The sequence below is a fragment of the Rosa chinensis genome, chromosome 3, assembly GCF_002994745.2.
Source record: "Rosa chinensis cultivar Old Blush chromosome 3, RchiOBHm-V2, whole genome shotgun sequence".
Lineage (NCBI taxonomy): Eukaryota > Viridiplantae > Streptophyta > Magnoliopsida > Rosales > Rosaceae > Rosa > Rosa chinensis.
In genome coordinates, this window is record NC_037090.1 from 29,859,153 (window position 1) to 29,910,007 (window position 50,855).

General features: G+C 38.7%; 3 protein-coding genes and 1 long non-coding RNA gene across 7 annotated transcripts; 3 read left to right on the forward strand and 1 right to left on the reverse strand.

Moving 5' to 3' along the window:
- Positions 1–6,285: 6,285 nt before the first annotated feature.
- On the reverse strand, positions 6,286–14,984 carry LOC112194415 (G-type lectin S-receptor-like serine/threonine-protein kinase At1g11410). Of its 3 annotated transcripts, XM_040516148.1 has the most exons (8): positions 14,185–14,984; positions 9,715–9,801; positions 9,397–9,519; positions 9,004–9,206; positions 8,702–8,912; positions 7,941–8,178; positions 6,928–7,081; positions 6,286–6,833 (listed from the first exon to the last, which is right to left on the reverse strand). In XM_040516148.1, exons 1-8 carry the CDS (start codon positions 14,966–14,968, stop codon positions 6,531–6,533), a joined length of 2,103 nt encoding a protein of 700 aa, XP_040372082.1. In that variant the 5' UTR covers positions 14,969–14,984; the 3' UTR covers positions 6,286–6,530. The 3 variants fall into 3 exon arrangements, with proteins under 3 accessions (XP_040372082.1, XP_040372083.1, XP_040372084.1); XM_040516149.1 differs by lacking the exon at positions 9,715–9,801; XM_040516150.1 differs by lacking the exons at positions 7,941–8,178; positions 8,702–8,912; positions 9,004–9,206; ... (1 more) ...; positions 9,715–9,801; positions 14,185–14,984 and adding an exon at positions 7,614–7,739.
- A 6,129-nt stretch (positions 14,985–21,113) lies between these two features.
- LOC112195138 lies at positions 21,114–23,734 on the forward strand. 2 transcript variants are annotated; one of them, XR_002934377.2, is made up of 5 exons: positions 21,114–21,144; positions 21,876–21,970; positions 22,052–22,143; positions 22,316–22,508; positions 23,596–23,734. It is a non-coding gene; the product is annotated as an uncharacterized LOC112195138 (long non-coding RNA). The 2 variants fall into 2 exon arrangements; XR_005807767.1 differs by lacking the exon at positions 23,596–23,734 and having other exon boundaries at positions 22,316–22,651.
- A 9,327-nt stretch (positions 23,735–33,061) lies between these two features.
- On the forward strand, positions 33,062–36,407 carry LOC121052399. The gene is made up of 4 exons (XM_040517303.1): positions 33,062–34,081; positions 34,175–35,764; positions 35,851–35,924; positions 36,014–36,407. The coding sequence occupies exons 2-4, from the start codon at positions 35,468–35,470 to the stop codon at positions 36,030–36,032; spliced, it is 390 nt and encodes a 129-aa protein (XP_040373237.1). The 5' UTR covers positions 33,062–34,081; positions 34,175–35,467; the 3' UTR covers positions 36,033–36,407.
- An 11,633-nt stretch (positions 36,408–48,040) lies between these two features.
- Positions 48,041–48,826, forward strand: LOC112194416. The gene has a single exon (XM_024334658.1). It carries the CDS (start codon positions 48,041–48,043, stop codon positions 48,824–48,826), a length of 786 nt encoding a protein of 261 aa, XP_024190426.1.
- Positions 48,827–50,855: the final 2,029 nt, after the last annotated feature.

A 50,855-nucleotide genomic window follows, 5' to 3' on the forward strand; every position in this document is an offset into this window, starting at 1 on the left:
GGGTTGTTCTGATGGCCCACAGAACTTCCGGGAGCTTCTCCGCCCATAAACCCCTAGCCTTATCGAGCTTCTTCTGTAACAGCTTCTTGATTATCTTGTTTGCCGCTTCGACCTGGCTGTTGGTTTGGGGGTGAGCGACTGATGTAAAACGCATCTTGGTGCCCAGGTTGGCGGTGAAAGAGATGAGTTCCTTATTGTTGAACTATGTGCCGTTGTCTGTGATGATTGCATGCGGGACACCGTAGCGGCAGTAGATGTTCTTCTAGAGGAAGTGAATTACCTTGGCGGTAGTTATTGCCGTCAAGGGCTCCGCCTCTATCCATTTGCTGTTGTAGTCGATGGCGACAATGATGTATTTGAACTGACCTTTGGTGGTTTGGAATTTTCCCATCAAGTCTAGGCCCCACGTTGAGTGAAACCAGGGACCGACGATAACTGACAGAGGTTCCGCCGGGGCATGTGGAAGATCAGCATACTGTTGGCATTTGTGACAAGATTTTGCTATCCGCCGGGCGTCATCACCAAGCGTAGGCCAAAAGTAGCCTTGTCGCATTGTGCGATTAGCTAAGGATCTGGCGCCGGAATGATTTCCGCATTCTCCGCCATGTATTGTTGCCAGCACAACCCTTCCCTCTTCTGGGGTTAGACAGTGGAGGTTGGGGTGAGTGAATCCCTGGCGGTAAAGTTTGCCACTCTGTATGTTGTAGTGGGTTGCTCTCCGCTGGAGCTGTCGCGCTTTGATCTTGTCCTTTAGTAATGTCCCGTTGCTTTTTTACTGAATAATTTCGTCCATCCAGCTAGGACTGGCCTCAATGTTGAAAATCTCTGCCAGGGTTTTTGTGATACTTGGCCTGTCTAGGCACTCCACCCTTGTGTCCTCTGGACTCTGGTGTGGCTGGGCAGTTGCCAGTCTTGCCAGTGAATCGGCCTTGGCGTTCTTTTCCCTGGGGATTTGTGTGATGGTGTGGAACTTGAATTTTTTGAGCAGCGTCTTGGCGTATCCTAAGTATGCCGCTAACTGCTGGTCCTTGGCCTGAAAGCTGTTGTTGACCTGGTTAACGACCAACTGAGAGTCGCTGAAGATGTTGACACTGTCCGCCCCTGAATCGATGGCGAGGAGTAGGCCGGCAATGAGTGCTTCATACTCCGCCATATTGTTTGAGGCCTTGAAGTTGAATTTCAATGCGTACTAGACGCTAAGCCCCCCTGGTCCTGTTAAGATGATTCCGGCGCCGCTGGCCTTGGCGCAAGCGGAGCCGTCCACGTGTAGGTTCTAGTCAGATTGTTGGGGAGCCGGCTCCTCGGCTGTCACTATTTTCGTTCCAGGCGGTACATCAATCTTGGATTCGGGCTGATGCTCGGTGAGCTCAGCAATGAAGTCTGCCACCGCCTGGCCCTTCATGGCGGTTCTTGGTTTGTAATCTATGTCAAACTCACTGAGCTCAATGGCCCACTTGCTGAGGCGCCCCGAATGTTCAGGGTTCTGCATTACCTGTCTCAGCGGTTGATTGGTTAATACATGGATTGTGTGGGCCTGGAAGTATTGGCGGAGGCGTCTAGCGGCGACGATGAGTGTGAGAGCAAGCTGCTCCAAGGGAGGATACCGTGTTTCTGCTCCGTTCATGCCCCTACCGGAATAGAACACCGGGAGCTCGTCCTGGCCTTCCCGCCGGACGATGGCGTAACTCACCGCTGACTGTGATACGGCTAGGTAAATGTATAATGTTTCTCGTTGCACAGGAATGGAAAGGAGTGGAACAGCCGCCATGTATTCTTTTAGGCCTTGGAACGCCGCCTGGCACTCTGGGTTCCAATCGATGACTTTCTTGTGGGATGTCTTAAGGACCTTGAAAAATGGGGCGCATTTGTCGGTCAGTCTGGAGATGAATCGAGACAGGGCGGTTAGCTTGCCCTGGAGGCATTGGACGTGCACCTTCCATTATGGGTCCTTCAAGTCGAGGATGGCTTGCACCTTGTCAGGGTTGGCCTCGATGCCCCGTTCACTGACAATATACCCCAGAAATTTGCCGGCGGTGATGCCAAAGAAGCATTTTTCTGGGTTTAGGTGCATACCGTAGGCCAAGAGGATGGTTCTTATGATTTTTAGGTTTGCCACATGTCCGCTGGCCTTTATACTCTTAACCAACATGTCGTCTACATAAACCTCGATTATCTTCCCCAGATGCTCCGCGAACATGGCGTTCATCAGTCGCTGATAAGTTGGCCCTGCGTTCTTCAAACCGAAAGGCATCACATTGTAACAATACAGGCCTTTGTCGGTGGTGAAGGTGGTGCACTCCTGGTCATCGGGATGCATCCTGATCTGGTTATAGCCGGAAAAAGCATCCATCATGCTGAGGAGTTCGTGTCCAGCGGTTGCATCGACCAGTTGATCGATGCGGGGTAGTGGGAAACTATCTTTTGGGCACGCCTTGTTAAGATTTTTGAAGTCGACGCACATCCTCCACCTGCCCTTAGCCTTTTTGACCATAACCAGGTTGGAAATCCACTGGGGATAGATGACCTGGCGGATGAACCCAATGCCCTGTAACTTGGCAACCTCCTCTCCTATAGCACGGTACTTCTCTTCGTCGAAGGCTCTGCGTTTTTGTTTGATAGGGTAGAAGGATGGTTTGATGCTCAACTTGTGTGTGATGATTTCAGGGGAGATACCTGGCATGTCTGCATATGACCAGGAAAAGACCGTAGCGTTGTCACGTAGGAACTGGGTGAGCTCCGCCGCCAGCTCTGGGTCTAATTGAGCGCCTATGCGGATTGTCAGCTAGGGGTGCTCGTCAGAGATGCTGACGACTCTTAATGATGTTTCCGGGTTGACCGGCTCCTTCCTTACGTACTTCTTTTCGTCTTCCCTGGGGTCCTCAAAAATATTTGGTGGCGGTGCCTGACTGCCTACCGCTAGGATCTCATGGCGGCGGGTTGATTGTGCTATGGTAGTAGAATAACACTCGCGTGCCAACTGTTGACTTCCCTTGACACAGCCTGTGCCGTTAGGTGTGGGGAACTTCATGAGCAACATGTACCCGGCGATGATGCACTTAAGTTTGTTGAGCGCTGGCCGACCAATGATGGCTTTATATGAGCTGAAACAATCGACAATTATGAACTCCGTATGTATTTCAGCCATACATGGACTAGTATCGATAACTAGCCGCATATAATCAGAACCCAGCGGTTGCGTGACGTCACCGGAGAAGCTGAGCAGTGGTTCATGATCTTGGAGTAATTTTTTGTTCCGCTTAAGGTCGTTGTAACAACCACTGAATATAACGTTGACAGCGGACCTGCTATCAACTAGGATTCTTCCCACTGACATTTTGCCGAGAATGGCGTCGATCAAGAAAGGATCGTCATGGGGCAGATGTACTCCGCGTTCCTCCTCCTCTGAGAAGGTAATAGGCTCCCAACCAGACCTTGGGAGTTTGGCGGATCTTTCGTAGCGAGTGTTGCAGACTTCCTTTGGGTGATTAGCTCGCGCGTAACGCTTTCTACCTCTGTGAGACATGTTGGTGATTGGATCATCTCCGACGATTGTGTTGATGCGGCCCATGGGCTCAATGTCGGCGATCACAGGTGGCGGTTGGCGCACCTTGAATTGCTCCAGCTTGCCATCACGGTACAAGGTCTCAATGGCCGTTTTGAGAGCGTTGCAGCTGTTGGTATTGTGACCGCTGTCCTCGTGGTATTTGCACCACCTGCCGGTGTTTCTTGGCTTTCCTGTTTTTGGGTATTTTCCCGGGGGCGGCGGTGGGATCTGATCCTTGCACTGATTGTATATTTCTTCATACGAGGCTGTGAGGACTGTAAATACTGCATACCGCTGGGAAGACTCCGTATGTTTGTTGCGGTTGTCCCCATGGGATAGGCGGTTCCCCTTGTAGTGTTGGTCCTTCTGTCGCTTGTTCTGGTACTGGCCCTGCTGCCACTCCCTCTTTTTGTCAGTTGGCGGTGTGTTGGAGGTTTTGTTAGCGGTCCCCTGCTGACTGGAGGAGGGTTGCGTCGACTTTGCTAGTGCTGCTGGTGGCGGTGGGGTTTCTCCATATGTGATGAATTCTGCTTGGGCATGAATGACCGCCTCACTCATGAGGTGGTCGTATACCGCATTTGGATGATTATAGTTGAGGTGATAGAGAAATGGCCATTTGAGGAGTCCCTGCTTAAAAGTCTCCGAAGCCATTGTTTTATCAAGATCACGGCATTGAGATGCTGCCGCTCGCCACCTTGTGACGAATGCCTTCAGTGTTTCCTCCGTACCCTGCTTGACATTGAACAATTGGCTTGTATTGTGGTGCCCGGCGGACAGTAGGATGAACCGGGAAAGGAAAGAGTCAATGGATCCCGGCGGGCATTCGAAGAACCAATTCATTGCTTCATTATCCAGTGTTTCGCTAAACAAGTGGCACAGGGTGGCGTCATCGAATCCCTTGTTGTTGGTGACTTTCTTGAAGGTGTCCATATGGACGAAGGGATCAGTCTTACCGCTGTAATGTGACATATGGACGAAGGGATCAGTCTTTGCGTACGCCGGTATGACGACCAGCAAAATTGCAGCGGTAAATGGTCCTGGCCTGGATGAGAAAAGTGGATTTGAAGTTGGCGCCGGGGTGCCTACTTCCGCCCGGATTAACCTTTGTTCCAACTGCTGCATCCTTTCCAGTATTTGAACGATTGCATCGCCGGCAGGGTCTAGCCGGGTGCTCCGCTGAACTGATCCTCGCCTGGGAGCGGGTGGATTTCCCTCGGTTCTTGCCCGAGGTCTCGAGCTGTGGGTGTGCAGTGATGACTCTGCCTCCTGTTCCAACATTAGCTGGGGTACAGGGGGCGGCCCCATTCCCGCTAGCTCTGGTGGGCGCAGCGGGACCTGCATATGCACGACTGGTGCTGGTATCAATGCCCCTGTACTAGGTCGGCTGTGCCTAGTGCTCCGTGATTGCTCACTTCGTGCCGGGTTGGAGGTTGCCTCCAGCGTTGTCTTTAGCTCGTCAAAGCGTGACACAAGCGTGGCCACTTGCTTTTGGGCCTCAGCCTTTTCCTTTCGTTCTTGCTCCCGCTCTTTGTTTGCTTTGTGAAGATCCGCCAGTGCCAGCTCATATAGAGAGGCAAGGTCTTGGCCTGGCGGATGGCTGCTACTTGGGTTTGTCTCACCGCCGGGGTTTACAGGGGTTGTGAATAGCGCGCGGTTGATGCCTACCGTTGGGTTGGTGGGTTGGGGAATGGCGGACTGATCTGCCTGCCCTTCAGCGTTTCCCCTGCTATCGTTAGTCATGGTGGTGGTGTGGTGACCTTTTGTTCAAGGGTTCCCACAGACGGCGCCAATGTTAATGCTCAAGTCCGGCGGTAGCCGCCTCTTCGCTTAACCCGGGTCCGATGGGCGGACCACTACTCCGAGGATTAGATGACTTCCGCTTGCTGCAACACGAGAGACAGGGAGTCAGAGGGAGACCGCTTTGGGCGGTCTTCACTTCTCCGATGCCTAAGTCAGTCACTGTATGGGAAGCATAGCAATAAATGAGTAGTAAATGCGTAATTAATGAGGAGAGAGGAGAGAACCTTTTATAGGTGAGGAGAAGGTTGATCTCCTTCTTGTTTTCGATGTGGGACTGATGTGCTTCGATACCCAGCGTCTGGAGCTTCTGATGCTAGCTTGGCGCGGCGCTTTAGCTGTGATCTAGGGGCGATCCCGGGCTCGGGCGGTAGCCCGCCTGGCTGTGTCTCCGCAGGTCCCCCACTTGGTGAGATTCAGTACCTCTGGCGGTACAATGAGTGTGGCTCATTATAGCTAATTATGCTTGCAAACGTACAAGTAGGTACAGCTGTCAAATTAGGACAAGTATAAAGCCCATTATTTCCTCCACCAACTCACTCAAAATAAAATAGGCATATAGCTACGACAGGATTGCAAAAACCAGAAGTTTCCGCTCAATATCTTTAAATAAAGTGGCTGGCAATGCTCAACACGTATCCACTAGATTACACAAATAATATTGGAAAAACGAACCTCATTTTGTATGTAGGAAACCCTTTGTATGTATAGAAGAAGGCCTTGAGAAAGCCGAAATGACTTGATCCTCAAGGTGCATCTTTTTACAAATATGCAGTGAACATGTATTTTGTTCGCTTCTCTCGATGAACAAAAACTTGGCGTTCAAGCTTAAAATTCTGCTTCGAAACAAAGACACAAACATAAACAAGGCAATATATCATCAGAGCTTACTGAAGTACAGTGGCAGTGGTATTCATAAACGATTTGAGCTGCCATTTCAAACGGTAATAAATTAAGAATTATTTTGAGGGTGCAGTAAATAAAAGTTATGTTGTACGTTACAAATATACTTGGGTGCAATGAGGTAGAAACTCACGATTGAAACTCCACAGGATGGAGATCATCTTTATCTCTATATATATACATATATATACTTCAAGTAACACCCCATTATATAACTCAGAAGCTCTATTATCTTCCATACGTTGCTCAATTGGATTATCATTGCAACTAGACATACAATAAGCGTTTAGCGAGCTTCTATAATTGTACATGTGACATCATTTACTGAATTAGCTCCTTCGCTGCTGGATGGGTCTCCACTAGGACTCGTTCTCTTTAGTAAAAATGCGGGTCGTCTTGGTGAAGGAAGGGCTGCATCATTACCTAACATGGAAACAACTGCTGACATGGTTGGCCGGTCAGTGGCAAATTCTTGCACACACAAGAGTGAGATTTGAATGCACCTTATAACTTCACTAACAAGGTAAGATTCACCTATAGATGAATCAATGACTTCCACAGCTCTACCTTTTTTCCACAACTCCCAAACCTGAAAGTTGTTTAAACATCATCAAGTAAGCATGATAAGTAGGGAGTATATTATAATAGTCATTGTTTGCTAATAGCTAGACTTGCATCCTTACATGTCCAACCAAATTTGAATTAGAATACTCCTCATGGTAATAACCAGCATTCTTTTTGCCAATAATGATTTCCAGCAGTAAAACACCAAAACTATATACATCAGACTTTATTGAAAACAGTCCTTCCATTGCATATTCCGGAGACATATAACCACTGCAGAAAATAGAAAGTAAATGTTAAGCTTCATTAAATAGCATTTATATTGGGTAGTGTTCAGTGTTAAGAGTAAGATAACCCATAGGGTTCCGGCTTCTCTGGTATAATATTAGATGCTAGGATCTGCTAAACTTTTTAAGTGAGTCCACCACATCACCACAATGTAATCAAATGGCTGAGAATAAAAAAGATACAAAAATCAATTTTCTTGTTGCTGTAGCATGTCTTTCTCTCCCTTGCTCTGTAAACCAACCCAGAAAGATAAAAGGCAGGACCGCACGAGGAACGACCCGATAAGACGCCAAGCATGAAAGATTTTGTTGAAGAGCTAGCCATTTGAGTAAAGACAGAGAAGAGCAATGACGAATTTGGAGAAAGAGAAGCTATTTTGTCCCTTGAATCAGTTAAAAATTCTAACACCATTTTTTAATCGAACTGAATTCTCTATTTCCTTATTCTTCCATTTTTGATGGACCATTCTTTATTTCTTGGGTTTGCTTTTCTTGCACCTTCGGTTGAAAGATCTTACCTAGAATCACATTGATTACATACAAGGAAAAAGAGAAAGGAAGATAGGAGAAAGGATGAGACCATCCGTTTGAAGGAAGAAAAAAAAAACTCAGGTGACAATGAAAGAAATAGAGAAGGAAAGAAAGGAGAGAGGAGAGGGGAGAATAATTTTCTGCTTCAACATGAATATTGGGGTGCTGGAAATTTTTCATCTTGAACCTTTAGATCGTGGTTTGCTGATGTGGCAGCCTTATATTAAATATAGCAGATCCTAGCATCTAATATTATAGCAGAGAAGCCGGATTCTAACACATAACAACATCTGCTAATTTTGGAGGAAACTTACTATGTTCCAACCACACGATTGGTATTCGCTTCACTTTGATCCGCTCTAAATATTCTGGCCATACCAAAATCCGCAATTTTTGGGTTCAAAGAATTATCCAATAAAACATTGCTGACCTTTAGATCTCTATGGATAATTCTTAATCTCGAATCTTCGTGAAGATATAATATCCCTCTAGCAATCCCAAAGATAATCTCGAAACGTTTTGTCCAATTTAAAAGTGCTCGCTTTGTTTCATCTAGATAGAGTAAGAATTATAAAGTAACTAATTGTTTCTTGCTTTAAGTTACAAAGAATAATTTTGTGTGTGTGTGTGTGTGTGCAGGCTTGCTTTGCTAAGAAGGTCCATTCCTTAGCTAAGGAACGGATTTCCATATTTTGACCACTTTTCGATCACATATTCACATCTTAACCATTTAGGTCCTAATGTATAGATCATCTCTGTAAATTTTCAGCCAAATTGATGATCGTTAAGGTATCAAACTCGATTAAATCAATGAACGAACCAAATCTGTCCAACCTGAACCGTTCGTCTTCATAATTGTAAATTGTAGTTTTAGATGCCATAATGATCATCGATTTGGCTGAAAATTTGTAAAGGTGATCTATACATTAGAACCTAAAAACTGAACGGTTAAGATATGAATATGTGATCGAAAAGTGGTTGGATTTGTTCCTTAGCTAAGGAACGGACCTCCTTAGCAGAGAAGGACTCTGTGTATGTGTGTGTGTGTGTGTATCAAAAGAAAAATAAGACTTACTAAAGATGAAAGAGTCCAAACTTTTGTTTGGCAAGTATTCATAGATTAGGATCTTCTCTTCATCTTCAACACAACAACCAAAAATCCTGACAAGGTTTCTGTGTTGGAGCTTTGCAATCAGAAAAACTTCATTCTTAAACTCTTCAACTCCTTGGTCAGAAAATTTGGATAGTCTTTTTACCGCTATTTCCTTTCCATCGTAAAGTATGCCCTGAAATTAAAAAGTGAGTAGCTGAAGTGAGCGACGCATACACCGGTTTTTCCTTTTTTTATGATTTCATACATAATGTAAGGGGAACTACCTTATAAACGGAGCCAAAACCTCCTTGTCCAAGCTTGTTTTCAATGGAGAAATTGTTTGTGGCATTTGCTATTGTTTTTAGATGAAAGAATGCTAACTCTGAGTTTATTCTACTATCATCAAAAGCTGTTCCACCAGAAGATTCTTCGAAGTAGGTTGACCCAGCGGTAAGTTTAAATGAATATTTATTTCGTCTACGCTTTCCTATCATCAAACACAGAACAATTTATCTTTATAACCTTATTGCCATTTTCATACATCTCTTGATAGTTTATAAGATTAGTTAGCCTTATGAGGTGATATTTCGATAATAATGCAAAACAGGGGAGTTGACATAACAAGTGAGGTGAAAAATGTTGATGAATGAATAGAAGGCGAGATCAAGTTTATTTACCTTTCATCTTCATACTTACCAACCAATAAAGGATAAGTAAGAGAAGGAAAACTACAACAGATCCTAGTGAAATTGCCAGTGTTGCCTTCTTGCTAAGAGAACCGCTTGATTTTGCATATTGAGCTACAATGGTATGGAATAAGAAATCATCAGTTTTGGTGATTACTGAAGATTAAGAACCAGACCAAACAAAAAAAATCCAAACAATAGAAGTAAGAAATCATCAGTTTTGACTTTTGGTGATTATTGAAATATAAGTTTTAGAGGCAGAGGAACATAACAATGAGTAACCAATAATGGATCACAGAGGAAACTCACTGGTCACCTTGGTTTCATTGGCGGCAAACGGCCGTTGTAAGATTGAAGTGGCTAGGGTTCCTTGATGGAGATGAGCTAGTTTTAGGCCTTTTTCCTACAACAAATAAGTTTTGTGTAGTATTATAAACTTAGGGCATCTCCAACTGACTACTTATTTCAAAATAAATTTAATATTTAGCTCATTTTAGGCTAAAATTCTACTCCAGCAGAATACTTAAACAAAAGTTAAATTTAACTTTTGTTAAATTCTCTAGCTATATTTAGCTAGGATGAGGATGCCGTGCAAGAACAATTTATCAAACACCCTAGCTCACAAGCTTTCAAACTCATATTCACAAGTGCTGTAGACGAGTCTGATACCTTTACAAATGCCATTTTCACAAACCCTTCTCCATTCCGACATGTAGACGCTCCCGCTTTCCTAATGCACCCACCCAACCCAACTCTCAAATACCAATCATGAGGCGATTTGGGTTCGAACCTGGGTAGGCATGTGCAAGCAAACTTATAGTTCTTGTATGGGTCACAGTTACTATTTGGACCGCACTGTCCGTAGTTATCACACCACTCATTCGGGAAGGGACTCAAGTTAATCCATTAGTTTTTGTGATCATTCCACACCGGCCGTTGAAATATTCCTGATTCATCTGCCACCACCCCCCCTGTGAACGTGGAGTCATTGGCAACAGCATACATGAAGGATATCTCGTCTTCATTGTTGACAGAACGTAAATTGCTGACTCCAATGGTAATGGTCAAGTCGGGTAGACCACTCAATCTGTCCCCTATCCAAGGGTCGTCCCGTCACAATGGGCATCCACCCTTGTACATATACAACTGCGGAACCCCTTTTGGGTCTATCCTCAATGTACGGCTCCTGGTTCCAGGGTCATCTTTTGACTCCCATGATGTTAGGAACAAGTCTAATCTGGACCGCCGACTCAGGCCCAGCTTCATAGTGGAAATTACAGTATCTGAGGGATAATCAAAACTTTCCCACACAACTCTTTAGGTACCATTCTCAAGTAAAACAGGATTTCCTGTATCCAGAAACTTGGCTGTGAAATTGTTTGAAGAAGAGAGAGTAACGTTTGCTGACCAAAAAGGGGTACTTTGGTGCTTTCCGTGTATGACAAGGCCTCCATCACCATTAGTCGATAGCACTCCAGAGGAATCATTGACTGGGTGGTCTCTGTTCGCAACCCAAACAATGATTTTCTCTGGAACTTTGTTAAACCAAACTCCAACGTAGCAATGCACAGCATTTCCAGGGCTGAAGAACCCTAGTGCAAAGATATTCCTTCTAAAGACTAAAACGTCCTAGTCTCCGATGGGTTGGTTTGGCGTAAGGGAGTCAAGGGGAACCTGGCAAATGCTGCTTGAGGGGAGAAGAAAGGAGATAAGCAATATTTGGATAAACGCTCTGTTACTAAAACTCATGGTTAGTTTTTCTCAATGAAACTTTTGTCCATGTGAATGTTTGCTACGGCTATTTCTTTGTGCGTCACTTATTTCAATTGGACTGACTTCAGAAAGTCAGAAGTCAATAAGTGACTAGTGAGTCCATTAGCCTCACAAGTTTAGTTCAATAACTCTAACTTGCAAGCACGTACCATAAGAAAATTAAGGACGGGTCCAAACATTTCAAAAGTAATGGTGGTACGTAGTTATGTACACGGGAAGAAAAGGGCAAACCTTTTTCGAAGAAGAGCAAGTGTAGGTAAGGGTCACCATTTGGCTCTTTGGCCCTAAGCTCACCCCAAGCCCGCCCGGCCCTTGCATTATAGCTGGCCGACCCGACCCTTTTTCAAATAGGGTAGGGTAAGGGCCATGGAAATAAAGCCCGGCCTATTTGAGCCCATAAGGGCCAAGCCCGGCCCAGCCCAGCCCTTTAAGCTAGCCCAAACAAGCCCTAATATTTTCTATTTTCTAAATATGTTCTTCTTTTTTTTATCCACATACAACTTATCTCTTAATTATTTTGTAATTGATTTGAGAAGCTTTACTTTCTTTAATATTTATTTTCTTTGTTTAACAACAATTGATTTTGAAAGATTTAGAGAGATAATTAATTGTGTTAACTACCCTAACTAATATGTATAAATGTTATTAAGATAACTTGTATCAAAAATGTTATTAAGATAACTTTCATAAAAATGTATATATTAAAAATAAGGTCAATAAAAAAAATGAGCCTTAGATTACTCATTGAGCTTTATTCGGAAGGCTGGCCCGACCCGGCCCAAACCCTTTTGACCCTAATAAAATCGGCTTTAAGAGAAGGTAAGGACTTACATATTGAAGCATCGGCCCAGCCCAATCCTAATTTAAATTTCGTTGACTTTAACTAGGCCCAGCCCAACCCTACCCTAAGCCCTAAATTTGAGGTTGAGCCGGCCATGATGACACCTAATCTTAGCCGATCACAATCATCCATTCATGTTGTTGAAAAGTCAACATTGACAGCCACTTATCTTTACTATTAGAAATGGAAGCGCCTGTTTTGGTGTCAAAGGGCTTCACCAAAAATTAAACTCCCTATATTGCCCATGATTTGGAGAACAGTTCAACTTAAGTGAAAATATAAGGGAGGGATAACAACGTAAATTACACAAAAACAAATTAGAAAATATAAATGCGGAATCATTGAGGAAAATAGAAATTGCCAGCAGTTAGCACGATCTCCTTGAACAACGACTGCCAGGGCGCACGATTGGAGACCGAAGACGGACGTAGGAGATGATCGGCAGAGACATGGCTTCATCACTATTCACCCCTCTTTCAATTTACGGTTCATATAAAAGGAGAAAAGGGAAAGAGGTGCATGGCAAAATAAAACCCAGAAAGAAGAAAAAATTAGTATCAAAATGGGTGATTCCATATTCATTTAAGGTATGTATTGATTTGGTCTTCCATTGATTTGGATATCCTATTTCTGTTATATTTGGTTTTCTCTGTTACTCATTGGAATTGGATTATCGCTATTAGGTATTGTGTGCAGAGCGGGATTCTCAATCAAACCCAAAAGGCAGAGTAACATATGTATCAACTTGGGCGACACTGTTGCAGATTCAGTGGAGGTCAGACTTAATGATTGTTCCACATTTCGAATTTCATTTATTTGGGTTTTCGTTTTCGATTAAAGTTCCATGTCTTAATTATTTCCATGGGTAAATTTCAAAGAGTTGGTCATTACCAAATGCTGCTCATGAGCTCTTCGTGCAAATTATGCTTGCAAGAAATTAATCCATTAGGCAAGAGCTTTCAAAACAGTTCCTGTTAGCTCTTTGTTATCGTTATGATTTCAATCCTCTTTGTTGCTGCTTGGCTTTCATTGTTCTGTAAACAGATTGTAGAGAATACTTCCTGAGCTTCCTAACCAGTAGAAGGTCAAAGGTACAATCTTTGATATTTCTTATTCTTTTCTTATTTAGAGTTTACCTCTTTTTTTTTCTTTTTCTTTTTTGGCTAATTCTCTTTTAGCATGCTTAGTAATCGTGTTGATTTAGTTGGCTTTCATCTTTTACATATTATTATGGGCCAGGTTTCTTCATCACGCTTTCACACGCCTAATGAAGACCAGGTAGCTTAGCATTATACTTGCTTCCTTTGATAGATAGTCTAATAATTGATAGGAACCATTTTTTCCAAATAATTTTTTTGGCTTAATGTGGTTTACTATATAGGGACCTAACCATCTTCATTCACAAGAGGCAGAAAGGCAAAGTAGAAATAATCCCCAGGGAGAGTCGACACAATCAATGAGTTCACAATCTGTTTATTCGTTAAGTATGAGTATTACATTTGTAGTCTCAGTTCGTGTAGGATTAAGAGGGTTGTTTCTTTTTCTAATTTGAATTTCTAGCGAGGGTCAAGGCTCTTCTATGCCCCCTCCCCCCCCCCCCCCCCCCCCCCCCCCCCCCGACTAAGTGTACTAATTCGTTTCATTATTAATAAAAAATTTCTCGCACCGTCGAGATTTCCTTAAATAAAATACAGAAACTCTACCTCAAAATAGTTGCTGCAAAAACATTACTCTACCTCAATATTTTATAATATCTGTATAGGATAAGAGTTAGGTAATATGCAACAAAGAAATTATATTGCACTCATGAGTAATATTTCAAACATGCGTAGCAAAAGAGGAAGGACAATACGCACGCGCAGGACTATTATTAAGAGAAGAGGTTTTGTTAACCAAAATCAAAAATTTTGACAGAAATAACTTTAAGAGATTAAAATACTTTAAGAATTAATTAAATCACAAGGGCTATTATGACAATTACAAATTATATTTTTATTAATTAAAATATACAAAATAAATCCCACAACCCACTTTTCTTTCTGTTAGTTTTCTTCCATTATCTTTTCTTTTTTATTTTTTGAAAAAAAAAAAAATTTACTTGCACATGCAGAGCATGTGTGGAGGAATGCTAGTTCCAATAACATAAACCAAACAAAAAAACTCACCATCAACGCAAAACCCAGAAACCGGGTCCCACGTAAACCCGGAGTTACAGATGCACCTCCGCACCCCATTTTGAACCGGGTCGGATCCACACACCGACTTCCCGTCACAATCCGACTGCGCACTACACAGCGGCTCCCTCGGCCCCACCCATTGTATCTCCACTCCCGGTTCGGGCCACCGGTTCACCGGAAGAACCGGATCCAAATTCACAAAACTCGTATAAGCACTACAACCCGAGTCCCTGACCCGAATCACATACGACGTCGACGACCCGCCCGCCCGAAATGTACAGCAAATCGGAGCCTTCTGGCACGACCCGACCGCATTCGTGTTGTTCGCATACGTGTGGCAGAGACTCGACGACGTGCAGTTCAACGGCGACCGGAGAAGAGTGTTCGTACAGTTGAGGTACAAGATGGTATTGCTACTGGTGACGTTGAAGGGGAGGGACTCGTTGAGCTGGATTCCCTGGTGGGTGATATCCGACGTGACGCAGGAGTTGGACGACACAAAGCTGGAGGGGCGTACGACGAGTCGTTGGGCGGAGGGGGAGATGGAGGCGATGGGGTAGGAGTTGTTGAGGGTGTCGAAGAGGAGGGAGCCTGCCGCCGCGTCGCAGCGGATCTTGTATGACTGGTCCCCGCAGGTGGGGGAGGTGCTGAGAGGGTAGGGGACGGTGGTGTTGCCGCAGGGTGGGCAGAGCTGGACGGAGAGTGAGGTCCACGCGCACGTTAGGAGCAGCAGCGACGCCGTTAAAAGGCGGAGGTTGGGAGAAACGGACATTTTGGAGAGAGGTGGAGAGCAGTTAAAGGAGTGAGGGTGGGGAGGTTTTGGGGGTTTTAAAAGACGGTTGAGGGGTAGAGTTGGAAGGAAAAATGAGGAAAGATTCGGCGACTTTTTATTTGGTGGTAAAAGGAATTTGTCGCTTTCTGACATTTTTGAACAGATAGTTTTGGATTCTTGACCCAAAGTACCAATTGCAGCTTTCTGACATTTTTTAATAGAAATAGTTTGGGATCCTTGACCCATTTTTGAACAGAAATAGTTTAGGATCCTTGACCCAAAGTACCAATTGTCGCTTTCTGACATTTTTGAACAGAAATAGTTTAAAGTACCAATTGTCGCTTTCTGACATTTTTGAACAGAAATAGTTTGGGATCCTTGACCCAAAGTACCAATTGTCGCTTTCTGACATTTTTGAACAAAAATAGTTTGGGGTCCTTGACCCAAAGTACCAATTGTCGCTTTCTGATATTTTTGAACAGAAATAGTTTTGGGTCCTTGACCCAAAGTATCAAAATGGGTCAAGTTATTCTCACTTACCCCTTAGACTACTCACCCAATTTAAAACAAAAAGACAAATTTGACATCCAAACAATTCTCAGACTCATTCCCGTCTCTCTCTCTCTCTCTCTCTCTCTCTCTCTCTCTCTCTCTCTCTCTCTCTCTCTCTCTCTCTCTCTCTCTCTCTCTCTCTCTCTCCAAAAAGCGATTTCGGAGGCGAAACTCTCTCCCTCCCTCCAAAAAGCAATTCCGGTTGGTTTCGCCTCCGATAGCCAAAGCTATGCAGCAACTGGCACAAGACATCCAACACAAGCACCTCTTACCGAAGGATTCCGGTTCCAATTCTAGAGAGAGATGTGTGGTCCGATTCTAGTTCCAGTGATGAGGTCGAAGAATCCGATGGTTTGGGTGTGGGATCGCCGGTCTTGAGGTAGATAGGAGCTTTCATGTGAGAATCGGCGGATATGGTCCTCCTCGCTCGTCGAAGATTAGAAGTCGGCTATGGACTGCACCGCCATTCCTTTCATTGTCGGCGATACTACAACAGAAAAGCTAATTTGCGAGGAACAAGTTTGTCACTGAATATCGAAATTTCCTCGCCGTAGTGTTTCCGCGAGGAAAACATTTTGGTCGTTAGTTCCTCGCAGTAGGGTGGTTCAAGAAAAGTTTCCGCGAGGAAAATGCTATTTCCTCGCCAAGCTCTTTTCATGATGAAAATATTTTTTTTCTCGCCAATATTCTTTAGCTACAATTTCTTTCCTCGCCTAAGCTCATACTTTTTCCTCATTGAGAATTTTCGAGGGCTAGAAAATAGTCGTTAAATATATTTCTCGATAAAATAGATTTCATCGCTAAACAATTATTTCCTCGCTAATGATAAATAATAATTTAGAAATTATAAATAATAAAAAATTTAAAGTACACTTTTTGAGACGAAAATAATTTCATCGTTATAGATAGCTTTGGGTGAGAAAGTTTTTCCTCGCTATAACCTATCTTCAATGAGGAAATTTTATTTTCCTCACACTATACATCCTTTTAGCGAGAAAACCATTCCTCCCTAAACGTACTCAATAACGAGGAACTTTACTTTTACCATTGTAGGTTCTCTTGTCCATAACAAGAAAATTCATTTTTGTTGCACTTGTTTGGTTATGGCGAGGAACAATAATGTAGATAATAAAGATGAATAGACAAAAGAAATATATATTAAAATTAAAGTAATAACTCAAAGTATTCCCTTACAATAAGTACTAATTCAAAGTAGTTAGACCAAATACTATATACTAATTCAAAAGAGTTTAGGGATTGTCCTGTACTAAATCCAATATAGAAGTAACTAAATCATTTGGTTATTGGCGGTGAACTAAATCATAGGCATCCTCCTTATTACTTCCCCAAATCTTAGAATCTTTTCTACTGAACTCGTCACTAGAAATGTAATTTCTCTTTTAGAGGTTTTGTATAGGGCTTTAGCACCTGCAGATTTAAAATCCATCAAAAATTAGTCCTACCCAAAATTAATTTAGTAGTCATTAATCAATCATATCCATATGAGTATGACCTTAAAATTAGTTTGCAGAATTGCATAACATCAATCCAATAAACCAGCTAGGATTGTAACATACTCTGTGAAACGTTGCTTCATCTCATATGTTATGACCACTCAAATCTGGTGGTCAATTTAACACATGATATAAATAAGTTGTATCCAACATCCTAACCCAAAACTTTTCTCCTGTAATAGAAATTATGATGTTACTGGAGTACTAATTAACTTTAACATATGGGATTCCTATATGTAAAACAAGGTCTCAAACTATGATGTCACTGGAGTATTAATTAACTTTAACATGTGGCATTCTTATAGGTAAAACAAGGACTCAAATTTAAGAAAGGAAAAGTGCATGTCAATGAATGGAAATCTTGGCTTAAATGGAAGAATAGTGCAACTAAACCTCCAATATCTTACCGAGGTCTCTTGATCCAGAAGTAATTTCAAGGCCCTGTGCATGAAGCTAGCTAGCAATAGTATAACCGAACCTCCAATATCTCATCGAGTTCTCTTGATCCAGAAGTAATTTGAATTATTTCAAGGCCCTGTGCATGAAGTTGGCTAGCAATAGTACAGTCAATGATATGTCAAAAGCCAGATATTGGGATATCCATACAGCAATCAATATGAGTAGACTGTCATCTTATGAGAATAACACTGTATCTGTTCATTCCATTGAAAAAAAAAAAAACATTGTATCTATTCCTCATCCACAACCCACTACCAAATACTCTGTTTTCATACAAGTAATACTAAGACATGCAGTGCAAGAAAATTTTCTATTACTCGGAACTATGACCTTTTAGTACTTCTTTACCCTATAATCCTTGTTAGAAGAAGTTTTAATTACTCGGTGGAGTTAAAATAAAGAAATGAAAAGCATTCAAAAGTGGAACTGAGCTAATGTGTTACAATGTCCAGAGCTTGTAATTATGAAGAACCCTATCAAAGAAAAAATCAATTCAAAAAGACACAATGATTCAAACAACACTTACAATTAAAGACTGCAAATTTCATGCTCCGACCCTAATCTTGCAAAGTAAGCAAGCAAATATTACAAATTTAGTAGCAAAAGTTGGTACTAACTGAAAGCCTGACGAAATATAACAAGGTTCATAGTCTATAACAAATATTGCATCTGTAAATTTGATAAATAACAAGGTTCAGGGTTCAAATATGATTCACTTGATACTCAATGCATACTTAGCAGATTAGAAGGTAGGCAACAAAATTTCCATTGCTTAGGTATTGAAAAGGAGAAAAGAGACCCTCATGACATGTTAAAGGGGACAAGATATTATGCTAAAGGAAGATGACAGAATAGTCAATATAAGAATGAGCATTGGACTCACCATATATGAGAAAATTGTCCTGCATTTCCCTGTGCACAATCTGTTTCATTCATAAAGAAGAAAACTACAACCCGATTATCATTAGTCACTGAGAATTAACCCAACAAAATACGAGAAATCCCAAACCACACCAAAATCAGAAATCACAAAATGCAGGCACCAAATTAGAGAGTGGGAATGCGAATTGACCTAGTGGAAGTTGAGACCCGAACTTGAAACGTGGGACCAAATATGGTAGCAAAGACCCAATTCGAACCCAGAATACACTACACCAAAAACCTTAACATACTACACTTTTTGCACAACGAAAAAAAAAAGTGTTGTGTGATGAAGGAAAGTGCATCAGACAACATGTTTACTAGACTTGCGTTGTATAAGGTGGTTAAAATTTTGAAGTCTTTACCTAGAAGGTCATTGCACAACGGTTACAAGAATAATATGTTGTGTGAATAAAAAAAAAAGTTGCGGCATATTTCCCTCCTAGATGGACTCAAATTTGGCTCCAAATTGTACCCTAGATGCCACTAAATTGTACAACAGTTTAGTTACTTGTGTTGTAGGAGTATACTTGCAAATGATCATATAATGGTTTTTAATGTGCCATTGTGCAAATGAGTGGCAAAATTTGGAGAAGTCTCTAAAATGGCTTTCATTCCCCCCCAAAATGAGCAAATTCGGCTTCCATGGTTGTCTTGCTTGCAACTTTCTACAACATAGTGAACTATTTCTGTTTTGTGAATGAGAAATGCCTAGCTTAAGCGCCAAAATTGACATTTTGAATGCACAGGCGAGAAATTTTCATCTTTCGTTCCCTTAGCTATTAGCAATTCAGACAACGTATAGATACATTTACGTTGTCTGAGTAATAAGGGGGAAAAAAACAAAGTTAAGGCTAAATGGCTCAGACAACTTGGTCACACTTAGCAACTCCAACAGCTTCCCTATAATTTTTGTATTATAGAGAAACAAAAGTCAAACCTTTAGCCTATTTTTCTTCTCCAACTCCAACAGATTCCCTAGTTTACAGTAATCTATAAAATCTTCATATTCTTCTTTAAAATTTTGGAGTTTGATGTAAATATAGGGAATTTGGTTTTCTCTCTCCTCACTTTCCTTAAAATAGAGATAGTTATAGAGAATCTGTTGGAGCAAAAGAGGCTTATTTTTCCCTAAAGTAGAGAAAAATCAAAATATAGGGAATCTGTTGGAGTTGCTTTAAACAAAGTTAATGCCTCGACCCTTTTTCATGTCTAAGAGAAAAACCTGGAGCCTTTCTTCACTCGGGCCAAAACCTGGAGCTTTTCTTCACCATCTTTCAAGTCTGAATTAAGGTTCTGCGGGGTTCGATTTGGCGGTTTTTGTTCTGCTGAAAATGGGGATTGGGTTCTCACCAATCGAGTTGGGTTCTACTCGATTAGGGCTCAAGTTGGGTTCGATTTGGGGGTTTTCCATTATGCTAAAAAGGGGATTGAGTTGGGTTCGAGTTGAAGGAGGAGGAAAGGGGTTTCACGGGTTTAGGGATTGTTGCTCAATTCCTTTCGATTGGTGAGTTAAATTTGAGATTTCATTGCTCTTATTCATTGTCTTTGTTCATTGTCATCGGGGGTCCCAAAACGATATGTTCTATTTTGATCTTAACAACATCAAGAGCAACCTCGTTGGCTCTCACCTAGTCGAATCTGCTCACTAATCGGTACCAGTTTCCTTTTCTCTTTCTCTATGTGTTTCGGTTTGTTTAAATTAAAGATATGCGGTTGATTTTCAAGGGTATTGAGCTTGTTTATTTGCTGGGTTTCAGACGAATAAGAAGATGCAAGAGGAAAGGAGAATCTTGGCCAACTTATGGAATTGTGTTTCCGATGAGGATGGTTTCGAAAGCCAAATGCTTTCGCGGTATGAGTCCTTTGTTTTTTTTTTTTTTTTTTTTAAAAAAACAAATTTTGACTGGTGGTTGTGGATTGTTGTGGGGATTTAGTTTTATTTTTGTGATTCAATTAGGGCATTTTTTGTTAAGCCTGGTTGTGTAATAAACCTAGTTGTGTGATTAATGGTTGATGGCGTATAGATTAAATAGGCTAGATCAATTGTGATTTTCTTGTCCCGGAAAATCACTTCTTTACTGTGTGAGGTTGCTGAGAAATCCAATAAAGGTTCAATCTGAGTTTATTTTTTGTATCTGGACTCTATCTAATGCACTTAGTGTTGTTAGGTTTTGCCGTTTGTGTCTTTAATCTCAATCACCAGCTGAAGATTGGTTTGAATTAGGTATCAACTGATGAAGTTTAGAATGTCTTCCTGTACATTATTCATTACTAGTTTTACGAGTTTTAGACCTCAGCTCCTACAACTCCTAGATTTAGTATTTTAAACTTGAAAGCAATCTTTGCTATATGTTTATATATATACATGTATGTCTATATATATTATGTTATCATTGACCAGTATGAAGATGCTTGCTCTTATACTTCTATGTCGTAAGGTGATTCTATTCTCTACTCTCTCTATTCTCCAGCAGGAGTTTCCTCCTTTCCCTCCAGGTCCATCTCTGCTCTTACTCTTTTCTTCAATCTTGTGTTCATCAGATTGTTTTTTATTTAATCTTGCTCAGTTATCATCTTTGATTGTCATTTATTCTTCTTAATTTCATATCCAGTTATGATTAGATATTTTGTAAAGATCCAAGATTCGGGGGCTCCAAGTTTGTGAAGGAGATGGGGCTCAATCATCGAGCTGCACTATATCTCCAATTTCAAAAGAGAGGCTTTTGGGTATGTCATATTTTCTTAGAATCTGAATCTATTTATGGGTTTTTGTTCTGGCATAGACCCATTACAAGGTTTTTGTTCTCGTCCTTATTTTTTCTTTTTGCAAGTTGAATTATTGATTTTGATTCTTGTTGTGCTATTTTGATGGTCAAATCGATTTTGTTCTGTTTTATTTAATATGTTTTCAAAAAGCATGCTTCTCAGTCAATATTAGAAGACTCTCTGTAAGTCAATATTTCGTTGAAGATCTACTTCTACTTATTTACAGTTTTGTTGAATCTTTGCTCTATTTTTCTTAGTACTCAAGTGTGGTGTAAAGGTATAACATGTTTCCGTTTCAATAATTGTAACTTGTGCACTTATTGACTCCTGCATATCTTTTTTAGCATGGTAAGAAGACCACTACGCTCTTTGTTAAAGTCAAAGTTAAAAGACCACATAGGTTGCTCTATCTAATTGATTATGATCATGTCCTACTCAAGTATCTGATGGTAGAGATTGACTCATTGCTCAAGAAAAAGCATTGCCATGCACTACTTAGTTTGGATGAACTTGTCAAGTTATTTTCTGCTAGTATATGCTTGCTTTCATGTTTGATGATTGGTAATTAACTTTGCTATAGATTGCTATAGATGATTGGTGATTAACATCTGGTTGACTCTGTGAAGCAAAATTTAGACACAGAAATTAGATATTGATGGGAAGCTAATCTCTGTTCTTTTTCTCCTATACAGGTTGGTGAACAAAATTAATGTTTCTTTCTCCTATGCAGTTTCGAGCAGGTCTCTTTTGCTTCACAAATGAGAAATAGCTGTAACATTTCAATTAGGTATTACATGATGTAGACCTCTTTTGCTTTCTCTATTTTTATTTTTAAGAGAGAATTTTTGCCCTATGTTTTAAAGTTAAGTTCTTGTGGGTGATGTTTTCAGCATGTTTTTACATACGAGTTTCTGGTCACATAAACCTGGTGGAATAATTGTCTTTCCTCAATGAAGCTTGGTAAGTTAATATTCAGATGGGTACACTTTTGTTCAGTTGAGGTTTCACTTTTCCATTATTCGCTATTTTGTTTTGTTTGGAAATGCTGAAGTACTAAAATTTTGGGAACCTCCTTGGTTTAATATCTCTATCTGATTGTATTTTCTTACTGATTATTAATTTCTGTTTGCAGGTGAGACAGGGGAAGAATGGTGTGGAGGAAGTTTCGGAATTGGGTCCTCTCTGAGACTTGGCTTTGCAGCTCCTAAAGTGACCATACTTATAGCTAATTAGCTCACTTGCATCATTTGATGTTTGTAGGAGAAAGATATTGAGGGGTTGAGCTTACTGACCATACTTGGCTTGAGTGAATCATACATGATGAGGTACTTTGTGCTAATGAATTAGTGTTCTTTTCCCAATTATCCTGTTGGAATCATTTGTATTGATTGGCATGATTGCCTTTATTTTGGATAGTCTTGTATGCTGACAGAAATTCTTTTTATTGGTCATTTGCAATTCAAGTGCACCTAATGTTATTGTTCTTTTTGATTTGTATTTCTTTAGTCAAGGTTACATATAGTGAACATACTGATATACTGACCACTGTGACTCTACAACCAGCTTGGTAGGTGCCTCCTTTTCTTATTCTCAAAAGCTGATCCTTTTGAACCACCTCTATATGTCGTTCATCTTATGAATATCCAATACTCAATAGAGATCTGCATTGTTTTCTCCATAGAGATTCCTTGTAGTCTGTAGACATTCAGATGCATTATCATTTAATGTAGTTTGAATTATTGTTTTGTTGCATGAGATTGATGCATGCCTACTAATATCATTTATATTTCGGTTTCTTACAGGTAATGTGAATGACAATATTACATACATTTGCTATTAATTGCTTATGTTATTTCAGTTTACTAGTCTTCTGAAGATCAGTTATTGATTGTCAACCTTTTTAACATGTCATTACCATACATATATATCAACATTATATTCTAATGATAGCATAGCCTGGATGATTTTGGAAATAGGTACAGTCTACTACTTTGGATACATGGCTGCCAGAGCAGATTGCTTTTATGGAATATAAGAGCTCGCTTTAGCCTCCCTCCCTATCTCTCTCTCTCTAACTTGTTTCTTTCTCTATCTACCGTATGTGCGCACTACTCATTCCCATATGTGTTGCTAAATCGTACAGGTACCATCTTATAGCATCTTGTTAACATGACTCTCAAAATGACTAGCATTCCTGAGGCAACTGGATACAATGCATTGCTCTGCTTTCATTGTAGTCATAGTTGTTTTTTTTTCCTTCTCCTTCTATCCCCCATAAGTTTACTGAAAGTAGTTCTTTTAGAAAAAGTCACTTCACATTTTATGCTTGGGATGACTTTATTCAATGTCTAGTGACTTATCATATTCAAATTCTTTATCATGTTAACCAACATATTGTGTTTCACTATGTAGCTTTGCGTAATGAGAAGGCAAACAATTATTGGGAAAAAGGTTGCCACCAAATGCAGACAGAAGTGCGATCGAGAAGTTTATTCGTGCCAAGTAATTACTAGATGAAGATAATTCTGATCTTTATGAGGAACTTGGATAGTTAGTTAATATATATATATATATATATATATATATCTCTCTCTCTATGAGCAATTAGAATGATTTTTTGAGTTTTAATGTATGGATGATTGGAAAATACATCCTTTATAGTACATTGGATTCTTTAATGTATGAATTGGAGTACTTCAATTGATGAATTGGATTCAGATTCTTTCCAATATTGATAGTACTATTATTTAGGTAATAATAGAGTATTAATTTTGCCCAATTTGGTTCACACAATGATTAAATAACAATCATACCATACTAATACTCTACAAATCGTTGTGTGAGGCATCATACAACAGGAGCAATTGAATTCTGTTGTCGTAAAAGTTAATCACACAACAGAACCAATTGAACTCTGTTGTCCTAAAGTTAATCACACAACAGATATAGTCCAAGAACTGAAGTTTGAAGATCAATCAGACAACAGACAAAATAAAAAAATGTTGTCTGACACGCTTAACATACAACAGCTTAAAACTGGCACTGTTGTCTGAAGACAGCGCCTCAACTGCTGCTCAACTGTGCTTGGCATCTGCCGAGCTATCACACAACAGTTATAACACATACATGTTGTCTGTGTGTTTCTAACACAATTGTGTTCCACCGTTGTCTGATTTTTCATCAGACAACGGCTCACTCTACAACGGTGGGTCTCCAAATCCCACAACGGTTTTCTGCCATTATCTGATAAGATTTTTGGTGTAGTGATAAGAGAGTAATTGGTAGTGCAGTGACAGAAGATTGAATTGACCTAGTATTGACATCTCCTTGTCCTGGACTCACAAGATAATCAAAATATAGGTTGAGTTCAAATCGAATTGGGCATTCAATTAGAGAGCATTTAATTGAAATTACCTCAAATTATATATACTATGACATCTCACATTTGGATTTAGCAAAAAATAAAAAATCGACCTTGATTAATCAAGCTCTACTAGAATGATATACAAGGAAGAAGAAAGAAGAATCTAATGTTACTCACTGAGATGAGAGCTTCAAAGATGGTAGATCCAAAGAGGAGCCTCAGAGACAGAGACAAAGCTTCATCAGACTATGAGAGGAGAATGGCAAGGTTAGAAAAGGGCGCTTTCTTTTTAAACTTTGAATTAGCGCTTTCTGTTTTTCGATGCCCGCCTTCGATCATCACCATGCCCCTTTTTTATTATCTTTTCTTTTTCTTTTTTCTCTAATTCTTTGGTATGCCGCTTATAAAAACAAAAATAGATTTAGGGTTTAGGGTTTAGGGGTTAGGGGTTAGGGGTTAGGGGTTAGGGGTTAGGGTATAGGATAAGTTTATGATTGTGAATAGCTTAATGATTTTTTATTTGAATATTTAGTATCATTATTTATAAGTAAATACTTAAATCAGGCACATTTTGCATATGTGGAACTGTGGTCCATCAAATTGAATAAGAAAGACATTCATTATTGAACGACAGTATCTATGTACGTATATACAAAATCGGTTGTATCATGAGTCATTGTCATGTTATCGTGGTAAGAAATATAAATTCATGCCATGTATGATGCAGTGGTTCTTAAGTCAAAGAGATGTAGTAGAGGGAAACTCAATTGCAGAAAACGGGGAAGTGAAAACGAGTCATTCATATTAATGTTTACAAATGAACATATCAAATTAGTATCGTCAAGGACAATCGATTATCACTAACTTGTTTATTAACTATGAAATCATTCATACAATACCGCCTTACGGTTTTAAAGAGGTCCATGATATTTTAAAGCAAAAATATGAATAATACTTGTGTATATGAATTTTAATGATCATGAAATCAAATATGTCAATAGTGCATTCCACACTTAAAAAAGAAAAGAAAAAATGATTATGACAAATATAAACACCTAGCACATGTCATTCATTGGTAATCTTATTATATATTTATTTATTGCAGGTAAACGTATTTCTTCATCTCAAATTTTCTCATTTCTTCGCTGTTCAATTTGGAGGTTCTTACACAATTTTCTGAACTAATAACGATGAAAATAGTTATTTCCTCGCTAATTGCTTCTTTTGACAAGGAAATGGTTCCTTGTAGAAAACAGTTTTTTAGCGAAGAAACCATAGTTTTGTTGTCATTGGATTTGACGGATCATACTTAGTTTTTCGCTGAACTAATAAGGAGGAAAATGGTATTTCCTCACTAAATGCTTCTTTTGGTGAGGAAATGGTTCCTCGTAGAACACAAACTTTTAGGGAAGAAAACATAGTTTTGTCGCTGTTGAATTTGGCGGGTCTTACTCAATTTTCTACCAAACTAATAACGAGGAAAGCGTTGTTTCCTCATTATTGCTTCTTTTGGCGAGGAAATGATTCCTCTTAGAACATAGACTTTTAGCGAGGAAACCATAGTTTTGTCAATGAATTTGGCTGGTTTTAATCAATTATCCGCAGAACTAATAACAAGGAAAGTGTTATTTCCTCACTAATTGTTTCTTTTAACGAGGAAATGGTTCCTCGTAGAACATAGACTTTTAGTGAGAAAACTATAGTTTTGTCGCCAATGAATTTGGCGGGCCTTACTCAATTATCCGCCAAACTAATAACGAGGAAAGTGTTATTTCCTCGCTAATTGTTTCTTTTAATGAGGAAATGGTTTCTTGTAGAAAATAGACTTTCAGCGAGGAAACCTTAGTTTTGTCGCCATCAAATTTGGCGGATCCTAAACAATTTGCCCCCAAACAAATAATGACGAAATCATTATTTCCTCGTTGAATGTTGTTTTTGCGATGAAAAAATTCGTCACTGAAGTCTCATATTCTCTCGCTAATAACCTGACGATTTGAGAGACCAAATTGTGGTCACCTTTAGTGATAAACTGAAATATTCGTCGTAGAAAGTGATATATAGGGAGGAAAATATGTTCCTCGTAAAAAACCTAATGGCATTTAGTGCGGAACTTAATTATTCCTCGTAAAAATGTGACATTTATTGAGGAAAATAAATTCCTCACGAAAAACTTGGTCGCTAAAGAGACTTTTTGTTGTAGTAAGGATTGATTATTTTCTAGGTTTTCGTTCTTGTATTTTGGAAAGGAACATTTGAAAGATATACAACTGAGTTGGTTATTAGAGGCTAAAGGATATGTGAGCACCATTACTGCAACCAAAGTCGATGGTTCTCGAATCCATTATTCTAATACGAAGTTGAAGACAACAGAGCTCCAGCATCATACTATGATTTGTGGCAAATGTTTGCATGCAGTAGCAAGTCTGCAAGTGCTTGGAATTTAGATTCTTTAATTTTATATTGTTGATTTGGTTTAGTGCGCTTTGATCTTTGTGTGACATTGATCTTTTAATTGAATTAATGTAATGCAAAAAGTTCAATCATGTTTCCAGCTTTCTATGTAAAGTTCTATTGTGAAGCTCATCTCTGTAGCATTTGTATAACAACAAGTACCAAACCTCATCTCTATTTGTTTGTTTTTGGGTAAAAAGGCCCAGTAGGAAAGAAAAAAGAAAAATAAAAGTCTACTGGGGAGCAATAGACGTCTATTGGGGGGCAATAGACGTTTTGAATTGATGTAATCCCTTCATTATTTTTTCTTTAATCAAAGTTTTATTTGTTTAATTTTAGGAAGATTAGTTCTCATTCCGGTGACCGAAAGTTCTATTGGAGGACAATTGGCGTCTATTGGGGGGCAATAGGGGGCAATAGAAGTCTATTGGGGCAATAAACCTTTTTGGCGACCTATAAGATCTCTGACGACCTCTTTGGGGACCTCCGGCAATGTTTTCAGAAAAGTTTGGTGGGCGGCGGTTGGTGGCCAGAATCCGGCGACCGGTGATCGGAATCCTGCAGCTGGTGACTGGACTCCGGCAAAGTCTCCTAAGGTTTCTCTCTCTCTATCTTTCTAAGTAACAAATGGGTGAGGGTAAAATAGTCTAAACAAAATATAAAAAAAACAAAAAAAAAAAACTTAATGGGGTATTAGGGAAAACTTCCTTAGAGTGTTTTGGATAACGGGAAATTAAAAAAACTTAATAGGGTAAGTGGGAAAAAAAAATCCCTAGAAATGGGGTAAATTGACAAAAACCCAATAGTTTTTTGGGTTTAACTTGTGACTAGTTTTCTTGCTAAAACATTATGCCGGAAATTGATTTTTTACTTCATCGACTTTTTATCCAAGATCTGATTTTTCTTCTTTTGTTTTGAAAAATTTTAAGAAGGATATCATTTTCTATGATTTTCTTTTGTTCAAAAATAGAAAAGAAAAATCAATAATAACGGAGTAAAATTAAAGAGATCAAAATTAAACGTTGAAAGAACAGAGAAGCGATGAAAGAGATTAAAATACAACTATCGGCCAAAGAGGCAAACTCCTATCTCATAGAATGTATGGTTTAAAAAAGAAAAAAAATTCCAAACATGACTCAAAGTGTGTGTCATAGCCTCATAGCTCAACATCTTGTCGTATGAATACAGAAACCAAAGCCTCATCATACAGTAGAAACCCATATTTGTATTGGCGCGTGAGGCGCGTGTGTCTCTGGACACGAAGATAAGTCGTGGAGAAGAAATTCGTGGAACTTCATTCGTGGAACTTCAGTAATTCCACAAAGATGAGTGGTGCAAATTCATTTAAATGCATGTTCCTGGTTCCCTGACAGTTTCTGTGGAGGAATGTATGGCATGGTCTTCTCTCACTACTCCAGTCTCTCATCTGTACGTAGGCTCCGTTCTTCAACAAAATTTATTTGTGTACGACAAGATGACTAATTAAGTTAAGTAATTAGAGGCTTAGAGCTAGCTAGGCATGCAAACGTCATTATGGTTTTGCAATGTTTGCGTCATAAACTAGGAATTAGTCCACATATGACGCATCAGATTCACAGAAGCTACTGCAGGACAGATAATCGACGTCGACATACTTTTCCATATGTTCATACCTGGCAGCTTTTTTCGATCCCCGGCTATTCTAGCTTTGAATTACGTACATTATGTGTTTCTAAAAAAATGTGCCTGATTTTGGTACGGCTAGGTTTTTGAAGCCTAATGATTCTAATTGGACTACAGTTGGAGGCACATTTGGATACAGTGCTCTAGAGCTAACATAAACAATGGAACCAAATGTGAACTGTGATCTTCATAGCTTGGAGTCGGTGGCGGAATCAGAAAGTTATTTTTGAGGGGGCTCAAAAAAAAAATTATATATAAAAAAATACATAAAATATATTTATTCTATTTCATTAAGAGCGTAGATATTAAAGTATGTATTAATGTTTTTTTTTCAAATTTGATTCCTTAACATGCATTTTTCTTTCTTCAAGCACTAATTAATAGGTTGTAATCTCATACATCAAGCAATTTATTAATATTTTCCTTTAACAAAGCATATAAAATTCAGTAATTAGGAAAGTGGTGGTGGTGGGGGGGGGGGGGGGGGGGGGGGGGGAATAAACTCCCCAATCCAGAAAGCATCTACTGGTTGTCTAGTTTCATTATCTGTAATACTTATGGTAATTCTTTAGTTGCAGCATCTAGGGTGTTGGGTTCTACAGGTACATTAACTGCGGAAGCTACTGCATTAAGAGAAGGTCTTCATACAGCTGACCTTCAAGGATTCAATCAAATTATATTGGAATGTGACTCCAAGTTACTCATAGACTGCATATGTGGCAGGCTACTGGTCATTGGACTCTGATGATTTTAATCCGAGATATTAAAAATCTAGCTAAGAAATTTCAAGATACTATCTTTATACATATACATATATATATGTATATATATATATAAGCTAATTTTGTAGCCGATCATCTTGCTTCGTTAGCTTATAACTTAATAATCCTAGAATTTGGTTTTTTCTCCTTACCCCTTTTAGTGTACCCAGCGTTCCAGTTGGATCAGCTGGGAATGGGTGTTTGTCGTGATTTTCTTTTTTCGTTGTAATTTTATTTTGTCATCAGAAAAAAAAAATTTAAGGTAGTAAAATGAATTCAGTCAAGAAAGTAAAGCAATAACCAAATAAAATAAAATAAAAATAAAAATCCAATGAGAAAAAAAGAAAGGAAAAAAAAAACAAAGAGGGGAGAGAGAGACTATAGGGGACCCCAAAGCAAAGACTATAGTGTAGCTTTGGTTAAAGAGCTATATATATATAGTTGGGCAGCAATTCCAGTGGGAAAGAAGCACAAGTGCAGATATGGAGGAGTGTAAGCCCACTGAGATCAGCAGCTGGAAGATGTTTGGAGGGTACAATAAGAAATACAAGCATTTCAGTCCTACGTACACTGGACTGCTCCATGATCTTCCACGTCTATGTCCCTCCTTCCCCTTCCCCTTCCCACAAATTCCCCGTAAGTGTTGTTTTTCCATTTCCAAATTTTCATTATTTTCATACCCAAATCGACTGATTATCTGGGTTTTTTTATTTTGATACCCTGTGGGTTATGTGGGTAAATTTATTGTATTTTAAGGTATCAGTTGTTAAGGGTTTTGCTCTGTTTGTATCTAATTTTTCCGGAGTTGTGTTCTTTGTGCATGTCTTCTGCTTTTTTGTTGTTGACATATACACACGTAAGGATAGACAACCCAATTGAGAAACCTGGAACTGTGGCTTTCGATCAGTGTAATAATCGAATATTTTTCATACCTCTTTCTAAATGGAAGCAGTTACGCGCTTAATTGACAACTTTGTCTTCGATGAAAAATTCAGTAAAATTTTGTGTTATGTCATTGTTGTAAGCTTAACATCTTTTCATTAGTTTCTTGGGAACCTAATACATCTCCTAGTAAGTCGAGTTCCCTCGAATCAAATCAGGATTTAATTATCTCGTGAAACTATGGTGTTAATCTTCACAGCTTGAGCGAGGCAACAATTCTGTTTTATCAATATTATACGACATATATGAGTCAGCAGATTCTATCAGTATTATTTCCATCGCTAGTAGATTTTTTTTATTTTATTATTATTTTTTATTTTTATTTTTTATCTTAAGTTCTCATCAACGGCCTTTCACTTACAAATTGGTAAGCATATAACCTATCCAGGAATGTATTTGTCTACTTGACCATGTGGATTCAATTTGTTCATTTCACCATATATTTCAATTTTATGAATTGAGATTAAACTCACGATTAATTTGTTCATTTCACCATATATTTCAATTTTATGAATTGAGATTAAACTCACGTTTACATCTAGTGCGTAATCATAGATCAAGACCTGAAGTCTCTTGATCGGATTATAGGGAACCACGAGAGTTACATAATCAAAATTGCAACTAGAAGTTTCTCAAAGCTTATACAATTAACAATAGCCAGAAGTTTCTCAGAGTTATACAATGATATGAAGAAATATTATAATACGTTAACAACACGCTTTTCTCGTATGTAGAAATCAACCATATCTCCTTCAAATAGATATCCACTTGAAACTTAACAATAATATAACGTATTATACTTGGAGAAGATTTTTGCTATCTCATATAGCACTCTAATCAAAGACTATAACGTATGTATATATTATCAAAAGATTTTAATTTGCCACTAAGATGATGTCTTGATGAGACTATTTATCAATATAGGTTAAATACTGTTTACTCCCTGAACTTTCAGGGAAAAAACAGTTCAGTCTCTCGGTTTTTAATTTCACACGTTTACGCTTTCATGTCTCAATTTTTGACCAATAGGTCCATTCTGTCCAATCTGTGTGTTAAGTGGCCCACGTGGCAGGAAGTTAGACGCCAACTCAGCGCAATGTTGTCCAGGTGGAGTGTGAGACCACCCCCCCAAAAAAAAAAAAACCTAATCTAATTGCGCTCAACCCATATATCAAAAAATCTTGCCTCCCCTCTGAACGCCACTCAACCCTCACCCAGTACTGAACCCGACACAATCCTCTGCTCAATCTTCTATAATCGGGGATGAAACTGTAACCCAAGTCGTTCCCCAGACATTTCTAAGCCGTCGGAGGGGGAAGTATCGAGGTGGAGACATGGTTGGGCACGACCCAGATCTGTGGGAACTTAGAACTGTAGAAGGAGACAACGCAGATATTCCTCATTATAGTGAGTATTTCATATATTTCAGGTGACTGCTCTTCTTCTATTGTAACTGAAAAATGGGTATTTCTTTTTATTTTCAGTTCTAGTGCTTTGGGGAAATTCTGCAGACAACGCAGATATTCCTCATTATAGTGAGTATTTCACGTATTTCAGGTGACTGCTCTTCTTCGATTGTAACTGAAAAATGGGTATTTCTTTTTATTTTCAGTTCTAGTGCTTCGGGGAAAAAATTGGGGGTTTGTTTATGCATAAGTTTGTGGGTTGTTTGTGAACTGATTTAGAAAGAGTTGTGTTTTTGCAATGCCTGTTTTGATTTCTAGGGTTTGAAGGAAAAAAATTGGGGGGCTTGGGTTGTTTGTGAACTGGTTTAGAAAGGGTTGGTTTCATGGGTTAGGAGTTATAAGGTGGAAAGGGAATTGGAAAATTTGATATTTTTTGTTGTTGCTTGCTTCAGTTCTAATGTGTGTATGATATTTAAGTGAAGACTGAAATGTGAGTGGTTGTTGAGAAAGTTAGGCATGGCATTTAATATTGTCAAGTTGTGGGTGAGTTAACTGGTTTTGGTTTTAATATGTTACAGAAAGTGGTCCAAAATATGGGGTAAATTATGACTGCTTTTGTCTGTGTCTCCCATGTGCTTTGAAGAATGACTTTCTGGTCTTTCATGTGTAAAAAATGACTTGTTTTGTCTGTGTCTCCCTCCCATGTGTGAAGAATGACTTTAAGACCTTAAGCACACTTTAATTTTTACTTTTTGTTTTTCTTGTACCTATTTATTGACGCATCTTTTTGTATGGTGTATGGATTATTTTTCTGGTTTACGGTTACCTGGTTTAGGGTTTATGACTAATGGTTTTCATAATCTTATTGCAGCTTACCCAGACCATTTCACAGTCAAGGTGTACCATGGAGGATGCATAAGGAATGAAAGTTATGTTGGAGGGAAAGTGGATTTTTATGATAACGTAGATAGAGATAGGATGTCACTAGTGGAGATAAATAACATGGTCAAGTAGCTGAATCTGTCTTATGCAGACCAAAGAATAGATTATTGGTACAAAGTTGGTGATGAAGAGGACACAATGATGAAGCTAGAAATAGATTTAGATATGGTGATAGTGTGTACAGCTGTACCAACCTTTAGGTTAGTGATATTGTATTTAGACCACATGGAGCTGCATGATGTATTTGGGGATGAAGATGATGAAATCTTCATATATAAAGATTTCCTCTTTAATGAAGGTAGGACCAGTGGTGTTGTTATAGAAGAGCTACTTGATGAGCCTAGGAAGAAGCCAAATGTTGTTATAAAAGAGCTATATGATTAGCCCAGGCCAATTGGAAGCAAAGGAATAGCAATTAGAGTGCTTGAGGACAATGTACCAACTCAAGCAAGCTGTGTTGGTAGTCTAGATCCAAAAGAAGAGGGGAAATAGAAGCTTTTGGAGTATCATCCAAGTGGAAATGAGCAAAGAAGATGTGACCAAAGGTCAAGTGGATGGGGGCAGTCTAGTATGGGGCAAGGTCCGAGCAGTGTGGGCCAAGGGTCAAGTGGTGTGGAGCAAACAAGTGGACTAGATGGGTTGATGCATTATGTGGATGTGATGGATTATTTGCAGTCCTATGGTGGTGGTTTGGATTTAGGTAGATGAAGAAGCAGCGGAAAGTGAAAGAGGCAGTGATGATGAAGCAAAAAGTGAGGATGGGGACTATAATCTTGAATTCGATGATGATGAATATGACCATTATGGAACTGATGAGGATAACTGGTTGGCAGAAGGTGAGATGGTAAAAGAGATGGAAGAGGGTAGAAGAAAAAAAGGTTTGAAGGCAGGAAAGAGTAGGGGGTATGGCCAAGTGTGCAAGAGGAATTCCTGAACTTTTCTGATAATGAGGACATGTTTAGGGAAGAATATTCAGATGATGAGAGGTTGCAGTATGACATTGATTCTGATAGGGAATTGGAAGATGTGGGAATTGAATTCAATCCGGCCACAGATATGAAACATCTTGCCTTCAAGTTAAAAATGCAGTTTGCAACTGTAAAAGTGTTAAGGGATGCCTTAAGGGAAATGGCCATTGAAGGTGGATGGGAGTATGTGTTCATAAAAAATGATAAAACAAGGTTGAGGGTGGTATGCAAGGAGGAAAACTGCCCCTTTTTCTTATTTTCTTTGAAGATGCAACACGAAAGTACACTGATGATCAAGGAATATGTTACTGAACACAAATGCACAAGAAAACATGGTTAGGATGAGATACTTGACTGCAAAGTTCAATGACCAAATAGCACTTAATCAAGAGATAAGTCCAGGTATTTCTTATCAGTCTCTAACTATTGTCATTAGTTTACTTTTCTGGTTTATTTTGTAATTGCTGTTTCTGGTTGATGTTGCAAATTCTCTAGCAAAGACCATGTCAGCCACCATTAGAGCAAAGGTTTCAAGGTCAATGGCTTACAGAGCTAAAAGGGCTACTATGTTGGAAGTGGAAGGATCAATGAGAGAGCAGTATGCAAGGTTAAGGGATTATGGGAGAGAGCATCAGAGGGTTGATTCAGGGACAACTATTGATATCAAATGTGACTACAACAATCCAGAAAAGAAATATGTTTTTAGGAGGATGTACATTTGCTTGGAGGCATTCAAGAATGGTTTTGAAGGCTAGGTGTAGATTAGTGGTTGGGTTTGATGGAGCACACATAAAGAGTTGTTTTGGAGGTCAACTTCTGACTGTAGTAGCTTTGGATGCTAATAACACTTCACGGGTTGTGGGATATGCAATGGTAGAGATGGAAAGTAAGGATTCTTGGATCTGGTTTCTTGAGCTGTTGGTGAAGGATTTGGTTATTGACCATGAAGGAGCAGGCTGGACATTTATTTCAGATAAACAAAAAGGTTTGAAACCTTCTTTTGAGTTGGTTGTCCCAGCAGCCTGAATTGGATTTTGTGCAAGGCATTTGTGGACCAACTTTACCAAGCTGTTTCCTAGTAAAGTAATGAAAGATCAGATGTGGAAGTGTGCAAAGGCAACAACTTTGCCTTACTTTTAGAAAGAAATGGAAGAGATGAAGTCCCTAGATCTGGACGCCTATAACTGGTTGACAGATATTGAGGCTGTTTTGTCTTAACCTATATTTAAATGAGAATTATATATGTATGTTTTAACATGGTTTTGATGTTGTATTCTGGCAGAACCCGAGATGCCTCCTCAACATTGGTCTAGAGCATACTTCACAACTAGTAACGATTGTGATATCCTCATAAACAACATGTGTGAGAGCTTTAACAGCTTCATTTTGGAGTCAAGAGGCAAGCCACCTTTGACTATGTTTGAAGAGATAATGTGGGAGTTAATGAAGAGGAATCAGATTAGAAGGAATAAAATGGAGGCCTACCATGGAAATATATGCCCCAAGCCAAGGAATATTTTAGAGAAGAACAAAATCAAAGTTGCAACAGACTGCATTGCAACATTCAATGGTGGTGACAGAGTAGAAGTGGAGAATATTGAGGGATCCAAGAATGTTGTGGACCTCCTTGAGAGCACATGAAGTTGTAGGAAGTGGGATTTGATTGGAATCCCGTGTAAGCATGTCGTTGCTGCAATATATGGGAAGAGGGAAAACCCGGATGACTATGTGGCATCTTGCTACCTGAAGAAGACTTATCTGAGTATCTACAATCACCCAATACAGCCTATGAATAGGATGGATATATGGTTAACAAGTGAAGATCAAGCTATCTTATCTCCACAATATTCAAGGCAACCTGAGAGGCCAAAAATGAAGAGGATTAAGGATGCTTCAGAAAAAGAGATAAATGGTGGTACTAAACTTCAAAGAGTGCTAAGATCCTTGAGGTGTAGCAACTGTGGTCAAGTAGGACACAATCTGAAAACAAGTCAGAGGCACTTGCCACCAAAGGAAAAGAAGGTTGCTGCTCTTTCTAAGAAGAGGAAGGTGAATGGTGAACCAGGACAAGGTTTTGAAAATCAGGTATGTTGCACCATTACATTAGCAATTTATTTTTGTTAAGTGAAGTAAAAATTTAAATGTTATTGATATGATTATTGTTGCTGCAGTCCAAGAAAGGCAAAACAGGTCACCTGACTGCAAATGAGTTGAGGCAGAAAGCTAAAGAGCTAGATATCAAAGGGTGATATTACACTCTCAACAATTGTTTATTGGTTTTGTATTTGTCTACCCTACTTAATTGACTTGCTTATATTGTTTATGTATGTCCAGAAAGAGATGGCTACATTGAAGGCATCAAGGTTGGCAACAAACGTGCCTGCTTCAACAAAGGGTAGGCCTAAGCAAGCTACAAGTGCTCCAACAAGCTCACCGCCTGCACAAGCTACATCTGCCACCACTAATTCAAGGGCTCCACAAGCTTTTGGGAGATCAAGCAACAAGGCTGTAGCACCAACAAGGTCATCTCAGAGGCTTAGACAGAACTCAGGTAAAGAACATGGAAAATAGTTATGTAATTGGACAAAGTGTTTGCCTGCCCATCAGATCAATTTAGACATCCTTTTTTGTGCAACCTTTTGCTGTGTCATTTGGTTGCTAGCTCTAATATTTTGATTAGATGATTAGAGCTATGTTAGATGCATACTTGAACAATTAATGAAGATGTAATGCTCTAATTTTTTATTTTTGGTAAGTTAGAGCTTGGTTAATGGCTTGCTAATGCTGCAAAAACTATGTAGGGATTATGTTGCTATAGATTATTATGAATGGAATTGGATGGTATTCAAGTGCTAGAATTGTGGAATTGATGGTTGAAATTTTTCCGTTTTTGTGCGATTCATATTTACTGTTGAAAGTGTTGAGTTCATAATTGCAATTGTCAGATTTTTTTTCAAAGTTCAATTTGTGGTATTTTGGGGTTTAGTGGGAAAATTAGAATCAATTTAGAGGGATTTGATTGATGGAGAAGGGGAAAAATGAACGAAAGGTTATTCTGGAAATTTTTCCAGTGACTTGGCATGCCAAGAGCTAAGTTGGCATCTAATTTCCTACCACGACAGCCACTTAATGGTAGCAGTTAACGGAGATTGGACAGAATGGACTTATTGGTCAAAAATTGAGAGATGAAGGAGTAAACGTGTGAAATTAAAAGCCAAGGGACTGCACTGTTTTTTCCCTGAAAGTTTAGAGAGTAAACAGTATTTAACTCTATCAATATTTATTAGCGTCCTGACAACATATTATAGTTTTCTCGCACCAAGTGCCTCCAATATGGTTGGAGAATATTTGTGTTATCTCATATATATGCTGTCAAATTCCTACAGTATATTGAGGCATATAATGTCATGAACCAGAAGTTCATTGAACCAAATACACTAATTTACCATGATAGGTTACGTCATCTTTTATCTAACATGGTGCATGGAATCACTTACAAGTTTCGATGACTGTTAACCTTACTCACAAGCAAATTGTTCATTTACCTCATTTTAGTGAGTTGTCAATTTAATAAGACAATCCTCGATCCTCTCATGAGACGAAGAAAGATCGTTCCTGAAGAACAACATGAATTGGTATGAGATATTTATCCATGGTCCCATTTTGATTTTTAGAAATATCTAAACTAGTGAATTGATACAAGAAAGTGACAAAATTATATGCTAAATGCAAGACATCTGCTTGGGTTAAAGTCCCTAAAACCAACCATATTAGCACAAACAACCTAGTCCCTAATTGATTTGTGCTATGCATGTCTATCCAAGTGACATGTTTCTCCTGAAGAGAATATCATGAAACAATATCAGTAGGCCATTAGGAAATGATGTCTTGGTAATATAATAATACATCAATATGGTTAATGCTCATGGACTAAATGATTTTAACCTAAAATTTAGTTTAGGTTCACCACCAGCTAATGAATGTACATCTTCACTCCAAAGAAAGTGATAGATCTTTGAATGCATCTTTTGCACATGGTCATAAGAAGACAGTCTTCTTGCTATTAAGAGGAGGAAAGACTACTATCATTTGAATAACAGCATGAATTTGTGTGGAATGTATCCACCTGGTCTGAAGTATTAAGCATCCAAAAAGCCTTATACTAATAAACTAAATGGTCGTTGGTGAAAAATTAGAGTTCGATCAATAAATATACAAGCGGAGACATTAGAGTTTTTGAAAAAAAAAAAAAAACATTTGCAAATGAGTGAAAAGAAGTTCGAATTTAATATTTAACAAAAAGAAAATGTTAGTCCAAAACAGGTGTGTAGGAAAATGTTTGTAGATGTCTTAAACTCCGCTCCCCCAAAATCACATAAATATAGCTTAATACAGTTAAGATATGTGATTAAAATCATTAACATGAATTATTACATCTTAATACAGCTGTAATGCGTTTTAAGAGAAACTAGCCGTTGGTCAATAAATGAACCAGATAAACATTAATGACTTCCTAATCCCACTTTCCCTAAGCGTCTAGGATTTACAAAACTAAATTAATAAACTAAACCAAAAACGGATTGCTCTTCACGCAACTTAGTTACCATAAATAGTTGAAGCCCTACCGCTTGACTCATAATCCTCTCCACTTTCATCTTTCTCTAATCGTTTAGGGCTTTCTTTCCTTCATTGCTCTCTGAGGTGTGGAGGCTTCTACTGATTGTTGTTCTCTGTGATCATGCAACAACTAAAGCATGGCTCTCAGGGGTTCCAATTCCAGAGTCCCAAGGACAAAAGGATCCGTTTATCCAAGAAGACTTGTTTTCGAAACCGTCTGCAAGTTTTGGGTGATGGGCAGAAGAAAGAGTGTAGGTTCCTACACGCTGACCCGGAACAAAAGACTCTTGCGTTAATGGAGGAGAAGGGAAAATGTATAGGGAAAGCATCTGATTCTACTAATATTATTGTTGAGAAAAGCATTGGTTCCCATAAAGGGAAAATGGCAGAAGCAGTCTGCAAGTTCTGGGCAGATGGAAAGTGTGTAAGAAGCTTAGGGTGCCCTTATTTGCACAGTTGGTTCCGTGGAGATGGCTTTTCTTCCTTGACAAAGCTCCAAGGCCATAAGAAGGGGGTAACTGGAATTGTGCTTTCGGAGAGAAGTAGCAATCTCTATTCTGCTGCCAAAAATGGGACTATTAGGGTTTGGGACTACAATACCGGTCAAGGCAGCAGGGTAATCAATCTTAATGTTGAAGCAGGCTGCTTGATTAGTAAGGGTGCATGGGTTTTCCGTGGTGCTTCCAATCTTGTCAAGGTGGAATATTGAGTCCAATGCGGAATTTACCCTAGCTGGACATGTTGGTAAAGTCCATGCCATGGAAGTTGGGAATGATATGGTATTCGCAGGGACAGAGGAAGGTGTTATATATGTGTGGAAAGGCAAAGCCTGTTCTGATGCAAAAGTGAATCCATCTCACCCTGATCAGGCTCTCAGTGGCCATACTGCTGCTGTGGTTTCTTTAAGGGTTGGAAATATCAGACTCTACTCAGGTTATGTGGACCATACAATAAGGGTGTGGAATCTGGACACTTTGGAGTGTGCTATGACTCTAAATGGACATTCTGATGTTGTGACGTCTCTTATAAGTTGGACTACATGTCTGATCTCATGTTCATTAGACCACATGATAAAGGCATGGACTATGTGTAAAGGAGGCAACATTGAAGGAATCTACACTCACATTGAAGAAGACGATCTTCTTGCTCTCTCTGGAATGCATGGTACTGAAGATAAACCAGTCCTACTTTGCTCATCAAAAGACAATTCTATCCGCATATATGATTTGCCATCCTTTGATGAGAAGGGAAGATTATTTGACAAACGAGAAGTTCGGGCTATTCAAGTGGGCCTTGGAGGACTATTCTTCACTAGGATGAAACCGGTGGACTTTCTGTGTGGAATTGGTTAGAACCTGCAGTCAAACAAGAGTCATGATGAGTCTTCATTAGCTCCTGCTTACACTAGAAGTATAGATATTCTTTAGCTGCACAAAGTGTAGCAAGTTTGTAATTGTTTGTATCTAAATCTTGACAACCATTCAGTTGTTCAATTTTGTGTCGTTCATTGTTCTGTACAGTTAAAGTTGACTATATATCAAAAGTAAATTTGTTCCCACATTTATTAAAATTCAGACTTTGCGACCTCTACTACATACTAAGTTCCTGTTTTTCTGGCCAATAAGTTCTATATTGTTTCTGGATTTTGATAACAACATAATGGATGGACAAGTTTACATAATTAAATGTAGGTACAAGGTTTACACTTGATGTGTTGGTATCCCTATACAAAGCACCGAAGAAGCCTACAAAGTTCATCAAAACTTATCTCGGAGAATTTCAGGTAATTGCCTCTCATGCATGAGCACGGGATTGCAACATGTATCACAATTCCCAAGTTAGTCTTAGTCAACCCTACGTTTTTGGGAGTCCAATTTTGGAAAGTATCTTTTGATTTTTAGATGTTATATTATAAAGATATTTTCTAATTGTAAAAATCATGCTATTAATGTCCTAATCGTTTTAGGATTTGGGTATTTTAATTGGATATCTTTTTATTCAAAGATTTTTCCTATTAGGAGTCCAATTAGGGTAAATCTTGATAATTGAGGATTTGTTTTCTCCTCAATATATTCAGAAGAAAAGAGCGTTCATGTTTGGGTGACTTAGACGCAAGAATTCATGTTCTTCTTGTTTGCTTAGAAAAAGTCACATAGGTATTTTGAAACACTTGTTCCATGTAAAAGTGTCTCATTCATCATTCATATACATGCATTGATTCTCTCGTGATCAGTAGAGAAGATGGTGTTGCAAGAGGAGCGATATTTGCAGATAGTTCAAGTAAAGAAGAAGGTCAAGATTCAAGACAAGCACCTCTTTAGTGAGTCTAGAGATTGTAGCCGTGTAGAGAGCTAACATAAAGAACCATATCCTTCACTATTATTGGATTTGATTTTATTTGGGTTCTCAAGAGTAAGAGCCCCGCAGTGTTTTTAATCTCAAAGCTGAAGTTTTCACTGCGTAACCAAAATTGTGCTTTCTATGTGAATTTTTGATTTCTGCCCAGTAAGGATTGCAATGTGTCTATCAATCCCCGTCACCCAGATTCACGCTTTTCCTAGTATTTTCATTTGGCATCAGAGCAGGTTCTAAAGCTTTTTAGTAGATCTGAGGACATGATGGAACTTGAATATAAAGAGCCTCCAGTTCGATAAACTGCCCCCCTTTGTTTGATGGTGAAGATTACTCACAATGGAAGATCATGATGAGGGCACTCCTCTACTCTCAGGATGAAAATATGTGGAATATAGTTGAGACTGGATGGGAACACCCAACCAAGGCTGAAGACTCAAAGAATGTAGAAGGGACATCTGCAAGAGTTCTTAAGCCTAGGAAGGAAAGGACAGAAGAGGAGGTTCGGAATAGAAGTTGCGATTTCAAGGCACGGAATTCCTTATACGCAACTTTATCCAAGAAGGAGAGGGTGAGAATCAGTCATTGTGACACGGCTAAACAGGCATGGGATCTTCTTCAAGTCAGTTAAGAAGGAAATAAAAAGGTTAGAGGTCAAAAGTTTCAGAGACTTGTCTTAGAGTTTGAGAACATGCAAATGGGGGAGGATGAATCAATAGATGACTTTCATGCTCGTCTTCTGAATGTGACAAGTCATTGTCGCAGTCTTGGTGATCATTTTGAAAAGCATCGAATCGTCAAGAAAATCCTTAGGTCTCTTTCATCAAAGTTTCAATCCAAACAGACACCTATTGTCTTGAAGAACTGGTAAGAAATCTCAAAACTTTTGAGATGAGACTCAAGCTTGAAAAAAAGGTAAAATGTATTGCTTTTTCCTCCATTAAAAAGAAAGATTATATTGTTGATGATTCTGTGGATTTAGCTTTGTTGACGAAAGAGTTCAAAATTTTTTTAAAAAACAAAAACTCTTCGAATAATTTTCCTAACAAACCTAAATGCTTTGAGTGTGGTGGAATTGGACATCTTGCTACCGATTGTGGCAACAAGAAGTATAATTCATGTGGTAACAATGCTTTAAAGTCCACATGGAGTGATAATGATGAAAGCTCTCAATTAGATGGTGAAGAGGTAAATCTTACTCTTACTTCCTCTCTTGATACTGAATTATCTGATGATTCTGACTTAGAAGGTATATAATACTCTTAATGAAGAAACAAATGAAAAATGCAAGCAATTGTATAATGCTTCAAGGATTGTTCTTCGGAAAAATAATAAACTTGAAGAAGAAGTTGAATCTTTAAGAGTGGAAAAGATAAAAATTGAGCAAAAATTTGAAATTTCTTTAAAAGAATGGGAAAAGAGCGTATTGACCTTGTTGATAAGATTAAAGTTTTGCAGGATGAGGTCAAGTCTCAAGATTGGGACAAGGAACATGGTGATCATATTAACAAAATCAAAGTTTTGCAGGTTAAAATCAAGGTTCAGTCCACTCTAAATGTTTCACTAACCCTTGAAAATGAGAAATTACATGATGAGCTACTTAAAGTCAAGGAAAACTTCAACAAGTTCTCTATAGGGTCAGAAAAGGTCTCTAAGATGATTGACTTTGGTAAATCTCATTCCAACAAAAAAGGATTAGGGTATGAAGGTGAGTCCAGCAAACCTTTGATCTTTATAAAAGGTGTGGAATGTGAAAATTCGTTGGGTCAGTCACAAGCTTCAAGTGACATTGATTCTGGTCCAAAGTTACCCAAAAGATTAGAACCTAAATTGGACCTCAAAACCCATAAAAAAGTTTCTCAAGTAAGTTCTGATAGTTACACCTCTGTGCGTCAACCCAGGTATGTTCATAACTTTAAAAACTTTACTCTCACTTGTCATTATTGCAGAAAATTAGGACATATACGTCCTAGGTATAATATACTTCGCAGGGTCACTCAAAATTAGAAGAAAGCATCAAAAATTAGCCCAACTGCATCGCTGCAAGCTGAGCTGAAAGAGCATCTGAAGTTGATTAACAGGATTGCAGAGTGTTTTGCAATCCCCAAAGAGCAGAATTTGAAGCAGAAGCAAATCTAGATTAAAAAAATGTTCTAATAATTGTTTCTTTGCTCATATGGATAATTTTGATAATATGCTTGAGCTTGCTTTTGTTCCTACTGAACACAAATTGGTTGACTCGTTTACTAAGCCCTTAAACACAGCTCGATTTGAATCACTTAGAAGCACCATTGGTGGATGCTCTAAGTATTGATACTCTCACTTCGCTTGATCCATTTTACATGAATTCATAGTGTATGATATCATACTAGTATAAGTGCATTACGCTTTTTATTTCTGCATTTTGTTTTCAGTTTTCTGGAAAATCAGGATTGCATGTGTGGTTTGTGTCCCTACGTGTCTGACATGCAGCAATCGAATTGAACTTAGATTGACAAGTGTTATGATACTTTCCTTAAATATGATTTTGATGAGTCGAATAACATGTTTTGAATGGGTTCTTGCATCACTTTGTGATCTTGAGCATGAACAACATATTCTTTATCACTTTGTATTCTCACATGCACACATACTCCTTTGTGGTGGTACGTATCCGCTTGGTTGATTTGATTTTAGTTCATACATACTAAGTGAGTGAATATTGTTGTTGCTCTTTGTTTAAAAGGTAAAAATATTTGGAGCAAGGCCAGGCTATTCCCAAAGTAAACAGGCATGGTCATGGTGAACGATATGAGGTTTAGGAAGAAATGGGAATGGTTTGGTCACCCCGGTGGATTCTGAAACTATTGACTTGAGTTGTTATGTCCTTGTTACATTTAGTACCCTAAAGTCAACTGACTTGGGAATTGCTGGCATAAAACTTATTACATGAGTCTTAGCTTGCTTAAAAAAAAAAAAGTGAAAAGCTTCAGTGTGTGAAAGGCAAAAAGAAAAAAATATTATGCCCACACGGTGTCATAAGGGGAGATTTGAGTTTATTGTGATTATCTTTTTCATTTCTTATGTGTGTTCTACTTTCTCTGATTCTGAGATTCTTACAGACCCCACTCTGAGCTATGTTCACTTACACAACAAAGGTACAGAATATTCGATCATCTTCTTGCTTACTTTGTTGTTGTCAAAATCTCTTCACTCATGTGACCTTAACTTATTACTTTCATGTTTGAGGATTGGTGCTAACACTCTTGTCTAAAAGTTATGCTTTTGTCTCTGTCATTTGTACAAGGATACAAACCCACTCATTGTGTGTTTGCATTTCATTCTTGTATCTTTCATAACATGATCACACTTAGGGGGAGTATTGATACTTGGACTATTTCCAACTGATTGATTCTACATAGCTTCCGCTACATAAATTGCCTTTGTCATTCCTAGATAAAAAAGGGGAGATATTGGTGAATTTGATCAACTTGTGTTTTGATTGTTTAAATATTTTGATATTGATCTTGAAATTGTGTGACACTCCTATGCCTTATCTTTAACATGCTTTCTACAAGGTGTGTTGATAAGTGTTTCAGGAAAGACATATTGCTGATGGAATGTGTGATCTTCAAGTACTTGTTGAGGGGGAGTGTGGCTAAAATAGGATGTTTTGTATTGGAATGCCAAATGGGGAGATTGTAGGTACAAAGTGTTGGCATCCCTATACAAAGCATTGAAGAAGCCTACAAAGTTCATCAAAACTGATCTCGGAGAATTTCAGGTAATTGCATCTCATGCATATAAGCACGGGATTGCAACATGTATTGCAATCCCCAAGTCAGTCCTAGTCAACCCTACATTTTTGGGAGTCCAATTTTGGAAAGTATCTTTTGATTTTTAGATGTTATATTATAAAGATATTTTCTAATTGTAAAAATCATGCTATTGAAGTCCTAATTGTTTTAGGATTTGGGTATTTTAATTGGATATCTTTTTATTCAAAGATTTTTCCTATTAGGAGTCCAATTAGGGTAAATCTTGATAATTGAGGATTTGTTTTCTCCTCAATATATTCAGAAGAAAATAGTGTTCATGTTTGGGTGACTTAGACGCAAGAATTCATGTTCTTCTTGTTTGCTTAGAAAAAGTCACATAGGTACTTTGAAACACTTGTTCCATGTAAAAGTGTCTCATTCATCATTCATATACATGCATTGATTCTCTCGTGATCAGTAGAGAAGATGGTGTTGCAAGAGGAGCGATATTTGCAGATAGTTCAAGTAAAGAAGAAGGTCAAGATTCAAGACAAGCACCTCTTTAGTGAGTCTAGAGATTGTAGCCGCGTAGAGAGCTAACATAAAGAACCATATCCTTCACTATTATTGGATTTGATTTTATTTGGGTTCTCAAGAGTAAGAGTCCTGCAGTGTTTTTAATCTCAAAGCTGAAGTTTTCACTGCGTAACCAAAATTGTGCTTTCTATGTGAATTTTTGATTTCTGCCCAGTAAGGATTGCAACGTGTCTATCAATCCCCGTCACCCAGATTCACGTTCTTCCTAGTATTTTCATTAAACCTTGCATAACATATAAGTTAAAGGAAAATAACTTTGTTAGGTTTTTACATTTGCAAGAGAGAAAAAAAATAGTTGCAGAGAGAGCTCTCAGAGCAAAAGAGTCTACTCAGAAAAAGCGGCAAGGAGAGAGAGAGAGAAAGAGCCTAGAAGATAATGAACTCTCAACATAAGCAAGTATATCAACAATGGATTAGCCAACACAAATGATTGTCCTACATAGTTCATTTGTTGCATAATTATAGCAAGTTTTTTTTTTTTTTTGAATTTCTTGTATGGAATTTTGACAGCCATTTCAGTTCTTAAAATTATTCCTGTTGTTTATGGTTCCAGACTTCCAATGTAATGTTAAGAGAAGAGTTCCACCAAGAACAATTAAAGCTATCTATTCATTTTGGCAAAACAAAGAACATCTTCATGGTAATAGATTTGATTAATCTTATGAACAAAGACTTTGACTTTGGAAAACAATATAGAGTGTCCAACTACGCACAAATTATATTAACTACTTGGCGTTTTATAATCTCCAAAGGGTAAAACTAAAAACTGAAGGAAAAGCGACTACTTAGATAGAAATTAATAAACTAGTGAAGCTTTTGGACCTGTCATCTTAAAATTTGTGATAAGGGCCGTTATAAAGCAGGGTTGTCGAAAAATGTAAAATTTGATCACCATGCCTTAGTGCCTTATATTTGATTCCTCTGCCATGTTTACAGAGCATATGTAGAACTCACAACTAATTTAGATATCAAAGTGCTAATTAAGAGAGATGTAAGAGTACGTATCATAAAAAGAAACAAATATCAGAAAAAGTTCACTCTAATTTAGTGCACCTACATTTCTACCTTCATGATCTACACCAAGAAGCAAGTTTCAAAGATACACAACCTATGTATAGAAACAAACTAATCATCAAGCCTTGTAGATGCTTGTCAACAAAATTTCAAACTGAGATACTGTACCTTAAGTCACCCCCAAAGCTACATTCTCTAACTCCGGTCCGCACTTACTACCTGTTGCCTTTGGCTGGCCTTGAAGAAAAGTTCAAAAGACTTGGCTCTCCAAATTCAGAGAGGGGTGACATTCCATATATCTTATTCACCATGTGAACTCTAACTTCAATTTAAATGAGTGAAAAAACTTGAACTTCTGCCTTATTTCCACATATATCATGCCCTTAAAAGCAAAACTTATAACTAGGTCACAATTCAATCATAAAAGAAAATATGAGCAGTTTAATCCTGTTTCATTCAAAATGACTCATCACAAGTCCTAATCTCTTTTGTGATGATAATAGAATATAGTCCTCTATAATGATGTCAATTGGTTGAATAATTAACAGCTTTACTAGTAATATTGACCTGAAGGAACTCATACATCAAGTACCAACCAGTAAATAGAAGATTGGCTATAGAGAGAAGCCAAACAATATCAAGATCTAATCACCTGCGCCACATATCCTTATGCAAATGTACTTCATGATTTAATGCCCTAAAACTCATGCCATGAAAGAATTTCTAAGTGTGAGATGGTTTATGTTTAGCAAATAAAATGGATTAAATCATACATTCATACATCACAATTTAAGTTACTTCAATTCACAAAAAGATAGTTTCATATAACTTGTGCGTTCATTGATTTCAGGACAGAGAAGATTAGCAGAACTGAGATTGATGAAAATACATGATCTTTTCTCTCTTTATCATTCTCCTAAAACTCACATCTCAATTAATGTTTAGTTTATCTACAGGAAAAGTATATTGTGAGTCTATGACATTGCAATGCAAAAGTTTTTCAGTGTTTTTTTTTCCCCCCAAGTTTTAGGGAATAGCTCAGAGTAACCTTATCATGGAAATGGAAGATAAAATTTTAAGCTCGAAAGAGTATTTTGAAGAAGACAGGATATATCAAAGCCTGACATCAAAACGAAAATCCTAACCTAGGTACCATATCAGTAACAAATGACTACGAATGAATCAACAAAATTTACATGACCAAGAAAAACAATATCACATCCATATTGATAAAAAATAGTGCTTAAATTTCCTATCTCCTGCATTCATCCTGAACTCACTGTGTGGTCTACTTGATACAGATCACCTTTTAAGCCAAGCATACTGGGTTCCATGAATGAACATTGAGAAAATAATACAATTAGGGAAAATCAAAACCTGTCAACACACACACATACACACACACACACCAGTAGTTAAAGAACATCGAAGCATTTAGCAGTTAGCATTCAGCACCTAATCACAATACTTAAACCTAAATATCTGTTGTTTATAGTGATTTGTGAATATAAGGTATGGCTTCAATTATAAGTAGCATTGCAGTCAACATATGCTCCCTATCTAAAGAAATGCAGTCATCCAGCATCAAAAGAGCAGTAGAAGTTAATTTTAAAGACAGATTCATCTGATGAAACTACGGACCTTGTCAAATAGGATGTCAAAGTGATTCCAGTAACTTAGAGTTGAATTTCATGGTTTCCTACAATGACAACCATAGGAACTCTCACGGTTTCAGGTTACATTTCATTTTCAAAGAAACAACCAGATTGAAAGCATGTTTCTCTGAAAAGTGCAGTTGGGAAGGTATATTTCCCACCCAGGTGTTTTTGACTGGTTTGAAATGCTTTCCCAAGCAACCACTGGATTAGATATATTTTTCTTAGAACTTTAATGACAATTTCGATCCTCATAAAGGATGATAAAGAACATTTAACAAATGCTTACTTATAACCATATATATCCCACAAAATTGACCTAGTTTCTCGGAGCTAGGGTTGAGATCAGAAACCTAGGGTTTCCTTGATCTGAATTGTTTCTTATGGCCATGAACGTATTGTTCTGGAATTGTTGGGGGATTTGTAATCCTTCCACACGGCGTTCTTTGAAGATTTTGATCTCACAGCACAAACCGAAATTGGTGTTCTTGATTGAAACTAAAATCAGAGACGCAGATGAGTTCGAGCGACTGCGATGCAACCTAGGGTTTGATCATGTAGAGGGTGTGATGAGCGTTAGGCTGGCAGGTGGTCTGGGTTTATTCTGGAATGAAGACGTGAAGATCCAGATCCGGCAGCCTTCAACGGCTCGTTTTATTGCTGCAGTGGTAGAGGAAGGAGATGGTCTTATGCGGTGGCGCTTCACGGGGTTTTACAGTAATCCAGGGGCCGCTGATAGGCACGAATCTTGGGATATCCTTAGGGCTTTGAGTGATGGTGACAATCTTCCGTGGGTAGTATTTGGCGACTTTAATGAAATTATGTTGGCATATGAGAAATTGGATGGTGGACCGCGACCGGAGAGCCAAATGCGTGGGTTCTGGGAGGCTCTGGGATATGCAGAATCGGTAGACCTGGGGTTTTATGGGTGTCCATATACTTGGAGTGATTCGGAGACGAAGGTTAGATTGGACAGGGTGGTTGCTACAGCGGAATGGTCAGACAGCTTCATCCATTCTCAGGTCATCCATTTACCACCTAGCAAGTCAGACCATATTCCGATTTTGTTATGTATTAGTGCAGTTCCTATTATCCAGAAGAGGAGATATCATAGGTTCCGGTTTGAATCAATGTGGTTGCAACATGAGGGCGGTCATGAGACTGTTCAGCAGTAGTGGCAACGTCCGATTCTAGGGCACCCTATGTTTCTGGCCTCGAAGAAGATTGAAAGGGCTGGTATTGTACTAGATGCCTGGCAACGAAATGCATTTGGTGATAGGCAGAAAGCAATAATGGAGATTCGATAACGGCTAGAGGAGCTACTTAGCCTGTCATTGAACCCGGCTTTGTTGGCGGAGAGGAGAAGTCTAATGGACCGTTTGGAGAAATTACTTTTGGAGGAGGAATTGTATTGGAGTCAGTGAGCTAAAGTCTCATGGCTCAAGGAGGGAGATCGTAACACGGGCTTCTTTCATCGAAAAGCCTCTAATAGGAAAAGGAAAATTTTTATTAGGGGTCTTTACAATGAAGCAGGGGCTTGGAAAGAAGATGACGATGATGTAGAAACAGTGGTTGTGAGGTACTTTGAGAAGATGTATAAGGCAGGAACTATTGATGGTGGGGCATTGGTGACAGGACCCGACCCAAGAAACACCCCGTAATCCTGGATACGAGCCTGCGGGGCCCACGTTAAGTGAAATCCTACCAAAAAATCGGCAGAACCTCCCCTAAATATGGGCTACCCAAAATGTTCACAAACCTGGACATGATTAAAACTTTAACTTCTACTCAACCGACAATACCATATTTACATTCCAAGCATATATTACATGCGGAAAGTTCAAATCTTATCACAACCTCCATAATAAACATCAATTCGAACAAAAACATCCACCAAATTTAAAAAGAGTTATCAGAGCAACACTAATAACTAAACCGATATCATACAAGGTAGGTTAAGCAATAACCTACGAACAAAACGGAAGCGCTGAATCCAAAGTCTCTAGTGCCTGGACGCGATCTCGGCAAATCTGAAATCTGGGCATTTGAAAACAAAGGGCCCAGGGGAAAACATATAAAATCCATTAGAGTGAGTGGACAAAACCGAAACAAAATCTGAAACAATTAATGGAATGCTTCCCCATTTCTCTTTTCAACAAAACCAACATGCAGCGAGACTCCACAATAATTCCAACTCAATCCTTTTCCAAGAAAACTCATTTGATGACTAGGAATGACTGCTTCCTAGGCATCTCATGCTATCTGGAAGGGACTGCCACCCAGATAACGCATCAGAAAGGACTGCCAACCGGAATAGGAGGCGATGGTTAGATGGGACTGCCAACTAGCCACAGGTAGTTAGAAGGGACTGCCAACTAACTACCTCATGTCATCTGGAAGGGACTGCCCACCAGATGACGCATCGGATGGGACTGCCAACCGGGCTATTACCTAGAAGGGACTGCCAACTAGGTAAGATACGCATGCGCCAAAACTAGTCTCCTTGTCAACTGCTTTCTTTTTAAATCCTTTTCTTTCCACAAAATCACATTACTCAAAATAGTATTCCAGCTGAAAACTTAATACCATGCTACATGCATTAGTTAAATAAAATAAAAATCCACTCACTAGTGAGTCCCGCAGCTAGTCCTGCTGCCTGCCCTTGTCCTCCTCGCTCGAGGGCTCAGTACGTCCTGTAATAATTGGGCATGATAAAATTAACCTCACAAAGGAATTCATTAAAGAATTAAAATTCATTCCCTTGAAAATTTAAGTAACTTGTTACTCAACAATTCCTCTACAATTTCGAATCCTTCCAATTTAGATATTTAACATCCAACAACGGAAAACCTAACATTCTCAACATCCTCTAATTTCTTTTTAGCCTTCAAAAGTCACTTGTAACTTCTCAAACAATAAATTTCAAATCCGTAATCACAATTATTCACCAAAATAATGTAATTTCCCTTTTCTAAAAATCTCCATATCAACTTCAAATTCTCAACCAAGTAGATTAAATCTGTACTAGGCCTAATAGCAATTTATCAAGGGATTAACCTGGAAGATTGTGAACCATAACATCAAAACAACCAACCAAAAAATTAATCACAAGTCTAAAACAATGCTAACCGAAGGTTCCAACAACAACAACACCTCACAATGCAGTTAACTAGCCTGATAACAACTCAACACGCCACCACTAGT

Coding starts and splice junctions, on each gene's coding strand:
- LOC112194415 (XM_040516148.1), bottom strand. CDS start 14,968: ATGTCCGTTTCTCCCAACCTCCGCCTTTTAACGGCGTCGCTGCTGCTC. Junction 9,802..14,184: donor TTCTGGGTTTTGCGTTGATG/GTGAGTTTTTTT, acceptor TGTAGGAAAAAG/GCCTAAAACTAGCTCATCTC. Junction 6,834..6,927: donor ATTCAAATTTGGTTGGACAT/GTAAGGATGCAA, acceptor AACAACTTTCAG/GTTTGGGAGTTGTGGAAAAA.
- LOC121052399 (XM_040517303.1), top strand. CDS start 35,468: ATGAATAGGATGGATATATGGTTAACAAGTGAAGATCAAGCTATCTTA. Junction 35,765..35,850: donor GACAAGGTTTTGAAAATCAG/GTATGTTGCACC, acceptor TTGTTGCTGCAG/TCCAAGAAAGGCAAAACAGG.
- LOC112194416 (XM_024334658.1), top strand. CDS start 48,041: ATGAACGTATTGTTCTGGAATTGTTGGGGGATTTGTAATCCTTCCACA.